This window comes from Beta vulgaris, chromosome 9 (assembly GCF_026745355.1).
Source record: "Beta vulgaris subsp. vulgaris cultivar EL10 chromosome 9, EL10.2, whole genome shotgun sequence".
Lineage (NCBI taxonomy): Eukaryota > Viridiplantae > Streptophyta > Magnoliopsida > Caryophyllales > Amaranthaceae > Beta > Beta vulgaris.
The window spans coordinates 27,224,029-27,289,721 of NC_079210.1; the positions used below are offsets into that span (position 1 = coordinate 27,224,029).

Consider the following 65,693-nt stretch of genomic DNA (forward strand, 5'->3'; position numbering starts at 1 on the left):
ATTTTTCAAAATTTTGGTCAAGTGTGACTCGCCTGGTCAACCGGGCGAGTCTTCCCAATCGAGCGGAATTTCTGTTCACCGGGCGAAATTTTGGCTTGACAAAGAATTTTGGCCTGACCGGGCTGTTTTTCGCTTGACCCGCGAGAGAGATTTTCAAAAAAAATAATTGCTCCCCTTTTTTCCTTAGTTGCCTCCTCATACTCTCTTCTCCCCTGATTCGATCTTGCCTCCCCACCCCTGCATCTTTCACCATCATCACATACCACCACTACCCGATCGCCGGCATTTCTCCCATCCTTCGCACCATCGTCACCAGACAAATCACCGACACAACACCACTTACACCAAATATCTTCATACACGGACTACGTCCCTTCCTCCTCCTCATCCCTGCACCGGAAAACAACAGCTGCCAATCTTCACGCCACAAACTCTCGTCGAAACTCCTCGCCGACACCCACCAATACCCCTCGCGACTCCCTCCTGCTCTGGGCAGCAACCCATTGCCATCGCAGCCTACATCCGCCCTGCTTCAGTCCATCCTCTCTTGTCGTCCTTCTACTTCCCACCGACGCAACACACCTGCGCTCCCACTCGCTGCCATCATCACAGCTAACAGCCTCCTGATTCATGCACCACAGTCGCACCTTTCCCCAGCTTTTCTTACGTTCTTTGTTCTTCTTTCTCCTTTTTCTATTTTTTATTTCTTTTCTTTTTAGTTTGTATTAATTTGATTTTCTTTTTAACTTTTCTTTTGTTATTACTTTTTCCCAATGAATTCTCAATTATTATTTTTATCACATGTTGTTATAGGATTATCTTGAGTAGGCATCCCATTGGTTCAAGTTCGTCTTCACGACACGATTTTTGAGCATATTTGACTCTTCTCCCCAATTAATTGGGTAGTAAGCCTCTATTCTCACTGTCCTGTTGTTAATATTCATTTTGAATTTTTGCTTGGATTTTTCTTTTAATCTCATCTTGTTGAGGAATCTTGTCCATTGATTGAATTATTAATTCATTGGATTCTTGGGATTTTTTTGTGTGGTTTGATTGGTGTGTTGTGGTTCTTGGTAGGAAACTTTGGTGTTGTATGATTGTCAGGGTTGGTTCTGGTTTCTTCTCTAATCTTGTTTATGCAGTGAGGACACTACAGATTATATTCTAGCTTGGGGGAACAATATTCTATCTTTCATTTGCTTTTTAGTATCGATTTTTTCCCTTTCATAGGATGTTGGACGGTTTGTACCACTCACTAGGAGTGGGAGTTTACGTGTAACCAAAAAAATTATACTCTTTTCTTAGCTGCATTAGCATATTTCATCTCATTTTAGTTGCATCTATGGGACTACTGCTAAGACTTTTTGAGAACCTTGTTGATATTTTACTACATTTGTTAAGTGTCACTCATCTTGTTCACAATACTTCATAGCACAATTGTTTCGTAATTGATTGTTTGTGGGAAGATTTATTGATCTCTCTCTTACTCGATTTAACGAAACTGTGTAGACACATAACCCAAGTGAGCTTTTGTACCTAATAAAACTAATGTATCTGTGTCAGTCCTATTTTTTTCATGTGTGATTAGTTCCTGAGTTGTCGCATTGATCTTGACTTTGACTTGGTACTCCTTGATATTTGATAGTGCCTACATTTTGATATGATTGAGGCGTTTCATTTGATGATCTTAGCTTCAAAGTTATTCTTATTTTCATATTATCCTTCCTCTAGCCCCACTGAGCCCTTTCTGTCTTTGTTTGATTGATACCTACATTACAAGCCACCGGCCTCATTTGATTCTTGTCCCAAGCCTAGCTTGGGGGAGCGCGTATTAGTTTTGTTTTGGTTTGTATTGAATTGAAACGCTCTATTTGTGATTTAGAAGGATGGAAAATTATGTTTAGTGAGCTTTGAAATTGAATTGAAAGTGTGAAAAATACAAACAAAAAAAAAATGTGAAAAAAATCAAAAATAAGTGAAAAAGAGTTTTGAATAAAGTGAAATAAAAAGGGTTATGATTGAATTTCTTAAGTGAAAAAGGTTGTTGATTATATTTGGATATTGTTGGTTGTTGCATGGAGTTGTTATGACCTTTCATGGTCATGTTTTCAGTTATATGATGCTCCCCCATATTGGTTTTTTCCACCATGATTCCCAAATTATTTTTCCATACCTTTAACTTCAGCCCCATTACAACCCTTAAAAGCCCTCTTGATCATTATGTATTGTATTGTTGAGTATTAAGTGACTTAAAAGGACAAAGTTCAAGAGTATTTGCTTTATCTGAGTGGACTTATTTAGGCTGAGAGTCATTATTCAACCCTTAAACACATGAGAGATTTGAGTGCACATAACTATAGTGATGGCTATCATATTTGGTTAAATCCAGTTTGGGAGAGGTGATATGTGGTATGATCGGAGAGTCGATTGCGATACATGACATGCTATGCAGCTTTGTTTAAGATTGTTTCGATGCTTGGTTTATGCAGTTATTATATCTCTTGTGTTTTCAATTGAGTGTTTAGCCCTGTTGTAGTCCTATATTATTGTAAGTTGTCTAACTCATCTGATGTCTATGTCTAATTGCTTGAGGACAAGCAACGCTTTAGCTTGGGTGAGTTTGATATGTCATTTTTATATATAGTTTTTAGTTGCATTTAGGTTGCATTTTAGAGTATTTAGTTTCATATTTAGTTTTATTATTGCATCATATTCTTATGTTATGTTATTCTACTACTATTCGGTATGTTTTCTTGTTTTTGATGAATTTTAGGTAATGAGAACATATTTGGAGTATGATTAGCTATGCTTGAGGATTAGGAGCACTTGGAAGGAAGCTACAATGCATAAGGGTGCGTTCTCTTCAACTTATTGGCCCTGAACTTATCTGAACTGAACTTATTGGAACTTATTAAACTTGATTGGACCTGATTCAACTTATTGGACCTAATTGAACCTGATTGGAACTTATTGGACCTGATTGGAACTTATTGACTTGATTGTCACTTATTAGACCTTTATTGGCCCTGATTCAAACTTATTAGACCTTATTGGACCTGATTGAAACTTATTTGACCTTATTAGACAAAAAATTGACAATTAACAACATAAATATTACCCCTAACGTAAATACTATCGAGCAAAAGTTATTATGAAGTAATAATTATTAAAATTCGTCCTTTAAAAAAATAATTATTATTAATTATCTCTTATGATAATTAATTTAACAAAAAAATTTACTATTTATATATTTGCCTATACATAACTTTCACCACTAATATATCTAATAGTCTTGTTTTGATTTTATAAAGCACTAGTAGAAAATCAAAAGTTGATTAACATTTATTGCTAACAAGTTAAAATTGGCACATATGAAAATTTCTCACTCCAATTTTATTTACTTGAAGGTAGTAGAATGCATTAACTCCTTATCTCTCACTCTACTTTCATCTCTCACTTGTTACTTTTACCCAATTACATATTATGCATTATTATATAGGAGAGAGAAAATAAAAAGAAACAAAAAAAAGAGAAAAAAAATCTCGTATATCACCGTAGCCAGAACAAAGCCCGCCTTCATTCATTTCTTCTCTTTTCTTACTTCTGTTTTTTTTTTTTAAGCTTTTATCCAACACTCCATTAGAGTCACAAACTGGAAGTCACCAATCATAATCACCCATCAATTTTCACCAATCCACCTTCAACACCTCTCGGATTTTTTTTATGGATTTTTCGAAGAGGAAAATAGTGTTCTTTGGGGTCCTCTAGAGAGTAATATTACTCTATTACATTCCATAAGCATGTAAGTTATAATCCTAAGGTTCAATTTCGTATTTAATAATAATATAATCAGCTAATAATAATATGAATAATCAAATAATAGACAATAATACAAGTATAATCCTATACATTGTGGTACTTTAATAAGAAAAATCTAATAATGACATACTCAGCTAATAGTAATACGAATAATAAAATAATCGATAATAATACAAATATTTAATAAAATAATAGACACTAATACAAGTATAATACTATATAATCATTATGGTACTTTAATTAAAATTTTAATAATAACATAATCAGCTAATAGTGATATGAAATTATGGATAATAAAATAATGGACAATAATACAAATGTTTACTGAACATTGACTATTTGGACCTATTGGGCCTTATTAGACCTGATTGAAACTTATTGGACCTTATTAGACCTGATTGGAACTTATTGCACCTGATTGGAACTTATTGGACCTTATTAGAACTGATTGGAACTTATTGCCCTGATTGGACCTTATTGCAACTTATCTGAACTTATCAGAACTTATTGGACCTGAAACTTAATTTTTTAAGTTAAGGAGAACGCACCCTAAGAGATATTTTATAGTACGAGGCTGAGCAAAACGAAGCAGAAAATCATTAGAAGAAATGTGAAAAAGAGTCATGTATACTCTTCTAATTTTAACTTTTGACGTGCTTATTAAAATCGAGTAATTCAAGAATAATTGGAAACTAGACTTGAAGAGCTTTCCGACGATAGGTGACACACCCCGAGAACACTTATATTCAAGGAGTTATGCCTTCCGGAAGATTGCACTGTTTTTGCTGGAATCTGCCACGCGTACGCGCGGATCACTATTCCGCCCATTTAATGATATATTCAAGACTTTTCTTATCTTATAAATTACTTTCCTAGTCATATTAGGTTATTGAATATATTTTTAGATTAGGTTTTGATTCTCTCTCTCCTTCTCTCTCTCACGTTATTTTCTTATTTTCTAGGATTAGGTTTTAGTTTTTCTCCTTTTTCTCTCTAGTTTTTTCGTAACCCTAGTTGTTATTCTTCATTATTAATGCATGAGTTTATTATTTTCATCTCTTTTCTTTCATTGATTTCTTTGATTATGCTTTTCTTTGTAGTAGATTTCATTATTTATTTCGTGATAGAGTAGTTTTTATTTCTAGGGTTTGGGAATCCATGTTTATTTGATATGATTATTGATTGATATTTATTCATGGTTTGATTAGTTATTGGTTTCTCTAATTGATTAGTGTTTATTGTTAATATTGTAATCTGATCAATTGTCTGATTAAATATTGCTAATATCGAGTCATAGATTGAGAGATAGTACTCTTTAGAGGCTTACCTACAATTAGCAAATCCGATTATGTTAAGCGACCGTACTAGCATATATTGATTTGAGAGAGTTAATGCCCGACTGTAGGATTAACTTGTGCTCTAGATATCTGATTAATGGAACTATTGATGATATTTTGATAGATTATAGTTATGAACATGGTGAATCATTGCCGTAGATCCTTTTTAGTTTGATTTTCGTAGTTTGTTAGTTTAGAACTTTAATTCAAATATTTGTGATCTTATTTAGTTTCTCTATAGCTTAGGAACTAGATTAAAACGACCATATCTCTGTGGATTCGACCCTACTTATCCTACTACATTGTTAGAAGGTTTTGCAGGAATTATTTTTTACATCCTATCCACCTTCAATTTTATATTTCTACATTTAATTTTATACACGAATTCGATAGAGTCAATCTCGTGAATCCAAATTTCCCTTCCTCCATTGCAATTGTATTTGAACTCAAGTAAGTTTTTTCTTCACCTGACAATTGGAACAACACCCGATCATTACGATCTCAGCAAACTCATTAGTTGGAACAACACCCGATCATTACGATCTCAGCAAACTCATTAGTTGGATATAATGACTCTTTCCTAAAAATAAGTTTCTTTCCATATGGGATCCTCTAAGTCATGATATATGCTCTCCACTATTATCGTAATAAGATCATCTTTCTCATATGTCAGTGTCTTATCAGAAATTTCTACATCGACCTCACCAACATTCGAGCCTCCAGCTTTGCCGTGTCCAACGTTCAAAGTTCAAAATCAACTCTGAAAATTCGATGTGTGTGTATCCCACACTTATAACATATTTTGGTTGGTTGATTTTGTTCCTTGTCCAGTAATTTAGCTTATACGTGGATGTTAATGTAAGATTGTTTAATGTTATGTCCTTAGTTGTAAGAATGTGAACCCAATCCGTGGAAACCCATTTAAGTAAATTATTTTGATCGAAGATTATGTGTACAAATATATATTAAAAAGTGTTCTTAAACAAGTATACACACTACGTGGCACTATTCCCTTAGTTGTTTCATTCCATATCACAAACATACATTAAAATTCTGAAAACATACTTCATACAAGATTCGACCACATAATCTCAATTTAATACAATAAATTAAAGTTCTAACCAATGGGGTATGCAACATTAGATGCTACTCTTTTGACATGAAAATATTAATAACTTGTGGCATCTCCCGGGCCTAGTAACTAGTTTTTTTTTTTAAAAAGTACGGCACATGCATTGAACTATTCTCCAAGCGTTACATATAAGCATGACCTAACTCAAGCATCACACGTCTAGCCTCCCCCTCTCTCTATTTTATCTCTCTAAAACCCTAGCCTTCCTTAACCCTTCTTCATCAATTAGGGGCTATCATGGATGATTTCATCCATGATAAGCCCATTTTCCCCTTTTACCCTTTTATTGTTAGTTTTTAGTTCGTTTTCAATTGTTTTGTTGAGTAAATTAGTATCTCTTTGTGAGATTTCTTCAAATCTTGTTATGGTGTTTTTAGTCTTTGTTGTGGAGATCTCCTTCTCCCCTATGGGAGTTGTGAGTGTGGTTTTTTTCGTTTTTAGGTATGATAAATGGTTCTTATTGGTTGAAGTTCAAGACTCAACTTACATGAAGGTATTGGAATCTCGGATGGAGTTAACATGGTTTGATCAAGAATGCTCTTCCCAAACTATGTCAGAATGATAGACATCCTCATCAATAGCTGCTTGATTCAGCAAATACAAGGGGGTTGCGCTGTATTGCTTGATCTGGTTCATTATAGTTTCTTTGAAGACGAATTTGATTTAACCTTGTTTAATTGTATCTTATTATTCTTTAATATCTATTGTAGATACCACTAAGCCTTCGATTAATGAAATTTCTCTATTAAAAAATGCAAGCATCTAACATGGCAAATCTAGTTAATATATAGATGCTTAGGAGGCTGACATTTGGCAAAATATTTTAGGTAGTGCTCTATTCAACGCAAATTAAGATCACATACTTAGATAGATAATTTATGCGAAAGTCACAAATACCTTTGCAGGAGGAGTTTTTGTTTTGTAATTATGATTTTAATTAACATGTTTGTCCTAAAATTAGCGGTGTGAATATTAACTTGTTATGTAAAACACTATAATAGTGTATTAAATATATTTTAAAATTAGCTTATAATGACCCTCATTGAATGAGATAGTTAGTTTCATGGTAATCTGCCATTTTTTAAGAAAAATGTTGATTAGAAAGTCTTTGTTCTGCTTATTGTTGCACTTAGAACCTAAAAGAATTAAAATTTTCACCACCACTACCACTTATCCATGCACCCGCTTTTACTAGTCCTGCTCACAAACCCCCCCCCCCCCCGCCCCCTCTCTATAACAAGTAATAAATGATTAATCATGTAAAGTGAAACGTGGATAGCAATAGATTTGGACTTGTGCACGTCTGAAGTGTTGGACTTGTAGAGAGTTGGAGTACATGGTGGTTGCCCATGGCTTTTCCTGGGACCGGATTGATCATCATGTCCTATTTTTATTTAAAAAGTTCCTCGATATCGTAGGTCATGGGAATACGAAATCGCGCCCGTATTTCGTCTTCTAAAGGGAAGGTTGCGTTTCAGTTAGACAACTCGTTCCATTGACTATTTTATTTAAAGTAAATAAAATGTTGGTTGTGAAGTTTAGTTCAGTAAAAGTTATCTGTAAGATTATTTATTATTATTTATTCCTGCTTATAATGTATTATTATCATGTTAGGATTACTTAGGTTTGCTGATTATGTGCTTTGTGTGTGTATGTTGATCATGGTTATTGATCTTGTGATGACCCATCTTGGTGAGCAGACTCTATGGATCAATAGTGCATCGTCCATCTACATGTTTGAAGATGATGTTTCATGGGTTCAGGACTTGGAGAGTTGTGTAGATTAGTTATCATATTTGACTTTTACTTTTCAATGTTGACTTTAATTATTGTAGTTGGTTTTGACAATTGTAGTTAACTTTGACTTTTGTTCGTTTGACTAAGTTTTATTTATCATGTTTTCCGCTGTAAAATTCTGAATAAGCTGATACATTATCACACGGGCGATAATACTTTGATGATTCTCTAAGTTTTATAATTAAAAAGTATTTTGGAAAATAGAGAATTGTCGGGGTATTACAGATGATATGACTAAACCTTTTCAGTTCTTCCATTGAAAGGATAAGAAAAAGTTATGTAGGGTCGACCATGGTGCTTCGAAAACCAATTATTGGTGCTTAATGAAGTTTCGGGGCATGAAAAACCGACCGAGCTACCTTTGACTTACTCTCCCTTTTGGGCCCGGATCAAGAACTTGCCTTTTTAACTGTCAAATTTCTGCTATCCATAAGTCTATTGCTTCGAACTAATTTTCGTAGAGTTAGAGTGATGCCAGATATATCTAAACTGCTTTTGCCTGTTTCACAATGTTAAGGGTAAAGATGGTCTGATGATTGAAGTCTCTTTTGCCTATGAACGTCTACCATTTTTTTGGTTTTTATGTGGAGTAATTGTGCATAGTGAGAAAGCTTGTAGCAATGTAGAAGAGGAGGATCAAGAGAGAAGTATGGGGTGGGGAAAATATATGTCTGCCACGCCCTATAGAAGACTACAGAGGAGTATTAAGGAGGTGGAAAACGTTAAGGCATCCCGTAAGGTTTTGTTCATCGCTAAACCCACCAAATTGGTGAAGGATGACTTTGAGGTTGAATCTATGTAGGCAGCTAGCAGGGAGATAGTGTTGGAAGTTAGTGAGGGAGATGGTGAGAAGGAGTTGGGGGATCGAAACTAGACGCATCAATATGAGAGTGATACTGAGAGGGGGATGATAGAGTTGGGCGAGTTGTTGTGGATTATTTCCAGTAACTTTTTACCTCCTAAAATCTGCCATTTAACACTTAGGCTTTGGATGATTTTCAGAGACGAGTAGATGAGGATATGAACAAAATTTTGAGAGCAGATTATAGAGCGGATGAGGTGGAAGTTTCGCTTAGTCTAATGCATCCAATCAAGGCTTAAGGCCAAGATGGTATGTGTCCTATGTTTTTTCAGTCACATTGGCATAATTGCACATTACACATTACACATTGTTGGTCATTCAGTGAAGGAATTGGTACTTGGTATTTTGAGAGGTGTTAATTGATCCCAAAAAAGAGTAATGCAGATCATATGTAGGATTTTAGGCCTATTTCTTTATGCAATGCTGTATATAAGCTTGTGTCAAAGATTCTGGCTAAAGGCTTAAATTTTTCTTATATAAGCTTGTGTCAAATATCCACTCCGCGTCGTTTGATTAATGATAATATTCTTGTTGCTTTTGAGCTATTTCATCACATGAAATAGTTGAAGAGTAAAAATGGTTGTATGCCTATGAAGCTGGATATGTCGAAAGTTTATGATAGGATAGAGTGGATTTTTTTGGATGCGGTTATGGTTCATTTTCGAATTTGATACAGGCTGGAGTAATAAAGTCATGGAGTGTGTTCATTCAATGACTTCTCTGTGCTTATAAATGGCAAGCCCTCGATAGATTTTTCTTTAAGTAGAGGTATACGGCAATGAGATCCTCTCTGTCCGTATATCTTTATTTTATGTGCGGAAGTATTCTCTCATCTGTTGCGTAGAGCTGAAGAAAATAATTTTCTAAAGGGGATTAAGATATCGATATCCTAGAGGTGATCATGGGCCGGGCCGGGCCGGGTTCGGGCCGGGCCGCGGCCAAAAAAATTTGCCCATTGGCCGGGCCGGGCCGGGCCTAAATTCGGGCCGAATTTTTGTGTCCAAAGCCCGCTATTTCGGGCCGGGCTTAGCGGGCTTTTGCGGGCCAAAACGGGCCGGGCCAAAAAATAGACTAAAAAGTCGTTTTTAGCTTGCCCAAAGCCCGCCCAAAAACCAAAAAAAATTGACCGGGCCCGGCCCGGCCCGGCCCGCTGGCCGAAAAATTCTGCCCAAAGCCCGGCCCAAAAACGGGCCGGGCCGGGCCAAAATGATCACCTCTAAGATATCCCCTACGGCTCCATCGGCAAATCATCTATTATTTGTTGACGATTGTATTATTTTCTCTATAGTTGCTCTTGAGGCCATTGCTCGAGCTCTAAATCTGTATGAGCTCTCTTTAAGTCAAAAGGTTAATTTTAATAATAAAAAAATTTCTTTCAACTGCGGGGTTCCGGCCTATATAAGAGAAGCTATTGTCTTTTGTTAGGAGTGCAGGATGTGGAAATTCATGATCGTTATCTTGGTTTGCCTACTGTGACGGGGATATCTAAGAAAGTTATAACTCAGAGGGTGAAGGAAAAAATATGGAAAAAGTGGTAGGAATGGAAGAGGAGGTGCTTTCTAAAGCGGATAGGGAGGTCATGATAAAGGTAGTGGCCCGATCTCTCCCTACCTACGCGATGAATGTTTTTAAGTTTCCATCTTCTATTTGTGACGAAATTAGTGCCTTGATATCTCAATTTTGGCGGGTCAAAATGGTGAGAGAAAGATTCATTGAATTTCATGGAAGAAGCTTTGTAAATCGAAAAGGGAACGCACGATTGATTTTAGAAACATGAAATTGTTTAATTAGGCTTTATTAGGGAAACAATCTTGGAGACTTGCCATGCATCCTCGCAGTTTGATTGAGCATCTTTTTAAGGCTAAATCTTATTCGCATACGTCGTTTATGGAATAACACTTAGGCTCTTGCCAAGCTATACATGGAGAGACATTTGGGAGGCTCGATGGTAGGGGAAGAAGGGATCTAGGTGGCGAGGGGGTGATCGTAAAAGAATTCAAGTGTGGCATGATGCTTGGTTATCAGGTCCTCAATCTCGCAAGGTGATCTCACCTAGGGGAGATGCTGCTCCAAATCTTGAGGTAGGAGTGTTAATTGATCCCATTGGAAAGTATTGTAATGTTGAGTTGTAAAAACAATTGTTCTTGCCTTTTGAAGTAGAGAAGATATTGAGGATTCTGTTAAGTCGAAGAATGCCAGAAGATATTGAGGATTCTGTTAAGTAGAAGAATGCCAGAAGATATTATGTGTTGAGATTTGGAGAAAAATGGCTCTTATTATGTGAGATATGCTTATATAATGTTGTTTGTTGAGTCAGAGAACTTTCATGATGCTTTTTCTTCTTATGTTTCAGATATGTGGCAGCTCATATGGTGGGCCAATGTTTTGCCTCGAGTCAAGGTTTTTGCGTGGAGGGTGTGCCATGAGGCCCTTCCTACTCTTCTTGGCCTTATTCATCAAGTGCCTAATTTTGTTGTTATATGTTGTACTTGTCGGCTTGCAAACGATTCATATGTGTACTAAGGCGCAATGTGTATGGGAAGCTAGTAAGATCAATTTTTAATCCTCTTGTGGGCCGGGGTGTACTAATATTGTTGATTGGTGGGATTATTGCTTCAAATCTTTTGGAGGAGAGAATATTGAATTGTTTCTCACTATTAGATGGGCAATATGGAATGCTAGATGCAAGACCACGATGGCATAAGAATTTATCCCACCCGACGACGCTCCTAGATATGCGACAAAGATGGTTGAAGAGGTGAGGAAGGCAAGTGCGGAAAAGAAGGCAATGGGGTTTGGTATTGTTGCCCAGCACCCCAATTCGTGGAGTCCACCGGAGGTGGGATGGTGGAAGATGAATATTGATGCTGGAAAGGTGGTAAAATGGGCATGGGGCTGGGAGTGGTCTACGTGACAGCAAAGGAGTGCTGATTGGGTGCGAGGTGGTTCAGCAGCAAGTGGCGTGAGAGACAAGGATGGATGAGACGAAGGCAATGCTTGCGGGAGTTCAATTTATGATGGAGTTGGGCCTTCCTAAGGTCATGTTTGAGAGTGAAAGTCTCCTTGTTATTCAAGCTCTTAAGAGTTCATTGAAAGGCTCGAGTGATTTCCATTTAATTATAGATGACATTATTTCATTAACTTCTAGTTTCGATGCTTTTGTTTAGTCTTTTGTTAAGCGGTCTGGCAATGAGGTCGCTCATGAGCTTGCTCACTTCCAAACTATGGAAGACAACAACTTTGGGTGAATGATGTGCCGGGTTTTGTTGTTTCTTTTTCTTCGGATGATTTAGTATAGTTGTTCCCTTGTTTGGTTACCTCAAAAAAAAACCTTTCCTCAAATCGGTATTTAATTTACTTTAATTACTATGTATGTTTACCTACCCTGATTTTCTCCTTAAATCGTATGGCTAACTTGTACATTTTTACGCTTGCCAACGCATAACTTTAAATATTAATATCGTCTATAATTACCTTTAAGTAAGATTATAAAAGTTAATCTTTGAAAATTATATACAGAGACAAATCTAATAAGATATCTCGTGATTATGTGTCTCCTTTCATGTTAATCACAATACCTACTCAAAAAGGGAAGTGTAGATAGTGTAAACAGTCCAAAAGTTGTAATTTCCATCCAATGGAGGAGTCATATTCCTTTGGACAATATATATCTCCCTTTATTTTATTTTTTGCTCTTCCTATTTGCTTTGTCACGTTTGCTGATATTCATTTTGTATCAATAATATATTTAGTTACGTATTTGTAATATAAAAGTTGGATATTCATTGAGACGAAATTAAACAAAACTACACATGACTATGTTTTTTCTTATCTATTGAAAATAATTTAGAAGATGCCCTTACCTTCTAAATAGCACCAAGGATCCAAATAGAAACAGAGGGATCATATTGTTAGCAATGCTGCTACTAATTAATTATTTGTTGGTTGATGGAGATCCGTGAATCTCTTTATTTCTTGTACTTCCTCTTTTTCATTTTACTTGCAACCATTTGATTTTTACACTTGTCATGCACACTTTTAACCATTAATATCTTTAATTACCGATAATTAAAAATTACAAAAAAGTAGATATACGAAAATTTTACATAGATCAGAATCTAACACGATTTCATATGAATATTTTTTCCTTAAATATAAATCACCAAAGATAAACTAAGTGGAGTTGGTAAATAATAGTGTAAAAGTCAAAGCATTGTAAGTGAAAAAATGAAGGAAGTGTATTTATGGTGTATTGATTATTGCTTTTTGATACATATTTTTTCTAAAAAAACCCTAGTAAGGAGTTGTCATGCACATATAATAAACAAATCTGGGAAATATATTAGGTAGCTTGTAAAATAATTGCTTAAATTACAAGTCATATTAAAATAGCCCTCAAGTGCTAATGAATTGACTTTTGAGCATAATTGGTATTTAGGGTGCTTAAGATAATCACAAGTTTTTGAAAAGACGGTCATACATTAGTGTTAATGTTAGATCAATTGATGTCATGCTAATATCACGCACGTTCATCAAACCACATATTTTGGCTGGGAATATCAGCGGAATTAGTTAAGTGCTAGGACCAATTAGTTATGCTAGTAAGAGTATCACATTTCCCTCTCAATTTATATTTTCTCTCTCCTCTGTCAACCCTAATTTCTCTCTTCCATGTCCATCTCCTCTACAGCTCTACCAACTCTCACATCTTTCTCCTCTAACCCTCTCGTTTCTCTCTCCTCCACACTGCCATTTCCCTCTCCTCCACCCAACTTCCATTCTTTCTCTTGCTATTGTATATATAATCAAATCTAGAACCTAAAGTCTACTTCTCTCTTGTTTTTTGTCTTTTTCTTTCACTTATCCTCTGAGCCAAAACACCAAAATCATCTATATTTGTTAGAATTTTAGCTCAATTGCTGCAAATTTTGTGTGAAATTGAGCTAAAGTAGGACAAATCATATTTGAATATAGTCTTTTTCGAACATTTAAAACTTTCAACTAATGTCTTCTTTCACGTTTTTTCTTTCTTGATGATGAGAATTTGATGATGCCTAGTTTAGTTTCTCTTACTTAAACAACGATATTGTTGCATTAAACTCAAGTATATTCTTATTTTCCAAAGCTCAATGTTTCCCTCCATCAATGGGTCTAAACACTAATGTATCTCTTATTATGAGTTATGATTTTCACGTATAGTTACAGTTTTCGTCGTCATATGTGTTTTGGGTTAAGTAGTTATGGTTTTTTGGTAATAAATCATCATTTCCAGGCAAATAGTAATCGATTTGGTAAATAGTTATATTTGTGTGATTAATGGTTATGTATTTAGTTATTAATAATCGTTTACAGGTTATTAGTTATAGTTTTAGTGTTATTAGTTATAGTTATGGTTCTTGATAAATAGTTATATTTCTAACTTCTAAGATTAATAGTTATTTTAATTTTTAGTAATCGCTTACACGTTAGGGGTTATAATTTTCATGTTATTAGTTATTTATGGTCTTGGGTGGAGACTAAATATTTAGGGTTTGCTTGTTATTTGTTATGATTTTCGGGATAGTAGTTTTTGTTTTGATTGTTAATTAAAGCTTTAGATAAAGAATTATTGTATTTTGGTTATGATTATGGTGTGATTTGGTTAATGTTTATGGTTTTGGGTTAATAATTATGGGGTTAATAATTATGATTTATTTGTTAATAGTTATAAATTTTAATTTGTTAGTTAACATAATTTCATGAAAAATTGTTCTGTAAAAATAATTGCACAATTTTTGCAATTAGTTAACATTTTTTATAGTTTAGTTAAATTACACTACTAAATCATGATCAAACACGTGTGAATCATCACATCTCACATTAGTCTTAATATGAGAAGGTCTCTTTAGATACTTACTTATCAAATAGATCGACTTAGTTCATGACTTGATTAATGACTCACTCTTATTCTCTTGTTGACCAATGTTATATGGAGCTATAAAGGGGAAAATCTTTGTTCAATTAGTTTTGGTGAAAAAATAATTATTGAACTTTGTCTCATGATCATTGTCCTTCTTTAGAATCCAACACATTTTAAAATTTTCCTTTAAAAACTTGGTAGATATGAGTTACAAAAACTCCCTCGAGCATATGCAATAAGGTGGACACTAGTTGTTCCCGCGAGTGAAACTTTTCTCTCACCAAACCCTAGCGAAACTCGTATAGCTTCTACCGCACTAACCCCCCTCCCCCTGGTGGCTCGTCGACGGCTTGAGCATCTCCGACTCTACAAAGGTCGTCGGCGAGCCCAGCCTCCTTTCCCCCACAGTAGCCTTAGTGTCGGTGTCGAAACAAGTGCGTGGTATACAGGAGTCGCGAAGACGGTAGGCATTTGAAGTCGACCGCCACAACGACGGAAACCACCGACTTCTCCTTTCTGGGCGCCGGTGACTCACAACACCACCCGATGTCAGTAATTACGATCCTTTGCTAAAGATCTCGGAAATTACTATGAGGTTTTCAATTATGTTTTTAATTTCAGTAGTTATAGCTTTTCAACCTAGTTTAGACTGATTTCTGAGGTGTTGGTGCCTCTTTACCTACTAGTGGTTTTATTGGTTCAATCTTTAGAGTTATTTCGTTATCTTAGATATCATGAACATTATTGACGAGTTAAAGGGGGAATTGTACCTTTATCACTTTGACGAGCATGATTATTCTTCAACTAGTTGGGTCCAGAGGATTGCTAATCTTGTTAATCCTTTTGGTATCTTCAAATATGTTCGAAGTTTGAATGTTGAGGGTAACACCTTTTACAGAAACAGTGACATTAAGTCAGCCATTGCACACTATATTCAAGCCATCAAGTTCTTGTTTTTTGCAGACGTTAATAATGAGGAGGAAAAGTCTGTTTTTTTAAGCCTAGCTTTATCTATCAATCTGAACTTGGCTGCGTGTTTTATCAAGGAAAAAGATTTTCAGAAAGTGGGTGAGTTGTGCTCTCTTGTTTTAATGTATGAAGCTACCAATGCCAAAGCTTATTTTAGGAGAGCTATTGCAGCTTTGGAACTTAGCCAACCCGATATAGCGTTAATAGACCTTATCCAAGCTCTTAAATTCCACCCAAATAATGGAGAATTTCAACAAAAATTAAATGAAGTATCATCATTATCAGGACTGTCTTCAAATTTTGTTGATACTACTGCTAAAGTAATCGGTGAGGATGAAGTGTTGAGTAACTCTTCAATCCTTGGAAAGGAGGAGCAAAGGAGAAAGGTAGGAGAAAGGTAGGAGAAAGGAAATCCTACCAAGGTACCACCACTTTCAAAGTGGAGAAGAATCAAACCTTCTCAGAGAAGGTGAAAATGAATGTTGTTGCACTACAAAAAAAAACTACATATAGAGGCAATCTAAAATTGCATCTAAATATATATTTGTAGCCTCTAATGGTGATTAGAAGCAATTTTCTCGCTGCCTCTAATTAGTCCGTCGCTAATTATAGGTTGCCCATAATGTCACCTTTTAGAGGCAAACAAGTTATGGTGCCGCTAAAGACACTTCTGTTTAGAGGCAACCATATGCCTGTCGCTAATTGTTGGTTGCCCCTAATGCCACCTTTTTAGGCATAGAACTTATAGTACTGCTAAAGCCACTTACATTTAGAGGCGACCATAAGCCAGTCGGTAATTATAGGTTGCCCCTAATGCCACCTTTTTGGGGCACACATGTTACATTGGTGGTAAGGCCATTTATATTTAGAGGCAACCATAAGTTCGTCTCTAATTTTAAGTTGCATCTAATGCAACCATAAGTCTGTCGCTAAAGGATGTTTTTAGATGCAACAACAACTAGAATTTCCACATTTTCGACAATTTTTTTGGGATTTTTTTACATTTATAAGCATCGAAATAAAAAATTATCGACTCCCTAAAGGAGCAGCGAACATTTAGCCACCGATAATTAACGACACTGATAGGCTTCGAAAATGTTGAGGCTTTTTAGCATCATTGCAATTGAAGATGCCGCAATTTGAAGCTACTATATAGACACTTGTAAGCGCCAACATTGTGTTATTAGTATAGTAACAGTTACAAGCACATTCTTACATCAACAAGAAAAAATAACATTATAAATTAATAAAGGAAACTAGAAGTATAATCTTATTACTAACAATTTTGACGAATTGATACAAACTTTCAGAAGAGGAAATAAAAAAAATAAAAAATATGTAGAAATTTCCATCTTCAACCGACATTCAACCTTCAGTGAATCTTCAACATAAAACTTCAACTTGAACGCAATTCAATCTGCAAATTCAACCCAAAAAAAAGATCAATATGAACGCAATCCTAAGTTATTATGGTATAGAAAGAAGGTTACTTCCCTATATGAAAGCAAACACCACGCTAAAAAAAACAGCAATAACTTAGACTCGCCAAAAGAAAGAAAAGCAAATAATGAACATCAAAGTAATAGTTACCTACTATCGGGACCTTCCTAACAAAAGTAACTCAATTCACTGCATTGAGTAGTAAAACAGAGAACCCCTCAACAATAATGAAAAGACAGGGTGGTTCGAGCTCGACTACATAACTAAGCTATAGCAACGCTTCAATAGCGTTGCTATAAGGTATAAAAACGTTGCAAAAGATCAAATACTTAAAAGTTACCTTGTACAAAACCATAGAGTTGCAAATGCATCATTGAGCAACATATATTCACCTTCTAGAAAGGGTACCATCAAAGCCCTAATCACTTGTAGAAACACCTGCAAAACAACAACAAAGACCAAGAGACAATAGACTCACATACAATCAGCTAAGCCAGAGTACAATTGAACCAGTCCTTATCTCTGCAACTGGATTTTTAGGCATTACAGAGCTAATTCTAGCATATACATTGTGTTTAACATTCTGAACTGAAATATCAGGGCTGCAGACAGCAGTCTGGTTCCACTTCGCTTAATTTCTTTAGCTCTAAATATGATATAGCATGGCTGTACTACAACATCGAATAACACTCTTCTTGAAACTACCTCTAGTAGGTTTACACAACTATCAAGAACAAGAATTAAGTGATTCGAAAACATAGTCAATCCACAACATTTACTGTTTGGGCAGAAAACTAGGAATGATGTATTATATTGATAAAAGCATAAAGCAGAAAAATTAAGCAAGAAAGAGAAAATATATTAACAAAATTAAGGTAATTAGCACAACTACTAACACCCATCCCATTGACCAACCACCAGCAGCACCACCTCACTGCCACGACCACCACCACTGTCTAAACACCACCGTCTGAACACCACCGTCTGAACACCAAATTTGTAACGGATATATGGTGAAAAAACCGAAAAAAATAAGAGCTCCTGCACCAATACACCATTTGTACCTTTAGAATTCCCGTTTCATTCCAAGTATTAACAATGGCATCCGTATATGAATAACTGACGAAGAAACACACAACTCCATCAGGAACAACAGAAACCATTTCTAGTAATAGTCTCCCATAGTTTCTTGCAACACCAAGATCACTTCTCATATCATACTTTGTGCTAACTGGAAGTTGATCACTGAAACAAACATATAAAAAGATATGGGAAGAGTTAAGAGTAGAAACTTTACATGTTAACCAAAGACAAATATACTGTCCCCAAAATTGAAATATAGGGTCAGATCATCACAAAATGTTCAATCAAAAAGTCAAACAGAGGCAAGATGAAGATCCAAGTTAAAGCATTCACCTTCCACGAGTTAGGACCATTGGACATATGCACTCCCTCGTCAAGGACATAGTAAAACTTCGACTGACAACAGGATTAAAATTAAGAACACTATCGCCACCATTGAATAGTTAGAAACAGTGAAATAATCAGAAAAACAGAAAATCAAACAATCACAACCAAAACTCTCATACAAATCCCAAGAAATCAAAAATCAAACAATCACCACCAAAACTTACAAAACATAAAATCGAAAACAAAGAAAAACGAAATTGGTTAAAAACGAAAATGATCCCAGATCTTAAAAAACTGAAAATGTTTAAAAACGAAAATGATCCCAGATCTTAAAAAATGTTAGTTCTTAAAAACTGAAAATTAAGAAAGAGAAACTCAGAAAAAAAATCGAAAAACAAAAAAAACATGAATCAGATATGGAAATGAAATTAGAAACAAAAAAGCGAGAAAAATTCAACAAAAAATTAGAACCAAAATTCGAACAGATAAGAAGAAAAACTCGAACAATCAAAGCAAAATATCGAAAAAAATCGCAGCAAAAATTTTGAAGAAAAAGATAAGAACAAAAATTTGAACAACAAATCAGAATAAAAGATTGAGAAAAAATTCTGAACAAAAATCAGCCCGAAAAATCGAAACAACGAAAATCATAATAACATACCTTACATCGAAATTTATTCAAGATCCACAGACATAATCGAACGGTTCTTCAGAGATAGATAGTGAAGAAGAAATGAGAAGGAAGTGAGGGGGAGAGAAAAACCTGAGAGAGAGAGATGAAGAAATGAGAGTTAAATAAAAAACAGAATGAAAAATCAAAATGATATGAGGGCGGGGCTTTAAACTTTTGACGAAAATTTTCAAAATATTGAAGGGCGGGGGCTTTAGACATTTTTGATGAAAATTTTATAACTTCAAAAAATCAAATCAGATCTCATTAAATCCTTTAAAAATAATAAGTTTTAAAAATTATCATACTTTGACCAAAGAAGTCAACTTAAATATGTAATAGGGCACAAAGGAAGTACTACTATAATTTTGTTTGACTCAAAAATTGTTTTAATTTAATTTTTAGCTTTATTGTCTTTGTTTTCCTTGTTGATAGTACAAGAGTTTACAATGAACTAGGGGCTGGACGACCACATTTAGCTCGATTAGCGGTATGCGTATCGACAATCATGGTGGGAATTAGAGCTATAATTAATTATTTTATTCAAAACTCAAATTATCTATATTTTTATTACGGTTTTTTCACCATATACCCCTGACAAATTTTTTTTTGCACCGTATACCCTTTCGACTTTCCAAATTCATCATATACCCCTCACATTTCGAAAAATACATCAACTTACCCTTTTGACTAACGGTGTTAGACTTCCGTTAGTCATTAACCCCTAATCCCCTCTAACCCTAATTAACTAACCTAAATTAAACCCTAAACCTAACCCTAATCTAATACACTTTAACTAACCCACTGCCTCATCACCCCCACTGCCACATCACCCCACCCCTTACACGAACTGCCACATCACCCCCACCCCTTAACCCACTGCCACATCACCCCCACCCTTACCCCACTGCCACATCACCCCTTCCACCCACACCCCAACCCCACCCCCACCCCCTTCCCCACCCCCACCCCTGCAGTCCCCTCCCCACCATCCCACCACCCACCAGCCCCGAGACCCCCTACACTGTTCCGCCACCTGCAGCGCCGCACCCCCCTCCTCTTCCGCCACCCGCAGCACCACACCCGCGCACAAACTCGCGCAAACCCCACGGCACCACGGCAAACTTGCGCAGCCGCAATTGATTTTCTCCCCACCCCTTCGATTTTTGCCTCCGAAAATCTGGGTTTAGGGTCGAAATGTTTCAATAATCTGGGTTTCGAAAATCTGGGTTTAGGGTCGAAATGTTTCAAAACTTTGGGTTTCAAAAATCTGGGTTTAGAGTCGGAAATCTGGGTTTCGAAAATCGGGGTTGAGGGTCGAAATCTGGGTTTCGGTGGAAGGGGAGGGGGTTACGGTACTGTAGAGGGAGGGGGTGGGGGCTGCGGGGAAGGGGGAGAGAGGGGGACTGCGGAGGAGGGAATGGGGTGGTGGTGCAGTGGGAGGAAGGGAAAGGGATGGGGGTGCACAAATCCGGTGGGGGTGGGGGTCAGGTGACTGCAAAGGGGGGAGTGGGGGTGGTGGTGCAGTTGGGGGAAGGGTCAGGTGGTGGTGGGTCATGGGTCAGGTGGTGGTGGGTCAGATGGTGGTGCACTGGTGCTGGTTAGGGTTAGGGGGGGGGTGGGTTGTGGGCTGGGGATGGGGTGGTGGGCTGTGGGCTAAGGATGGGGTGGGTAGGGTTGTGGGCTTTTTGGTTGGTTTTTGGTTAATTAGGTTTAGGGTTTAGTTAATTAAGATTAGGAGAGGTTATGCCTAATGACTAACGGAGTCTAACACCGTTAGTCAAAAGGGTATGTTATGTATTTTCAAAGAGTGAGGGGTATATGTGAATTTGAAAGTGAAAGGGGTTTAGTGCAAAAAAAAATTTGTCAGGGGTATATGGTGAAAAAAACGTTTTTATTATGAAATTACTCGATAATTTAGATGTTATTAGATTATTGGAAAAAAACAACACAAAATTATCTTTTTTTTTAACGCCCAACAATACAACTATCATCAGGGAGTCAGGGGCAAGAGATTCTGCCAAAATATATAATTCTTCTGTATCTAAATCACTACAACAGATTGACTTTCATATTTGCCAATACACAATTTTGACCATTAATATATCTAAGTATAATAATGAAGTCATATTGTTATACGTATATATTTAAGTATAATTGACTTATTCGATTAACAAAGGCTATAATGTGTTTGTTTATTGAGATAAGATAAGGTATTGTAATGTGAAAAATACCGCATGTTTTCCTAGTTTAAAGAAAGTGATATTTGATTACTTAATTGAATTCGATATGCTGAAATCATATACTTTTTCCGTGACAAAATAGATGTTACACTATGACTTTTACGTTTTTCGATGCAGTACTTTGACCATTGATAACTTTATTTGCTTATTCTTGTTTATTAGTAAAAATTATAAGAAGTTAATATCATGAAAGTATGCATTAAAACGAATCCAACAATACATCATATAATAACGGTTGATTTTATCTATAATAAAAAAAATGCATAGTCAAATATAGTAGGTGAATAATGCAATTTTCAAAGTGTAACATTTATTTTGTTATGGAGGAAGTAAAATTAGTTTAAACAACTCGAAAGGCTAGATAAAATTGATATGAAATAAGAATCACGAGTTTTTTGCATATTTCTATTTATAATGACAAAATTCCCAAATTTTGCAAGGTAAATATTTGATATAATTTAGAAAAAAATTTAAATGGAAAATGAAATTTCGGCAACTAGCACTTAGACATTTTCTAATTTCATTTTGCCGCTACAATATTTCAGTATCCCGCTCTTCAACCAAGGGGTTTTCAGTTTTGATAGGGGTTTGTTCTATTTAAAGAATTTCTCTATCTCGTTACCGTTCTGGCCACCGCAGCTGGGTCCCAAAGCCACCGCCAAGCCACTACCGGCTACCGCTTTCGAGTAGCTGCTACTTGATTTACCACCTAATTAACCCTTGAACCACCACTGCACCTCCACCTTCGCCATTTCGCCACCGCCACAACTCCGACAACCACCGCCATTACCACGAAAACCATCGCCGCCACCACCACCAAAATGCTCGAAATTCGTCGGCGAGCACAACCCCTCCAACACCCACCCTAAACCGCCCCAAAACCCCCTAAAACCTCGAACTAACACGAAAAACTCCCAAAACACCCTAAACACGAAACTTACTCTAAAACAACGAAATCCCACCCCTGTTCGAGCATAATTAAGTAACCAATTTGAGAAAAAATGAGCCTAAATCAAAACCCCCAAATTAATTTCAACAACTCAAACCCTAGGCTATTTTCGAACAATTAAATGCAATAAACTTCACCCCAAATCACTCTACACATTAGATTGGTTCGAATTTGGGTGATTTGATCGAATTTGGGGTGATTTGATCGAATTTGGGTTGGTTGAGTGAATCGATTCCAAGGGTGGCTGGGCGGGTTTGTTGGGTTCGTCGGTGTTCTGTGATGGTGGTTGGATGGTTTTAGCTGAAAGTTGGTAGAAAAGATGCACAAATTTGTAGTATTTATTTCATTCGTTTAGTTCTTTCTATTACTTGTTTATGGAATTAATGGTTATGTTAAAGTTGGATTACCTTGTTTTTATAGAATTAATGGTTATGTTATGGTGGGATTGCCAGGTTTATGAGAGCTTTTTTCCTCTAAGTGATAGTTAATTGTTTTAACATGGGAATGGTGTCCGCCCTTCCCTTATACAATTCAAGTGACACTAAAAAAATATCTTTAGATGCAACAATAATCTATGTGATGCTGAAAAAATGGCTATCGAGACAACTAAATTCATGTGACGTTAAATACATGGCTTTAGAGACAACTAACTGCAATTGATGCTGAAAAAATGGCTTTAGAGACAACTAAAGTCATGTGACGCTAAATACATGGCTTTAGAGACAACTAACTATAGTTGATGCTAAAAAAATGGTTTTAGAGACAATTAAATTCATGTGATGCTAAAAATATGAATTTAGAGACAACCAATATTCATGTGATGCTAAAAACATGGTTTTAGAGGCAACCAACATTCGTTTGATGCTGAAATGTATCTTTAGAGGCATCAGAATATACTTGACACTAAAAACCATATAATTAGAGGCAACCATGTTTATGTAATGGTAAAAGGGGCTTTTAGAGGCAAGTCGGCCAAATGATGTGCCTCTATAGCCAATTTTTTTGTAGTGTTGGAACAGTTCACAACATTAAAGATACTAATTTAGTCCCGGAGTCTACTTCTGGGAAAAAACGAAATCTACAGGGTCCAGTTTCCGATTTTCAAATCGGAAAGCGCGGGATACCTATTTGCATATCACCCCCTCAATATACAAGGTGATGTCAACGGGAAGAACTTTGCATTACCACTGCTCTTTCCAAAACCAAATGATCAGCATCCGAACTTTCAATCCATCACAAAGGATGGATTGCAGCACGACTATAGATCACCATACACCCATGGAGATGAGACACTCCCCTGTTGAAGGGTATGAGCAGTGTAAACAAACTCCAACTTTAGGGCCCGACATCGAGGCTACAAGTACGAATTCTCAAAAGTCATCTTGCGTCTCTTTGTTAGTACCTCCAAGCACCTCCTTTTGCTCGCCGGCGAAGTCTACTTCACGGTTCGACAATCAGCTTACCAGCAAGATGAAAATCTCCTCTCGTTTGCACTCCAGAATCAACAGACAACATAATACGGTAAAACGTCGAAGTCCCTCATTTTCTAACCCTTTGTTTTCCAGGGTGCGTATTGGATCCAAGAGAAGTCCATCATGCTTCACTGAGGACGTCTGCTATCCTTGTAGGAAGAAATGTTATGCCCCACCCCCCTCTGTTCTAGTAACTAATCTTGTTCATGATGATTTTCTTATGTTAGGTTAGTATGCTCTCTAGGTTGTATTTCGGCTTTTATTAATGCAAATTTTTCTGATGTCAAACAAAAACAAAAACTCCCTCGAGCTGACAATATACAGTTTTTCGATCAAATGGTTGATGTTTGGCTAGACAGTTTGTCACATACACTTACATTGATTTTCCTTTGTTCAATTAAGAGTGGCTATGAAAATCGAATTCCCACCTAAGGGTGGTTATTATTTGAAAGCCCTGCTTTTTATGTATTTAACAGTATAATTTAAATACATATACTGGATCTTTCCATTTTCTTGAATAAGCCGGAAGTCCACGAAAACTCTGATACTGTCAAACATAAGTAAAACTTCAATTTTTGATTATTATTTCCTCGAATTGATTTGCCCATCAGAACAGAAATTCTTAAACAGTGAGCTAATGCTTAATTGAAAGAAACGTAATAATATAGCAAGTCAACTAGTCATGGAAAAAGGACATAGTTGCTTCTATATTTGTCAAGTTGTCAAACAGTTATGTTACACAAATATGAAATCCCCAGCACTAATATCACAGGGTGTACAAGGACATAAGTACATTATCATATAGTTTCAGAACCAAGTCAGAAACATTGTTCATCAGAATCTAAATCAATTAAAATTAAAATTAAAATTAACTAGGACATCGATTCTACAATTTAGAGGTTTATGCAATTGTGAATCGTCCTGTCTAGCAGCAAGACCAGATCACCCCGCCAACAGATAAGCCATTGGATCATCAATCAAGCCTCTTTCTCATACAACACCGTTTCTGACACCATCTGATTCCAAAACCAATCTTGTCGATATGACTCCTGAACTTCAAAGTTCCTTCAGCTCCACACTTTGAAACGAGTACAGTTAAAATCTGCACAGAAAGCCGGAGGAGATTTAGCACAGTGCTGGCAGCAAGTGAAAGTACATGTTGAACAAATAGCATAATAAAAATGATAAACTCGCATACACAGTGCACGTATAATTAATCCTACTTGTAATCATAAAGTTAAAATATGATTGTTATACCATCTTTAAAAAAACTTTCTACTATAGAGAGATTGAAGGGTTTAAAAGGGATTTTTTAATATCCAAAATTAGGTTCCTTTCCACCCTTATAAAAACCTCAATCAAACAAACGAACTAAAATCAAATCCATAATATCAAATCAAACACCCCTACTGCGTCGTCTTGATAAATTATCATGTTAATATCTGAGCATGCCCTTGTGAGTTCTTTTGGTACTTGTGCATCTTAGTTGGTTGGCTACGGCTAAAGGTGCGCTCTCATCACCTTGATCATCTTAATATGGCCATATTGAAAAGCCTGGAAGATATGTAACTAGAACTCAATCTATGGTGTGCTCTCTTCGCCTAGATTTTGACTACAATCTACTACTACACAAAACAATTATTCTATTTCAAAGGTTTTTCCTGCGGCACAAATAAAGGAATGCCCATGGACCGACCCCATCGTCTCCACCCCATACAAACTACGAGATCACCCCAAAGACCTTCTACCCCTGGAGTAAGTTTTTTTTTTTATACACATTTGTTCTGCTTGAAGATTTTGAGGATTTTGATTGGCTACGGCTACAATCTACTTCTCTACCAAACATATATTTATTTGAGGCAAATTGGAAAAGCGCTGACAATTTCCCTGAACCAAAAAAAAGAAATCAAAAACAGTATCTACATCAGTTTTACCCCCAAAGCCACTAAAGAATTTTTATGCTTACTCCTAAGAGAGATGAGGAGGTTCAAAGATGAGCAACCTTTACCACACAAAAGGGTCGTTTATTATTTCTTTTACATATATTTGCATGGCCAGTTTTGTATCAACAAAAAATTAAACAGAACAGATTTCCTTTGAAAGGTCAAAAATAATACGGCACTCTACTGTTTGCAAAGATACAACATAAGAATTATAAATACAAAACCCTCCAAATCCAATATGAATAACTTAAGCCATTTAAACACATGTTAAGAATTTAATTATTCACTCAAATAGCAAAGTACATCACAAGTTAGATATAATTAGCTATAGCAACTTACAATTGGAATAACAAGAGGAAATTATAAGTTCAATTTCGTTTCCAATCAAAAATTAAGTCTCAATATTTCTTTACTAAAGCCTTGCACCAAAAAGGAGTTCTTTTATGATCCACAAACCCTTCAACTCCATTATTGATACCTTTTAAATCCTTACAAAGTCACAGTAACTAAACTTATTAGCCTTAATCTAAGCTTAAGTATCCCTTTTACATCCTCACAATAACTAAACATAGTAGATGTTTGGTATAGAGGAGACTATGTAGGCAATAGAAGATCTGATTTGGATAGTTGTTTGGTTGACAGGAAGTGGGGGGGGGGGGGGGGGATGGGGGCACAATCAAAATCCCTTGGGAAATTGAAATTTTCTTAAAACGTGGGAAATTATTCACCCACCTCCCCCTTGGTCATTCAGAATTCCCACATCAATTCTTGGGATGTGGGAATTCCTCAATGTCAAAAAAGCATATTGAGGCCGTTTCCTAGGAATTAAATAAGGGAAATAATTCCCTTATCAGTAGAACTTTCCAAAGGAATTAAATTCCCATGTACACCAAACAACCACTTCAATTCTTTTTCTGATCCATAAACTCTTCAACTCCATTATCTATACCTTTTAAATCTTCAGGAGTAACTAAACTTATTAGTCTTAATCTAAGCTTAAGTATCCCTCTCCCCCCCCCCCTCTCTCTAATGGGTGGCTAGTTTTTGGTCCTAGTCCGGTAAACAATGGGTAGGAATGATTAAAGAAGATGTGTCATAGTTGGGTACACGGGTATCAGTTTTTCCTTCTAGTTATGAGTTGAACTAGCACTTAGTGCCTTTGACAAATCATTACTGCTTAAAAAAATTATAATTTGAAAGAGGAAATCACACCTCAAAATAGCTCAGGAGGCCAAGCAGCTATATCTATGACGAATATTGTAGCTCTTGCATTGTTAAATATAAGGTTTACTATATAACCTTAAATATAAACAAATGCCTGGCTTGAATACAAGTCTTCCTGTGGCGATGCATCCACTGAATGCGGTCAAAAAGCCCATAAAAAGAAACTCTGAGATGGCTACACTAATTTCAGATATCCAAACTGTACATCGTAAAGATCTGGAAAGTGGATGAACACCAAATTCCAATTTAATTCGAATGAATGAAATGAAATCTGAGACAGAGGGTGGGAGGATGAGCAAATCAAATAAAAAAAACAAGAATAGCCATAGCTAAACTCGATACTTATATAAATCCCTCTTCCCCATGTCATTTCCGATGTAATCCATACAGGGGTGCATTTCTATTAACACAATAACACAAGATACAATCATCATCATCATAGCATTATTTTTGTCATATTACACACAATTTACAAAAAAAAAAAAAAATACAAGATGCAATATTGTTTCTCTCAAAAAAAAAATGTGCCCTGTGTTTGATAGGGTCATATAGAAATTCAACCATGAATGGATGAATAGGAATATTACAAGTAAAAAGTATGTAGATAGAAAAAACAACTAGTCACATAAAAAGGGCAAAAAGAAAAAAGAAAGACTAGATGCACACCATCTAAGGACCTAGAATAAATTCAATAAAGTGCGGGTCCTACATTAAGTCACTACGTTAATCCTTCAATATCAAAGTTTCATCCTTAAGCTCCAAATTAGGTTAATGTTGGGTGATCTTCTTTGAAATGCATCTTTAAACTACCTCCCTTTCTCAACATGATCTTCTATAATCACACTTCTCTTACCATGATTTAATCAACTTCCACACCTCTTCTTTCCTACCTTAAGTTCAGCCTAATAAACATGTAAAATTGCATGAAACCAATTAAGTGGTCGGATTCAGAATTTCAATATCAAAATCAAAAAATATACCAAAACCTAGTAACAATAGAAATTCCTAGCTGAATACAAAAGATTGTATATTTGTGTCCTGAAGTTAAGACTAGATGCACACCATCTAAAGACCTACTAACAACCAATAAAGGACGCGCCCTAGAATAGGTCACCGTGAGAATCCTTTAACATCAAAGTTTGATCTATAAGCTCTAGATTAGGAGAAATGCTGGATCATCTTCTTTTAAATTTATCTTTAAACTACCTCCTTTTCAATCTTGCAGTCCCTTAACATGATCTTATATCATCTCAAAGATCAAGCTCAATTATCATACCATATATTGATCACCTAGCCACACCTCTTGTTTCTTTCCTTAACTTAAGTTTTAACCCTCATAAACAAATGCACCACAACCCTTGTAATAAATCAAATTCACAACTAAGCATGAGTGATGGATCATCAAGGCTTCGCCTTTTAATTGGAAACAAGACAATCCTAATTCATATTTTCACATGCCACTATTAAACTCCCAACCTTAGATAATCGATCAATACATATCAATTCTTCTTCAACATTGATGTAGACATCCATATAGATTTTGTAAAGACATTGGCATACCCCCATATTTCTGTCCCCCTATAAGCAAACATGTGCCAAAACTTTATAAACGAAAAGCATCCGGCAAAGAATTACAATATTTGCATACCCCCATATTTGAATTTCACATCGCTCCAAACAGCCTCCAACACCTTAAAATTTACTTTGAACCTTACTTTCAAAAAGCGCGCCTTTGGTGCACCTAGGCGCCACGTGACCCAAGGCGCACAGAAAATCACACCCAACACCCCAGGCAAGGCGAAGAACATGAGGCAAGACAAGACGCCGAAAGGCGCGCGCCTTTGTATAGGCGAGAGGCGCACCAGGCGAGAGGCACGTTGGGAGGGGGGATTTAACTCTGTTTTTTAACGTTACCTTAGAACTCGAAATTGACATTTCAAACCCTATAACTCGACAACATGTGATAGAAGAATCTTTCCACAGCAGTTGCATCTCGTCGCCGGTCGTTGTCGTCGGTCGTAACCACCTTGCTAGTAAGTTTCTTCCCTCTTTTTCGTCTTATCTGCTTCTCTTTTCGTCTTCTCATATTCTTTTTTCTCTTCTTTTTTTTCGATTTCTTTTTTGTTTCTTCTCTAATTTTCTTCTTCTTTCTCCTTTATTCTGTATCTTTTTTTTTTGTGATTTCTATCTTTTTTGTGATTCTTCTCTCACCTCTTTTTTTTTTTCTCTGACTTCTCTCTTCTTCTTTGTTATGTGTTCTATTTTTTTTGGGTAGTAGTAAATTAGTAATATAATGACTAATAGGAAGTAGAAATTTACTCAATTTAGTATTATATGATAGAAACTCATTTTCATCTTTCTCTTATATAATTTGAATTGTAGATTCTTGGTTTTTAATTGAGAATCTTTGATGGAGCCGGGTTCGCCTTCTACGGGATCATCAGACACTTTGAATCCGGCTAGGAAATATGGAAAACCGGATCCTAATAATAAGAACCATTGGACTTGTAGTTTTTCTGAAAAGGTAACTAAAGTAGGGGCTTATCGTTTGAAGCAACATTTGGTCGGAGGTTTTAGGAATGTGATTAAGTGTCCTATTTGTCCCGAACATGTGAGGGAGGAAGTGAAATCATTTATACTTCAAAAGGCACAAGCTAAGATTGATGCATAAATGTGCCAAACATTCCTTATTATGATGTTGATGATGATGAGGAGGAAGAGGTGGATTGTGAAGTTTTAAACGCCAAAGGTAACTCGGGAAAAAAGTGGCACATCAAATGTTAAAACGCCAAGACAAAGGGGTCCTTTAGACACATATGTCACTTCTACTCCCCAAGATATTTTGAAAGGAAGAAAAGAGAGGAAAGGCATCTTAGGGGTTTGTGACAAGCAATTGAGGGACAAAACTTGTAAGGATATTGCTAAATGGTTTTATGATACGGGAATTATTTTCCATATAGCCACTTATGAGAGTTTTGGTAAAATTATGCAATCCATTGGACAATGCATGAGCTACGAGTTTCACTTCTTAAGAAGGAAGTTGAAAAGAAAATGAAGGAGCATAAGAAAGAGTTGGCAACAAAAGGTTGCTCCATTTTAACCGACAGTTGGCATGATTTGGTTGCCCATAAGGATATCGGGAACTTCCTTGTGAACTCTCCAAAGGTATCAATGTTCATAAAAATCAATGGATGTTTCTGAAATTGTGAAAGATGCCGACTTGTTGTTTAAATGCTTGATGAAATTATTGAAGAAGTTGGGGTAAAAAATGTGATCCAAATGGTGACGGAAAATGCTTCTAACTATGTGAAGGCGAGTAAGAAACAAATATCTTTAATTTGTTTAATTTAACTTTACTCTTTCTTATATTCATAAATCATTATCTTATAAATCCATGGATATTTGATAAAATTTGTAGGAAAATGCTTGAGGCTAGGGGTGTTCATTTCGGATATACGATCCGATCCAAAAATTTTGGATCGAGAAAAAAGCAATCCAAATCCGATCCGAAAAATTTCGAATAGTATCGGATCGGATATTCGAAATTTTCAAACCGGAACCGGAAACTAAAAAAATTGAAATTTTCGAAGGAAAAGTTCATAAAATAAATTTTGGATCGGATCAGATCATTGGATATTTCGAATATCTGGTCTTGAAAATGAATATTACGGATCAGATATCCGAAAATATCCGGAAAATTCAGGAAATTTTCCATGTTTCGGATATTTTCTGGTATCCGAAAATGAAAAATGTTGATTTGTATCCGATACGAAATATCCGAAAATTAAAAAAGCGGAACGGATATCCGAAAAATCGGATCGGATTAACCGGATCACGTATCGGATACTTATGAACACTCCTACTTGAGGCTACGAGACCACATCTTTATTGGACTCCATGTGCGGCGCATTGTCTTGATCTTATGTCGGAGGATATTGGAAAATTTTCAAAGAGCAAGATCGCACAAAAAGGTGCATGTTCACGAGTGGCTATATGTATAGCCATATCACACTTGTGAACATGATGAGGAGGTTCAGAAATGGTCGAAATTTGCATAGGCCGACAATTACAAGGTTTGCAACCTCTTTCATAAATCTAGCACAATTTCATAAGCAAAGACACAACTTAAGGAAGATGGTTATTTCTCAAGAGTGGAATGATTCCAAATGGCCAAAGGAAGCGGGAGGAAAAAAAGCTGCATCATTTGTTTTGCAAGACACCTTTTAAAGACATGTTGTTTATGCTCTAAAGTTGACGAGGCCTTTTGTCAAGGTTTTTAGGATGGTTGATGGAGAAAGAAACCACCTATGGATTACATTTATGAAGCTATGGATAAAGCTAAGGAGGCCATTTCTAAGAGTTTCTCAATGAAAGAAGAAAACTACAAGAGAGCTTTTGAGTACATTGATGCAAGGTGAGATTGTCAGATTCATCGACCTTTGCATGCGACCGGTTATTTCCTCAATCCGGCGTTTTTCTATGATAATCCCGATGAGGTTGGTTGTGAAGAAGTTATGAATGAGTTGTTTGGTTGCATTACAAGGTTGACTCCGGATGTAGTAACTCAAGACAAGATCATTGGAGAGTTGGATATATACAAGGATGCAACCGGTCTCTTTGCCCAACCCGCGACCATTAGGCAAAGAAAGACAAAAGCACCTGGTAAATATTTATTTGAAAAAAGTAAATCTTAATTTTCAATATCTTTGATATCTTAAATACTAATGTTTACATTTAAATCTAACAGGGGAGTTGTGGTCTATCTTTGGATCTTCTGCACTGAAGAAATTTGCTATAAAGGTTCTTAGCCTCACTTGTAGTGCTACTGGTTGTGAGAGAAATTGGGGTGTTTTTTAGCTTGTAAGTATCTTATTTTTATTGTTTTTGCTTTGATAAAGGGTATGTCTAATAGCATAGTAATGAGTATTACTTTAGCTTCATACTAAGAAGCGAAACAGATTAGCACAAGGTCGATTGAATGACATGGTGTTTGTTAAATATAATCGTGCTTTTTTGCAACGCCGATATGATAGAAAAGACACCGTGGATCCAATTCTTTTAGAGGAGATTAGATAGCAATTAGTGGCTACTTGGAAGAATGGATGATAACTCCTCTGATGAAGATAATGACTTTGTGTTTGAGGGTGATGACTTGACATGGCGTACGGTTGCTCGAGCTTCGGAAGGTCATGAGCCTAGTTACGTCACTAGAGCATCAAGGATAGCAAAGGATGGTCTAGGATCCTCATCTAGACCTGATAAAGGGGAAGGTCTTGCTAGTAGCTCCACTCCAAGAGTCACGGTGTTGGATAATGAAGAGGATGACTTTGGAGGAGATAGAGACTATGAAGAAGATGAGGATGATGATCATTATGACTTGGATGGTGATGTTGATGATGATGATGATTTGGATTTCTAGTTGTTCTAGGCTTCTAGCCCCACTATCTTGAAACTTCGTTTGGTTTTCTTTCTACTTAGTACTTTGACTTATTGCGGTACTTTACCGATGAATTTTGCTTTCTTATATCCTTTTATGGGTCTTTAATATAATATCTATGTTGTTTTAAGTATTAAAATGCTTCTATTTTTGATTTCTAATCATTTTGGCATCAATTTAAAACTAAGCTTTGAACACTATACACCTAAAAAGTAGCTGAACAATTTGATTTAGAGATTGTAGTCACAAGAACCTCCTTTTACTTTCACGATAGTTCCAATCTGTGTAAGCAAGAATATGAGAACGCAGAAGTTTCATTAGCCAAGAGATAAGGAAACACTGTAATATCAATTATAGATGAGAAATATAATTTTAATAAAAATATGTGTTTTAATAAGTCATCTATAAGCGTATGTATTTGTGTAAGTGTATAAAGATATTTACGGTTATACTTCCCAAATTATTTTAAAAGTAATTTATTAATTTTTGACATGGCTAAGAAACCGAAAACGTTATTTTACTAGTTTGTAACCCATACTAAATCCTATTTTCCTTTTAACTAGCCAACTTCCTCTATAAACGATTCCTCTCCGCGCTCTTTCCTTCTCTTGCCCCTCAAGAATTCTCTTAAAAATTTCCTTTAGAATCATCCTTTTAACTTGATTCTCTTTTCCATAGTTTATCTTCTCTCCTCTTATTACTCCATATTTTTTATTTGTAAAAATAAGACTCTAAGTCTCCTTCCTCTAGCCTATGTTGACTCTCCCCCGATAATTCTTTACAACTTGAATTCTTCTATAGTCTACTATCCTATTCTTGCTCCACATTCTGATTTAAGAAAGTGTTGACTGGAGTTGAAACTCACATACTCGAGTTTGCAATTTGGGAAGTTCTTAAAGAACAGCCCTATTCCTCTATCAACCAGAGACAGAAAGCACAAAGATTTGACAAGATTTCATCCACGGGTAGCATAAGGCCACTGCGGCAAAGAAACAGAATGGAAGGGCACAGACAAGTCAATTGCAAAAAAAAAAAAAGTGAAAGAACAGCCTGGACTTTCAACTAACGGTGAGTTAACAGCTTTAAATCAGGCAAGTCATTCAGTTCTAATATTTTATATTACTACGAACGTTTCCAGGGACCTATGGGCATGAGCATAACATACGTTTTGAAACTATCTGGAGCACAATTGTTTTGGTATTTTAGAAAACCAACAATCTTCAGCAACAGGCCAAATACCCATTAGCCAGCAATTTAAATTTCCTGTATCGAGGTTTAAGGTCATTTTAAAAGGGTGACTTAAACGTAGCCTAGAGAAAGTCTCCATCCTTCACTAAACCTGGTGTGCACAAGTGGCTACAACAGCAAGGCAATACCAGCATGCAGCACATGGACGTCTATTTAGGCCTCCAGAGATTAATTTCACACTCCAATAATTTGGATAGTCCTACACCCCATGAACTACGTTACAAAAGGACACAAAAAACACCATCCCCAATCCTGCAACCACATTCTTTGAAAGAGTAATCAGACCAACACCGATGTTCATCTAACATAATCCAGCAACCTAAGAAGACTCAATCCAGAAAACTTTATTGCACTATCAAACTCTTGAAGTAAAAAGTAACAAAGATCAACAGAGAGATTTCTAGGATGGAACCTATCGTGAAATCAGATACAAAGATCAAACCACACAACAGAATACAAAACAACCATTCTTTTCCTTTACTAGAAAAACCCTATATTCTGCTAACCTGGGTGCAAACCATGTCCTCGAACAAAGATCCTTTACTCTAGCCAGGTTTTGGAAATTAATTTGATTATAAAATTAGATTTAATTTCTTGCTCCAAACCGGAAAAAAAATATATAGAAACTTTGGAAAGATCCTCCCTTTGTGGTAGCTGTTGTAGCTCCAGTTTGTTTACTTTACAACGCAAAACATAATAACAAAAACTAACAATGCCCATGTTTTTAGCTCTCACTGAATGAAATTGCCTAAAATTCTAACAGCAATTTGTCATCATACTTAAATCCATAAAAGATAGTGAACTCATACAAGTTGCAAACCCTTTAATTGGAAGAGATACTTGACATATAACAGTACATACATGTGATGCAAAAAGTAACTAGAACAGCCTCTCAATATAAAACAATAACACAGAAAAAGAAAAAGGAAACAAGAAAATAAACAATGAGAAAAATACTTTACTATGAAAAAAGCAAAGAATTTTACCATCCACTAGTACTGGGTCGACTACCACCGGATCTACCAACAAATCCGGGTCCGGGTCCGGGGCAGGGGCCGGGTCCAGGTGGTCTCATCCTCCTTTCATAGCCACCCCCCGACTTGGGGCGCGCATCCTCAGCATAACGAACAGGCGATCCATGATAATTGGCATGCGCTGAACCGGGGCGATAAGTCCCCTGTTTAGGCTTGTTAGAGTCGGGAACCACAGCCGTGACCTCCTTCGCTACAAAACCAGGTCTGAGGTGCGGAGGAACAAACTTATTACTCTTGGGACTGGGACTGGGACTGGGATGATCCGCCTTACTATTATTATTATTATTATCTCTCTCCTGAAAGCCAGGGGTTCCCCCGGTGTTCCCTTGGGGACGGAGAGATATAGAGTTGGAATCGAATGATTTCAAGGACGGAGGAGAAGAAGCTAGAGACTGAGGCTGTGGTTGTGGTTGCGGCTGTGGATGGGGTTTAGGGGAAGGGCGAGAGAGGAGGAGCATGCCGCCATGGGTGAGGCGGGAGGAGGCGGAGAGAGAGTAGGATTTGTGAGAGGAGAGAGAAGAAGACGGTGATCTTGAAGAGGTGGAAGTGGTTGAGGTGGTTGAGTTGGGAGTGATGATTTTCTTTTCGTAGATGTCGTTGAAGTTCAGAGAGGTGTATTTGTTCGTTCTTGCCATCCACCAACTTTTGAGTTTTGAGAGATGGACAGGATCTGGAGGAACGGGAAGAAGAGATTAGAGGAGAGAGAGAGAAACAAAAAAAAAAGAGTTCAAGGAGGGAAATTGGAAATTGGAAATTGGAAATCAGAAATCAGAAATCAGAAGATGATGTTATAAAGGGACGGTGATTGTTCAACTTAAGTGATTCGTTTGTTCTTAGTCATGTTTTTTGTTTTTAATTATTATAGCTGCGTTCTCTTCAACTTATTGGCTTTGAATTTATTGGAACTTATTAAACCTGATTGGACCTGATTCAATTTATTGGACCTGATTGGAATTTATTGGACCTGATTGGAACTTATTGACCTTATTGAAACTTATTAGACCTTATTGGCCCTAATTGAAACTTATTAGACCTTATTGGCCCTAATTGAAACTTATTAGAACTTATTGGACCTGATTGAAACTTATTTGACCTTATTAGACAAAAAAAATTGACCATTAATAACATAAATAACGTAAATACTATCCCTCAAAATTTATTATTAAGTATAATTATTAAATTCGTCCTTTAAAAAAATAATTATTATTAATTATCTCTTGATAATTAATTTAACAAAAAAAATTTACTATTTATATATTTGTCTATACATAACTTTCACCACTAATATATCTAATAGTCTTGTTTTGATTTTATAAAGCACTAGTAGAAAATCAAAAGTTGATTAACATTTATTGCTAACAAGTTAAAATTGGCACATATGAAAAATTCTCACTCCACTCTCATTTACTTAAAGGTAGTAGAATGCTTAACTCCTTATTTAAAGACGAATTGCAAAATATTGTAATTATAATGATTATTATTGTTAACCTTAATTATTTGACCATGATTATAATATCATTTAATAATAATATAATTAGCTAATAGTAATATGAATAATCAAATAATAGACAATAATACAAGTATGATACTATACATTATGGTGCTTGTTTGGGCCCAATCTTGCCTCTTTAGGCAGTTGCATGGTCCAAGACCCAAAGACTTCCAGCCAGCGTGGAAGTCCACCAGTGGGGCCTACTTACCCTAAATTTCGTGCCAACATGGCAGGGACAATTTTCACACATTTCAATGCCTATAAATAGCAGGCAAATCCTCATTTATTGAGGTAAGAGATTCTAGACAATCCACTTCACAGATCCCAATTAATCCACTTCAACTAACTTGATCGTCGGAGGGCGCGATCCCGGATTCACCCCCGGGGTAGTCTAACTCTCGTTTTGTGCAGGTCTCCTAGCCGTCTCCGAGTATCCGGCCATCTACAAACCTGGTCTCGATCCATCCCACCTAATATAAGTTTTTACCCGAAACAGGTTGGCGCCGTCTGTGGGGACATCGAACTAAAAGCTATGGCCGTCACCCGAAGAGGCCGAGGGAGACAGAGGGCTCCTATCCCCTCTAATCACTCCAGGGCACCGTCTCCTAAAGTGGTTGACGAGACAGCGGGCAACCCTCGACAGGCTCCTATTCTCTCGAGCCGCAACCGACACATCCTCGAGGAGATCAACCATCGAGAGGCAGCAAGCACCGTCAACCATGAAGCGCTACGGGTTAGGACAACTCCAACCCCGGCGGGCCCCCCGCGGCTCGAGCAAACCAGTCCTAACCCTATCACTCAGCAAGATCTTCAACAATTGGCCGATCGCCTCAGCGACAACTTCGAGCGCGGCCTCCGGGCCCTAATGCTGAATTTCCAGGTAGGGGGGAAGGCACCTCGAACAGACCCCCTCCACTCCCTGTACCTTGCCTTGAGCTCGGCCGCGGTCGGGTGGAGCCTCGAGTGATAGCCCTTGATCCCCCAAATTCACCCCAAGTACTTCGACAGGTCACTCAGGCCGCCCCCATACAAGGGGACGCGCGCCATGTGATCAATGAACGTTACCTAAGGTACGATAACCGTGATGCCCGAGAAGTCCTAAATGAAAAACGGGCACAATCTAAAGCAAGAAGCACTCCTCCTAACCCTAACTGGGAGCAGAGGGAACCTCGAGAGGACCCTCGAGGAGGAGAACTCCCGGAAAAGGAACCTCGAGGGGGGAGCCTCGACGAAGAGAAAGGGGACCTCAGGAGAGAGAGCCTTGAGGAAAAGAACCCCAAGACCAACAGGAACCTCGAAGGGAGAGGGAACCTCGGCATCGCTGGGGACATCGACAACGGGCATCAAGCTCCGAGTCAAGCCAGGAATCCAAAGTCCAGATGGGAATTTAGGGTTTTCCACGCCCTTCGACGAAAACATCACGAGGGCTCTTACCCCTCGAAAAGTCAAAGTTCCTCCCATCGATCACTATGATGGGACCACTGATCCCATCGATCATCTTGCGGCCTTTAAAGCGCAAATGAGCGTCCAGACTAGCAGTGAGGCAGCCTGGTGCAAATTCTTTCCAACTACTTTAAAGGGCCTGGCCCTAACCTGGTTCACTAAACTTCCTTCCGGGAGTATATCGAGTTTTACTGCCCTCGAGGCAGCCTTCAAACAGAACTTCATTGCCGGAAGAAGACATCGGAAGACCAGTATTCACCTCATGTCTATTAGACAGCGGGGAGAAGAAGACCTAGCCGAATACATCAAGAGATTCAATGAAGAGTCGCTCAAAGTCTCCGATCTACAAGACAACGTCGCTTTCACTGCGCTCATGTCTGGTTTATATCCCTCGAGTAGGTTCAAACTAAAGCTCGCGGAGAGTGAGGCATCATCGTTTTCGGAGGCCATGAACTTAGCTCAGAAGTTCATCTAGGCCTCCGACATCTGTAAAACACACAAAGAACCCAACTCCGGAAAGAGAAAGCATGAGTATACCCCTCGAGCGGATAATCCAAGAGAAACCCCGCGGAAAGAAAAGGATAAAAAGCCTCGGCTAGAAAATCATTGGAACGACCCCCGATACAACTTGAATCAAAGAGAGATCTACTTGGATATCAAAGGGAAGTATCCTCTGCCGAATCCCAACCCTATTCGAACATCAGCCAGCAAACGAGACAAGAGGCTCGGGTGTGAGTTCCACCACGATTGTGGGTATACCACGCGTGAGTGTCGAGAACTAAAAAGGGCACTCGACAAGCTAACCGATGAGGGGAAGCTGAACCGATATCTGAAGGATCCGAAAGAAAAGAAAGTTGAGCCCCGTCAAGAGAAGCAGACCCGAAGTGACGAGACTGCGGGATATGTTAATGTCATTGCAGAAGGTTTCGCCTCGGGCGGCTTAACCAGCCGCTCCCGCAAAAAGCACCTCTACACTCTGAAGCATGGGAGTGATGCAACCTCCTCTGCTATCTGCCCCACTATGACTTTCAAAGACAGCCATCGACCTATTCAAACCCCGCACGATGACCCCCTGGTCGTCGAAATGAAGATCGCCAATCTCCGAGTAGGTCGAGTTCTGATAGATAGTGGGAGCTCTGCGGACATTATCACCATGGAATGCTTACGAAAACTGAAGTATGAAGAAAAAGATCTCACTCCTATCGATCAACCACTAGTAAGGTTTGGGGGGCAGTCTGTTCACCCCCTTGGCTCAGTCAAGCTACCTACACGAATGGGAGAGAAGGGAGCAGGACGGAACGTCATCATTGACTATCTGGTAGTCGATACCAACCTTCCTTACAATGTGATTATAGGGCGGCCCACTCTCAACAAAGTGAAGGCAGCCATCTCTACATACCAATTACTCCTGCAGTTCGAGGGGGACGACAGAAAGGTCGCCAGGCTATTCGGTGACCAAAAGTCCGCCCGGGAGTGTTACGTCAACAGTCTGAAGAGCCAAGTCGAGGTCTCTCGCAAGAGAAAGTGCCCCGAGCCAGAGGATCCCCTCCCTCATGGGACTTTACATGGCAGATAACCCAAAGTGGTATGAAAGACCTCGACCAGCAGATCGGGACGACGAAGTATGTATTGATAGCAAGCGTAATCGCAAGGTCCGGATAGGCAAGCAAGTTCCAGAAGAGGTCAAAACCCAGATCCTCGAGGTCATCAAAGAATTCGAAGATGTCTTTGCCTATATCGTTGACGAAATGCCTGGAATCAATCCTGATCTTATGGTTCATCGGCTCAATATTTGCGAAGGCTACAAGCCAGTCAAGCAGAAGTTGAGGCACCAAGGAGCCGAAAGGAGTGCAGCAGCCTCCGAGGAAGTACAGAAGTTACTGGCCGCCGGCTTCATTCGAGAATGTCAGTATACTGAGTGGCTGGCCAACGTGGTCCTGGTTCGCAAGCCAACTGGAGCCTGGAGGATGTGCGTCGATTTCACAAACCTGAACAAGGCCTGCCCAAAAGATGACTTCCCCCTACCAAAGATCGATAGGTTGGTGGACTCAACAGCCGGCCATGCCTTATTCAGCTTCATGGACGCCAATGCGGGATATCACCAAATTCCAATGGCTGCTGAAGACCAGGTCCATACTGCCTTTACCACAAGTTCAGGAGTGTACTGCTATAAGGTGATGCCTTTCGGCCCCAAGAATGCCGGGGCTACCTATCAACGATTCGTAAACAAGAGGTTTGAAAAATAGATCGGACGATATGTCGAGGTCTACGTTGACGATATGATTGCCAAAAGCAGAAAAGAGGAAGACCATGTCTCGGACTTACGAGAGACTCTCTCCACCCTCGGCGCCAACAACATGAAGCTAAATCCAAAGAGATGTGTCTTCGGTGTGAAAGGAGGGAAATGTCTAGGCTTCCTCGTCGATGAAAGGGGGATCGAAGCTCATCCTAACAAGATACATGCAATTATCGAGATGAAGAGTCCCCGAACTGTCAAAGAAGTCCAGCGCCTAACCGGCTGCATGGCGGCCTTAGGGCGCTTTCTCTCTCGATCAGTAGATAAAAGTCTCCATTTCTTTCGAGCTTTAAAACAGTCAACCTTCAAATGGGATACCTCAGCAGAAGAAGCATTCCGACAACTTAAAAACCACCTTGCAAGTCTTCCTAAACTGGTTTCACCTTTACTAGGAGAAACACTTTTCGTGTACCTCGCAGTATCCGAGCACGCCATCAGCGCGGTCCTCGTGGCTGAACGAGAGAAAAACCAACATCCAGTCTACTTTGTAAGCCACACCTTTCAAACCATGAGCCACGCCATTAGCAAGGTTGAAATGTTAATGGACACAATAACATTTACTCTCTTATGTTAGAATACTTCTTATATGAGAACAAACCATGAGTTAATGACAGTACATCAAAAATAAAATTGATGAATAATATAAAACTAGTATTTGAGCCGGGGCGTTGCCCTGGTTTGAAATTGTGTTTCCGAACTTGATATTTTCTTCCATTCTCACTAAAATATATTAAGGAAAATTCAACATTTAAAAGGTACAAATATAATAATGTGAATACTTAAAACATGATTAAAAGTTAGTTGAGATGGTAATTGTATTATGTATAATAACAAGAGGTCACAGGTTGAAATCTTATTGAAAGTTAATTTTACTTTTGTTAATTGACATGACTTATGTAAACTGTTAGTCTGTTACGCACACCTTTTGATATATTTGTATAGATATAAACATTTACTCAAGTGAAAAAAAAAATACTTCGATCTTCTGCAGTCTGCAATTTAAACAATAGTGTGCATGCTTCTAAGAGCATACACAATGGTTGATCCAAAAATTTGGATCATCATTTATTTTAATATTTCCTCTCTCTTCCACCTCACTTATGATCTATCATTAGTTTTTATGCTTTTTTTACCCACAATGGATGATCTACAATTTAGGTTTTTTAACCATTGGATTGCTTTTCTTAATGCCATTAGATTGTTGCCAACTCATCAAACATGGGGCCTATCAATTATTCTCTTTCATGAGTTTTAACTATGATGCAACAATGATCAGATCATCCTTCTCTCTCTCCTCTTTTTTTCTCTCTCCTAATTCTTTATAATATTTTTCTCCCTCTCTCCTCATGATCTAGCTTGTAGATCATCCAATGGGCTCACTCTAACGATGATACTTAAAATGACAAATATTATGACAAAAAAAAAGGGCGTTGCCTTTCGCTGCAATGCTTATGTTAGACCTGTAACAAAAGTTTCAGGCTACTACTAGCAAAGTAACAAAGATGCAACTGATTGTTGGACCGCTGTCCTCTAAGTACTAACTTCTTCCTCAACAGTCAAATTCACATCTGACATGACGACGCCACATGCTTAATGTCCGGTTCAAGTTTGATTTTTTTAAGTTACTCGCTGTGACTGCAACATATCTTCTGTGCCTGCGTATGTACTACCTGTTTCATGTTTCTGTTTCTTGGGTGCGTCGAGCTTTTCTCTGTTTCTCAGAAATTGATTGGACTAAGGGCGGTGATATGACAGCTTAGGATTCTTTACGGTCTACGATGATCTTCTGATGTTAGTCTATGATAATATCATAATAACCATCAGCACCCTCAAAAAGCACAAGTAAACGTCATGAATCTGGATGTACCAGCAAGTGCTCGAATTATCATCAACATTGATATAAACATGGATGGAACCATACAACAAATCACAAGTCCATGATGGAAGAATCCAAGATGATCCATGAGCAGATAGGTTTTAGTATCCAAGCCCCTTTCTAAAGTAATTCACTAATTTGTGCAAGGCATTGGAAACTAGACTACAACAGGATAAATTTGATCTAGAATTTAGCTAATAACAATCTAGTACACATTACTGTGTAAGGAGCTTAGAGTCACATGCTACAATTTTAACTCGGCTGACATTTTCCGTCAACTCCTCACTCTTGAACAATGCATCTTGTAATATGAAAGTCCAGACGTTGTCACAGAATCTGTAGGTGTGGAGATGTCCCTGAAACACATGTAAGACAGAAAAACAATACCCAAATTAATCACAGACCACAAGCATTGTCTTCACCAAAGGATAAACAGAAGGGATCTGTGAATATGAATTGGTGCAAAACAAGTCCTAAATGAGTTTGGAAGCACACATATGCCTGAACAAAGTAGATAAATAAAAAGTACAACTAGACTATCTTTCAATTTATTGAGTTGAGCCAACTAATTCCAGACAAAAAAAAAGAAGAAGACCAAGTGCCACAAATAAAACATTGAGTTGACTCATGAGTAGTTGCTAACTGAAACCAACCATCTTCTCTTCATTAGCCTTTCTTTCACAACAAAGACTACTGTATCTCCTAAATATAAAATCACTTGATGCCCAAATACCTAAATGTTGAGAAGAGGGTAAGCATAAGTAACATTACAATCAACGAAAAATTCATTGCTTCTTTATACATTATCTTATGAAACCCGGACTTAAGATAAGGTTGAAACTGAAATACCAAGTAAAGATTGGTCTAGTGGTAAGGATTTGCGTCTCACAACCTCAAGGTCATAGGATCAAACCCCATTAGGAGGATTTTAAGGTGAGGATTCCCATACCCCTACTTCTAAAGGGTCTTGCTGGTTATTCTAAAGGGTCTTGCCGGTTAACTTGAGCCGGCTTCACCTGTGCTGGCTCATAGATCACTTCTCCTTATCAACCAAAATAATAAAATGATATCCAAATTGTCCCGTATGCAAATTCTCTAAGTTCAAGCTATAAGAATACATTCCTAATAGTGGACATCAATACAAAGAAACATTCCTTTAGAAACCAACACTTTTGTAATATTCGATTTTCATAGCTTAGAAGATATAGCAGAAGTGAAACCAGAAATAATGACTACCCCTCCCTACCCACCCCCTGGCCTTGAAAGAAAACGAAAAGTGGGAAATTACTGTTGGATTTGCTAAGAGATATGCACATTTAGATAAATAAGATAAATCTTAAATCCTGAGTACTTAATAACAGCACTGTACCCGTCTTAGATAGCCATACGAACCATAGCTACAAAGCTGCAGACTTTTCTCTCCCCCGCTCTGCTTTCCATAAGTTGACTACTTTCTCACTCCTTACTGAACGAAACATTCAGATCATCGGTACATTTTCTTTACAAACAACATAGCACATCACCAGGTCAGTTATGCTAGTAAACAGACCCAAATGTTTTGTGTCCACAAATCTATCTCCATCATTGAACATTCCCAGTTTCCCACTTATATTAATTGAAGGGGAAGGTATACATAAGAACTTTCTAGCATAGAGGGTCAAGGCTAGCCATATAATTCAACCCCAAAAAAGGGGGACAAAACAGTTCAAGTAGCCTAACATTATCACTAGCAGATGAGGGTCAAGCAAGCCCACCCTTGAGCTTAGTTTGGAGGGGTAATTTCCGAAGGTCCAAGGCTGATGCAGTCACCAGAAAAAGCTCCACATGAAATTGGATTATAATACAAGAAGCCTAGTAGTTGGAGAAAGAAAATTATAAGACATGCAGGCTCTCCAATCCTCAACTTCCACTCACTTTCAGTACAACCAGATGTACTACCTACTACAATTCTAAAGTAAGTCTCTTGACCTCCTTGCTTTCAAGTCTTTAGTGGCTCCTAAGTCTCTTGACCTCCTTGCTTTCAAGTCTTTAGTGGCTCCACTTATACAGATTCAGATTCCCGGTCTAGCAATTTTTGAGAAGAGTAATCATTCTACTTAAGTATCTATTTGGATTCCCCTTTATTCAATTTTTAGAGCCAATTTCTTCAATGTTTGTTTTAGTTTATGTGCCTACCTTTATCTTGACTTTTCTGTTGATTTATATTTACAGACTTGCAGTGCTTGGATCTAGATTTGTAAATTTATACTATTACTATGATAAAATGAACCAACACTATTCTTAAATATAGAAGTGTTTGTTTAGAAATTGAAAATTGAAGCACTATTATATTATATGAGGCCCTTGTTTATTTTACCCTTTAAGTCTATAAAGTGTGAGGACTGGCACAACACTAGGGTCAAGACTCATCTTGTATGAAAAGTATGCAAATATAACCCTGCGAAAGGCAAGCTAACCAGAAAGCTAAAGCCATCCAAGAGACCAACCAATGGATTCAGACTCGGATTAGAAATGATGCGCCAAGACAGGTGCAAAGAGTTTCATCGAGCAGCTAGTCAACCAGATGAACATCAAAATGACTATACTTAAACTGCATAGCTCCTTAAAAAACCTGGAAAACTAGCTACCTCAAAGCACCAGTAAACCAGTCAACGGATCAAGGCAGGATTTGAGCATAGCAAATTAGGACAGTCACAAAATAGGTTAAGCACAGTCACCAATCTTTTCTAGAAAGACTACAAGCAGAGCATTCATCTTCATCAAAGAAAAAAGCTCCACTTCAGAGCCAAAAATGAAAATGTTGCACGTAATTCTACCACTTTAACTAATTCAAGCATTCACCATTCACAATTTTTCTCAACCCATCGACAAAAGTCTCTCTCCTCGATTCTGGAATGATCCCGTACACTACTCTCTTCTCCCTCATCCATGTTCTAAGGTATCGATTCCGAAATAGACCTTAGGGCTTTCCTGATCAATTTCAAACCCAATCGCCCTGGTTGATTTAGCATGCACTTTTAGAGCAGTGTCTAATATAGACAGCAGCTTTTTATAGATTATCATACCAAGCCATCAATTTCACCATATTTTACATAAGAAAAAGAAAATATTTTTCCCCCTTTGTCATGAGATTTATTAACCAAGAACAATACAAAAGATCAATTTCAACTTCACATTCAATGCACAAAATTCCCACTTCTCCCCTACTTGAGTAACATATTTATTTTACTTTAGTTTGAAATGTAATGTGGTAAAATTTATTCATAACCAGAAAGAAATAATAATATTTATTTTAAGTAAAAGAAAAATGTATTTACATCTATTATGATCAGTACCTTGATGGTGACCTTCGTCTTCACTTGAGCTTCAAGAGCTTCAGTCATTGACTGCACAAAAAAAAAAATTTAATAGGTGAGAGAAAAAAAATTAAAATTAAAAAGTTGAAAAAGACAACAATGTAAAAACATTAACCTTATCGAATTGGACGAGAACTTGAATAGCAAGTTCAGGACTGAGAGTACCATTTTGAACCATCTCATCTAACGTTTCAGTCAAACACATGCCAATCGTCGATCTTCGATAAAGCTCAAATGTCGCCATTAATTTAAGATCTGCTCAATAGTTTCAACTTTATTATTAAACCAATAAAACGTATGATTGAATTCAGAAATTACTGGATTGAGTCAAAATTGAAGGGTTTTGAACAAATTGATTATCGAATTTAGCGATAAATGAAGTAAATGAGAATGATTTCGAAAGTTAGAGAAAAAAGGAATTGGAGAAATTACGGTTGATTGAGAATATTGAGAGATACTTCGGAATGTCAAGCTGATTTCCTCTGCTTTTGCTTGCAGTTTCGTTGCGTCGTTGGTGATGTATTGTTTTGGTTTGGAAATTTTAAGTTTTGGAAAGGCTTTTTATACCCTAGTTTTTCTAGTTATGGTGGTTTAGTGTTGACTCATCTTGTTTCCATTACATGGATCGATCAACGATATTCCCTTCCCCTTTTCAACAACTAGGAAAGGAATGGTGGATGGATAATAATTAGGGTGAGTTTGGTGGTTAATAGTTTGAAATTCGATGATGTGAAATAGGTTCGTCATTTTTGTGAATTAGAATCCACAATTGTAGTCATTTAAATTGGTTGTCATCTAATTAGTTGATCGATTTTCTAATACGGTGTTTTGATTAACAATTATCATATACTCTAAGTTTTAATATTTTATTTAACTTAATTTATTTATTTATTTTACTTTTTGTAGACATAAGTGAATATCAATTTAACATTAATACAAATTACCTAAATAACAATGCTAAATAGTAAATACTACCTACTGCTATCGTGTAAAAAAAAAAAAAACAATATGCATAATAAAATAATAATTTTAGTACTAGTAGAATTAGAATAATGACAATCACTAAGCTACTTCCATAGTTTTACAGTATCGATATAAATGTCACAACACTTAACAAAAAACTAAGTAATCTAACTTCTAAAAAAATTAAAGAAAAATTAGATAGAATATAAATATTCGATTTTTCGATTACAATGTTATAAAATATCATAATCGTAACTGTACCGTTTAACCTTTATCTTTACTGATCCGGTTACCTAACTATTGAGCCCCTAACTTTTTCGGTATGATTCTCTCCCATTTTGATCGGTTTTTCCGTACAGTTTTTTGCTTTTGGTTTCAATGTACACCACCCATTAAGTATAATTTCGTGAATTCAATAACACATTTGCTTTCATTAGAGTGGATATGATTATAAGAGTTTATTTTTGGTGGATAGTGGGTAAGTGTGGATGACAAAAGTCATACTAATCATGGATAGTTGTAGATAGATAGGTGTTGGATTTGATAGCTACACATTCCATTTCTATCCATCCCTCTTCGCGAATATTTGCCCTTGATCCATCCTTATCCAATTGATTTAGCTTTTGAATAGTGGGTTGGTAGTGGGTATTAGAATTTTATGTGGATATGCATATAGGGGGGTGTATATCTCCAACCGACCCGCATGGTTGCAATCTCTCTTCATAATTAAACTAATGAACATCAAGGAGTGCATTTGTATATGAATGGGAAAGATGATAACATAAATTTAAAGTTTGGATTAATTTAATCATTAAATCCAAATATAACTTAATTATGGATATTTACGAGCTCTAATACCCTCTAAAAATTATATTAACTTTTTTTTAGCTAAGTAAGATAATAAGTAGATTAACTGAAACAACCTATTACGACCTAAACAAGTCAAAAAGGAGGCAAACCAACTAGGTTGGAATCCCTCACATTAAGACTTGTAAAACGGACACAACAATGTGAATATTATATCTTATAAGTTCACAAACCACTCATGATCTCTTCTAGTAATTTTTTAGGCAGTACAACAAAGACTCTATGCTTAATTATACTCTTAATCTGCTTCAACATAAAATCTATACTAGGCACACATTGTTGCCAACACACAACATTTCTGTGCTGCCATATCATGTATACTAAAACAGTAATGCCTGCTTGAACAATTTTCTTCTGAAATTTTGTTATGTGCCCATTTTGCACACTTCTGATAATTAGCTGCAAGTCCAGAGCAGGACTTCTGATATTTAGCCAAGTCTTCATTCTTATAAGACACACCTGAGTATAATGACATTTAAAGAACAAGTGCTGGTGATTTTCATCATGCACACCACAAATCAGACATAAAGGATCTTGACTGATTCCATATTGAAACTATTTTGAAGTGTTTTGCAGCTTTTGCTGAATTGCTAACCACATCACAAACCTGTGCTTTGGAACATTAAGTCTTTTCCATATGATTTCATCCCAATTCAAGTCACCTGGACCTGCTCCCCTATTAGCTTTTCATAGACATATTTGATAGAATATGAATTCATTTCAACCATATCTACCATGGAATAAAATTACTTCAGTTATTCTTTCACATTGCAAATCCTTTTCCAATACCAACTTGCACCTGTATTAGGTACATACTGCCACCAGTTCTTTTCTTTTAGATATACATAGATCACCCACTTTATCCAAACACTATTATGCTTAGAAGTAATTGCCCATATATATTTTCCAAGACTAGCAATATTCCAAGGTAGAATATTACCTAATCCTAGTCCTCTAGCTGACTTTGTTGTACATAGATTCTCCCAAACAATCAATCCAACTTTTAAAGCAAAGTGTTGTCCACTCCATAGAAAAGTCATACAAATCATGTTGATTTCTTGTAGGACTTCCTTTGGAAGCACAAAAACTTATGCCCAGTTAGTAGGACAGAGTTAAAAAGTTGGACTCTAGCAGTGTAAGATAAATGTTTAGAGCTCCAAATTTCAATCCTAGAAGTCATCTTTTCAACTAAAGCTTCACATTATGCTGCATTTATCTTTTTTGTACATATAAGTACACCTAAGTACCTGAAGGGGAAAGTTTCTCTAGCAAACCAAGATAAATCTCCTACTCTCTGCACTTTTGCATCTGTCATGCCACGAGTATAAAAAGCAGATTTGCTTGCAAACTAGATGACTCTGAAAATAGCGTGAAGGCCCTCAACATTAAGTAAATGGAGGTGAAGTCTCCTTTGAAACATAGGATAAGATCATCAGCAAAGCATATGGGTAAGCTTCATTTCCCTAAATCTAGAATGAAATTGAAACTCATCCGATTCACCCATTTTTTTCAATATTCTAGATAGATATTTCATCCACAACACAAGCAATGGTGATATTGGATCACCTTGCCATAATCCTCGAGAAGACTTAAAAAAGCCTTTCATATTCCCATTCAATATGATTGAAAACTTTGGTGTAGAGACACATTCCATAACAATATCTATAAAAGATATAGGAAGCCTCTACATCATTTCCTTCTGAAAGTCCCAACTAACTGTCTCATATGCCTTATGTAACTCTATCTTCAACAGACAACTAGGCTTGACTTGCTTCATGCCATAGTGTTTAACCAGATCCGGGATCACCATTATGTTATGTACAATAAATCTCCCATGTACAAATCCTCCTTAATTTTAATTTCATGATTAAATCAGGTAAAACCCTTCTCAATCTTCCACACATGACCTTAGTAATACATTTGTACAATGTATTACAACATGAAATTGGTTTGAATTCACTAACATTCTGAGGACATTTTGTTTTAGGGTTCAAGGTTATCACTGTAGTATTCAGCTCTTTTAAGATTCTCCCGCTTTACAGGTGTATCTAACACAACTTCTATCACTTCATTATCTCTATTATATAAGTCAAGGGAGGAGGTGTGGTGTCCTCCTTTGAAGTGACTAGAATACCCTCTAATAACTTAAAATGATGTTTTCTTTTTATATACCATTAATAACTTGACGAAATAGATTGACACAATCAATCACGAAATCAATTAGAATCTTCAACCCAAAAAAGTTAGCAATATATTGTGACAAACTAGTATTTCATATTTACAAAGTTCAAACAATATGGTTTATTGACATTTATAATTGTTAAAGAACTATACTAAAGTCGCTGAAACAAAATTATTAAATCATCGACCAAATTTTTCAGTGACGGTATTGAACAGTTAAAAATCATTCACCTTTAATTTAAAAAGATAATAACATCTACAAAAGAACCTCAATAATTTACATCACTACCAAAATAACTTCAGATAAAAAACATATCCATTTGTATATACCTACATCAGATTGTCGACGCACGCATCGCGTGCATATGCAACTAGTTTACAATATGCCAAGCATCCTTGTAAAAATGGGTGACAAATCCATTCGTACCAGGTGCCTTGTCACCTGTAATTAAAAATAATGCCTTTTTCACTTCCTCAACTGTATATGGTGCATTAAGGATCTCCTTATGCTCATAATATCATCCGACCTTCTTGAATGAGCTGAGTTATCACAGACTTCTTCTCCAGTACTTCTGCTCAAACGCTTCTCATACTAAGATAGAAAAGCTTGTGAGACATTCTTAATTGTATCCTACAAGTTGTCATCTTCATCATGTATACGATACACTTGGTTCTCGAGCTTCCTTGCTTTCATACTCCACTAAGCGGTCGACAAGGTTTAGTCCGTATACCATTGGTTGGTAATCCGATAATACCGACTATTTAGAGATCTGTAAAATTACCTACCGACTAGCGGTAGGTGAAATTTGATTCACCTACCACTAGGTGGTCGGTAAATTTCACACAAAAAAAGAAGGTAAACTAGTTAATGGAACTTCCAATAACTGATTTCAAATTTCATAATTTTGATGTTTTTGAATTTTAAATCTATCGCAAAGTACAAAGAACAACACCAGTGTATTCCAAGTATTAACTTCCAACAAAGTGAAAAAAATCAACATGAATGCAACTATTACAACTGCTAAATCTAAAGTTTCAATACATTTAGGTGAAAAATTGTTCAATCCAACAAAAAAATACAGATCTATAAGAAAAACTATTACAAATGATGATAAGACCAACAAAAATAATCAAAGAAAAGGAAATAAATAATATATGAATGAATTGTATACAAATTTCAATATCACCTAGATTTGAAAAAGAAAAATCAGACTACTCTTCAAATGTAGATCTAGACTTAATATAATTTGTCATCGGTCGTTGGCCAGTGTTGTTGTTGCCACCCTTTTGCCGTCTTCCGTTGGCTCGGTTTTTTACCTTCTTCAACCTCGACGCTCCCCTTCAACAACTCCCCAATTTCAACCTCGTTGCGGTTTCGAAACTCGCACAATTTTCTCCCTCTTCTCTTGTTTTATGGTTCGATATTTACAAACTAGAGTGAGAAACTTAGATGAAATTTGGGTGTTTTAATGGACAAGTAATTGGAAAAGAGGAGCAGAGGATGGGATTAGGAGTAAGCTGGCGGAGGAGTTTAAAGAAACCAGGGTTCCTAGTTTTATATGGGCTAAAATATGGATAGAAATGATTTGTCGCGTATTTCAAATGTTACCTACTGCTAAACGGTACGTAATTACATTTGGCAGTAGGTAAATAAAAACTGCAGTATAAGCGGTCGATAGTTTTTATATTACCTACTGATTTTGGAACCGTCGGTAAATTTCAATAGTTAAATACGCGGATTCTTGTAGTGTCATGTGTTTCAAGTGATGATCCTTGACAACCTCCAATTCCAACTATGCAAACTGACTATCCCCTGGATGATTATGCCTTTCATGTTGTGCTTGCTGCATTCTATGTAGGGCTTGAAGCTCAGTAGCCTAGGTTTCTAAAAACCCCTCTTTGTTCAAGACTTTCAGTGTATCTTTCACAGAGTTGCGCTTTTTAACAAGCTTAAACATCTTTGTACCCTAAACATCTATACTCTAAGATCTTCTGATTATGTCATCAAATTGTGGAGATAATCTCCACATGATGTAATACTTAAAGGCCTTTCTTCCATTCATCACCTCAGGGTATATAGTAAAGATAACAGGGAAAAGGTCAAACTCTCCCTCCTACTGAAAGCAAACTTCTATTGAAGGATATATATATTGTCATGCTTGATTTGACAAAATTCTGTCTAATTTTGAGAATACTCTTGCAGCTCCTTGTTGCTTATTGTTCCAGGTAAAACAATTGCCAGAACTCTTGACATCAAACATATCATAATAATTCAGATAATTTTTAATAAATCTAGTCTCAACTTCTCTAACAGTCTATTCTTTCATCACATTGCATTCCATAGTTAAAATTCCCACACATAATCCACGGATCTAAGGTTTTAAATTTTTTTAGATCCTCCCATAATGCAATTCTATTGTTTCTCTCTTTAAAAGCATATATAAAAGTGTAATAAAAACCACTTCTATTGCTAGTAGGTTGCAAAAGACAATGAATTAATTGACTTGTAACATGTAGAATTGTTGCCTAAAAATTCCCTTGTTTCCAAGCCAGCACAATCATTCCTCCACCATGACAACTTGCATTACTTGAAAACACCGTCCACTGAATGTTCTCTTTATACAAACCACCCATATTCTTGGCTTTTATTTTGGTTTTCAAGAGACTTACAACACCAAATGCAGATTTGTGAATAAAATGTTGCACATCTTTCTACTTATTTATGTTGTTCAAGCCTCTAACATTCCAACTTCCAAAGACTGAAAGTGATTCTGAGTCTATGTGTGTTTTACAGTATTCACCCTGACTTTAATGGGTTTCAAAGCCCTTTGGAAACCATACTGGTCAACTTCAACATCCTTAGCCTGAGATACTAAGGTTTTCTGCTCAGTATTCTCCACAAGTTCTGTAACTGGTGGAGGATCAGTTACAGCTTGTGGTACTGCAACTTTTGGAACCCATACTTTCTAAACCTTCTTCTTCTTGCGGTCTTATGTTGTATTTTCAAAATTGAGGCAATTCTAGCATTTATTAGGCTTCCACTTAAACACTACAGGCACATCAGTCAAGTTACCATACTCATTCCAGAACTGAATTGAATCAGGGAAATTATGATTAATCTTCACTTCTATTAATATTCTAGCATATTTTAATTTTCCCTGTGTCTAGTTGCTTCATCACATTTAATTGGATCTCCTATCCGGGATACAATCTTATGAAGAGAGTTCTCACCCCAGTATATTAGATTCAACTTCAATTGGACCTAAACTGGAATACTTTTCAATTTCTTCCTTCTCAAAATCTATGTCTAGTGTCCAAGGTTTCACTATCAAAGGTTTATTGTCAAAAAAGAAATGACCATCCAAAATTTTATCTCTGGAATCCATGGCATTTAATCGAATAAGATAAATGTCTCTTTTAATCAAAGCAACCTTATCTACATTATATGCGTGCCTTCCAAATCCTCCGTAAGAAACCCTCCATAACATGAATTGGGAGATTTGAACCTAATGCATAACATATAACCAATGAGCTCCAAAAGTCTAATTCCTCCTAAATATCATCAAATTCAATGTGTATCAGGTCTAAATCCACCCTCGCATCATTCAATTTCACCTTAATTTCATTTAGATTCTCCACATTATCATTCACATCCAATTCAATCTCATTTTCATCGTCTTCTATATTAGCATTTCCAAATTCTCAAACTGGTGTAGTATAGGAATCGGATTACCTGAACGAGTTTTGCCTCCAGCTTGATGACTAGAGAAGCGTGAAAGGATTGCAACCATTCATTGAAGGTATGTCTGATTTCATATTGCACTTGCAATTGATGAACAGATGATTTTGGCATTATCACCTCACTAATGCCTAACCCAAAATCCAAGGCTTCTATGCCCAAAATCTCATCCATCCATGAAGTACGTAGAGCTTGAGAATCAAACGTTGGTCCTCAAGCTTTCGCTTTATGCTTTCCATTACCAGAACTTTGAGTTTTCCAGCCAGATGATCTTGCCATGGCGACGACACACGATAATGTATCATGCACCGAGGGAAAATCACTCAAAGTTTTTTAATGATGTGTCAATTATACTAACTTAACTTGTAACCTATTTAACATGTCAATTATTTATACTTGTTTCTTTTGTTTCTCCTCTTTCCTTCAAACTCCCATGAACCACCATAACTGCCCCCAATCCACCCCCTACTACCCCTACTCTCACTAGTCTGTCATTTTCCTATAGGCTGCAACCACCACAACAACCTCCAAACAACCAAATCCACCCATAACCTACCTTTTCTCTCTCTTAACCCACCGATGCAGCCCCTTCCCAACAATCAAATTTACCAGTACACTAAAAAAATTTCCTTAATATATTTAGTAAGTTGATAGCATCCATATCAACAGAAGTATCATTATTTATAAGCTCTAAAATGATGAAGAATTTGTAAATTGGGTATTGATTAATTTATTCCTAGGATTCAACATTAAAATCTAACATGGTTTCACTTTATATGGTAAACTACAATTTAGGTGTTTGTAAGATACTTTTCACATTGCCTTGGATTATTTCTCCAAATGCAAAACTTTTTATAACGGTTTTTTCATCAAGTACCCTTGTAGTTTTTCAAAATTCATGCGATACCCCTAATTTTTTTTAGTGCACGAGTACCCTTACTATATCAATAAAATTCACGAAATGCCCTTAATGTCTAACGGTATTAAGTTTCCGTTAGTCATTTACTAATTAATCCTATAATCCTAATTAACTCTCTAACCCTAACCCTTGGGCCCTAATCCTAACAGCTAACACCTAACCCCAACCTGAACCACCCAACCACCACCTTCCCCCACCCCTCCCTCACCCACACAGCCTCCCACCCCCATCGAATTCCCCACCCCCACCCCCACCCCCACTATCGTCGAATTACCCCCTTACCCCACCCCCGTCGTATTCCCTTTACTGATGTTCTTAACCTCTCTCTCCTCCTTCGTCATTGATATCATAGATTTCAAAAACAGATTTCAATTTTTTTTAGAAAATCGATTGGGGTGGGTGAGAGGAGGTGAGGTAGTGGATGGTCTGGTGTCGTGATGTTGATGAGCGACGCAGTGGTGACGGTCTAGTGCGGCGGGAGTGTGAGAGGAGGTGAGATGGTGGGGTTTTGAGAAAATCGATAGGAGAGGGGGCTGCTGCCAGTGGAGGGGGGCTGCTACCGAGGTGGTGGTGGGGTGGTGGTGGTGGTTGGGGGTGGTGGTGGGATTAGGGTTGGAAGTTATGGGGATAGGGTAGGGTTAGAGTTTAGGGTTTAGTTAGTTAATTAGGGTTTAATTAGGTTAGAGGGTTAATTAACCCTTATGACTAACGGAAACTTGACACCGTTAGTCATTAAGGGCATTTCGTACACTTTACCCTCAAAGTAAGGGTACCTGGTGAATTAAAAAAAATTAGGGGTACCTCATGAATTTTGAAAAACTACAGGGGTACCTGGTGAAAAAATCCTTTTATAATTAATGCATAGTATTGAATGTTCCTCCGTTACCCCTTCCCTCGTCCCCATCATCCAAACCCACCCAACTAGATTCTTACCAATCATTAGCAATAATCCCCTCCCACCAACAATTCAAACCCACACAAAACACAAAATCTTCTCCCTCCTTATCATCCTGCCATGCCAACCTTCCTTTCCTATACCATGCATCTGTCGTCCTTGCATCCACCCACAAACCACCATAACCTCCATAGTCATACATGAGAAGGAGTTATATACTAATAGAAAAAACTTATTGTTTGGCAGAGAATGGCATGAAAAGGGGGAGAGATGTTCACGAAAAGGAAGGGTATATTTCATTAAAATTGATTAGGGAAAGGTGTTGTAAATGCAAAATGAAGCAGGGACGGATTTATGTTATAGGGTGGGGGTCAAATGACCACGCTTAGATTTAAGAAAATATTATACAGTCAACTAAATTTGAGTAAAAAAAAGAAAAAATAAAAAAAGTTAATGATATAAGTATGACACGTGAGGGGAAGGGATTATGCAACTCCTTTGCTTTATTATTGTACTCCCTCCATTTCCTAAAGATCTCCCTTGATACTGTTCCTACAGATACCAAGAAGGATCCATTTGTGTGGGGTGTGGGGTGGGTAAAGTAGGAGAGAGAAAGGGGTTAAGGTAAATAAACAAATAAAAAGGGGTTAAAGTAGGAGAGAGAAAGGGAGTAAAATTGAATTAATAATGTAATGGTGGACCATATGATAGGGTGAGAGGGTAAAAAGGGAAAAAAATTCCAAATAAGGAATAAAGTAAAAGAGGCAAGATCTTTTGGAAACACACTTAACCGGAAAGAAAGAAGATCTTTTGGAAACACACTTAAACGGAAAGAAGGAAGATCTTTAGGAAACGGAGGGAGTACTCTAGTTTCCTAGTTCAATAAAACCAGTTTTCTCATTCCAAGTGGACGAAGTCTGTGGCTTTTTCATCTTTTTCCGGTGAAAAAAAGGTAAGAGGTATCTCCTTACTCTATTTGGTAAAGGTAAACTAAAAAAAACAAATAAATTAAAATCAGTTTGCTTCACTTTAATGTACTACAAGTCTGTGTCATTTTTACCCAAAAACCAATTCTTCATCTGTCACGTCACACAGCCGTCACAACATCACCGTAACAAATTGCCATTATATAATTGGTTGTGCTTTTTAATAAAAAATTACCAAGCAAGCTAGAGAGTCGAAGTTTGGAGAACAAAGTATACCATTTCCCAACAATTTCAATATTTGACGAATTCGATAGGGTAAAAGGTAAAAAAACACTATTTATTTTTAAAAGATAACTTTTTTCATACAAAAATCTAAATAAATGATGAATATAGTATAAAATTATTTAGTTTCTTATAAGCTCTATCATTCTATATATTAAATTATCATGTTGTAGTTTCAATTCATAGTTTAGATACTTTTCTTATGTGGTGAGTATTTACTTTTTACGGTAATTAAATATAGTCTAACAATTGAAATTGTATATTATTTATGCCAATTTATATTTTTTAATTATATACATTAATTACTAATGTAGATGTCAAAACGTCCTGGGAATACGTTACTTAATTATTTTAAATCAAACAACCCAACTGAGACAAAACACATCATGATGCAGAGATAGAAAGTGAAGATCAGAATGATGCAAGTAGATTACCGCACATATCTAAACACCCATCTAAGTATAAGCGTGTTGATTTAAGCACCCTCCCTGCTGATCTAGGCTTAAGGAACAAAATTACTAATTAGCATATAAAATATCAGATTGAGATGAGGAAATATTATGTTTTGCAAGAACCTTTTCAGCCTCGTAACACATGATTTTCCTCAAAGAATTATTGGGGGATTAAAATGTCGTTTTAATCTAGATTGATATGCTAATTACGGTGATTGATTGGAATACAGTATTGTGAATATGCAGCTTATGTTAGATGTGATCAATGAGAGAACTAGATATATCACTCCAAGGAACGGAATCTACGCTTTCCTATTAGTTTAATTTCGCCCCACTAGGATCACCGGGTTACCACGAAATAACTAATGAGATACAATGGAGTTATAATTCACTTATATGATCAATCAAAGTGAATTCTAAAGGACTTTGTGTTTTGGATTGTGATTTACACTCTATGAAAATTAGCTAGAAATTCAAAGAGCAAGCAAGTGTTTACAGGAGTGAACACTTAACACTTTTTTCTTCCTTTTCACAAGTGAACTACAATGGCCTATTTATAGCCATCAACCTAGGATTCCATTAGTCACAAAGGAGTGATGAAACACCATTGAAGAACTCATTAAAATCTTAATTCATTAGCATGTTAATGAGTATTAAACCCTATGTAACATCCTACACTTAACCATCAAGATTAATGCTAATTCAATGACTAGAAACATCTCTCATAATCAACTAAGAGCATCCAAGAACACAAGGTATCCAATGTTGCTTCATTGCCTTGTACACTTTAGTCCATTTATGTATAAATGTTCCAACAATCCTCCTCCCATTTATAATATAAATGGCTAACGACTTGCACAAAATTATTCACAAAACAACATACTTGTGCATAAATAGAAATGTCATAAAGATTGAATTCCTACTTAGTATATGTACACTTTACGATAACTCCAATTGTTATGTTAGACTAAGCTTTGAATCAAACAATCACCACGAATTATCGCAGATACAATATACACAAGTACTAACAAAAATTCCCTTAACCCTCTACACCTTTGACGCCATGGTGTCCATATCCATTCATGAGTTTTCCAAGTTAAGCCCCTAACTTGGTGAAGCGGCCAAACTTCTTACTCATATAGGTAGACTTTATAGAATAATCACTCTTGCAATATGAGCATCCTCCAAAAGTCTATTAAGAAATAAAATTTCAACCTCCTTCATTGCAATATTGAGCACTAACCTCGGGATGATTTGCTAATTTAGTGCTCCAAATTAGTAAGTAAAGTTGGATTCTCATTGAATTCAAGATTTAGCGTTGTACTAAACGTTGAATCGAGTTTTCTTTACTAGTAATTTAAGTTGGGCTTTCCACCCCTTTACAATTTTTATACTATTTTAACTTGACAACACTTTGGCCAAAGATTTTTCCAAGTTAAAATGAACCGTATAAAGCTCAAGATTGCGACTCCATGTTATATTATAAAATCAAGCATATATTTTTTGACAGAAAAAAAATCAAGCATATAATAGTGTCGCATTTCCATTTGCTATGATTTACAATATAAACATGATAGTATACCCCATTAATAAAATAGAAGTATATCACAGTAACTAGTGATATGATACATGGACTAGCCACAAAATCACTTCACATATCAAATGAATATCACTCAATCTATTTAATTTACATGACAATTATTATAGTACTTGAAAATGCTCCACAAACTAATTCTTGGATTTCCAAGGAATTACACATCCAAGAAGAAACACCTCCTTAATGAAGAATAAATCTCCTCCACAAAGAAACAACATTTTCATAAAGAATAAACCTCCATGAAATATCATCTTCTAGTAAAAAATACCAATTCCTTAATCCATGACTTAACTTGTATCAAAATATATAATCCTTCTTATACCAAAAGCCATATATTTTCATTTTCAATCAAGACATGTCACTTAAATAAATTGAGTCAAAGATAATAAATTAAATAATTATCTTTCTTTATACTTATCCCAAGTATAAAAGCTTAATTTATATGCATAAAAATACATTTCATAAATCAATATCCAAGTATAAGATTTCTCCTCCCATATATATACAAATTTTACCATATGACCATATGTTACCAAATTTGATATATAAACACTTATACTTTTGATTTATCATGAGACCATATCTCGAAAATGATTGTGAAAGTAAACATCACAACAAACATACTATCTTTACCAAGAAAAGTACTCATAATAATCTTAGATAATTATCATAATTGAATAAAACCATATATCATAGAACATTGTTAATAAATGCATATAGTTCTATTAAACCATAAAACCACATCAATAATTAAATTGATCATCATACATATGACATGAATACGTATGATAAGAGGTTTTTAGTGTGTCTTTCAGGCACTAAGAACCGCTTCCCAAACAATATTTATAATCCTAACAAGCAACTACTAAGGAAATAGTAAGGGCAAGTTAAGGGTCGATCCACAGGGAAAATGGGATTGATTAGAGTCTATCCAGTCTAGACTACCTAATTGAAAGGTAATTTGGGGTTTGAAATATGTTTGGTAACAATTAAGACTATCTATCAGCTAGAACAAGCAAAAATCACGAGTTTAAATATCAAATAAAGACACTAGAGTTAAGGCTACTAGTATGAATAAGAACGGATGATGATTGTTAATGCGATTGTGAAGCAACAAAGACGATTATGCAAGTTTAGTTTCCTCTAAAATACTTGAGTCCTCTCTCGAATGGTCCTCAAGAGTAATCGCTTAATCTATCAACTAAATCCTCTCTCGAATGGTCTTTAGTTAATTGATTAAGAGATTCGATAAGTTTGGAAAACCCCTAATGAAGGATCCCCTTAATTTCCACCAATATCTTGGTATGGAAATTAAGTTGATTCTTGGGGATGATAAAAGAGTTCAAAATCCGGTTTAAGAACGTTTGAAATCAAAATACCAAAGTATAGTGTGATCAATATCTATCCTAAGGTCTCAAAACACCAAGATCAATGCATAATTTTCTCTAATAATCACAATCACATCAACATCATATTTAAACCCTAATTCATACTTTCACCCTAACCCTAGATTATGAAACTACTCACTAATCATGGAGTTAAAGCAATTAAACAATGAATCTATGACTAATCTAAGGTTAAACATGATTAAGAAATTATTAAACTAATAGAAATCGCAATTATTAAACTAAGAGAATGAAGATCTTAAATAATATGAGAACATAAACAAAACCAAGAGAATGAAATAAAAACTGAAAACTTTGAATTGAATTGAATAAAAAGTACCTTGAATGTAAATCGAATCACAAAACTATGATCTCTAATCTCAATTACCAATGAAAACTCCAGTGTTTTCTCTCTAATACAAAACCCTAAAAAGTTGTGTGAAAGATAGAATAAAGCGTAAGTCCCCAACTCCTCTCGAAAAGAGGGTTTAATGATCGATTGTTTTTTTCCGGATCGTGAGGTGCGGGCGCACCTTGCTCAGGTGCGGGCGCACCAGACTTCAGGTGCGGGCGCACCTGAGTCTTCTGCCTCAGGGTGGAACTCTCTTCGTCAAATGGTGCGAGCGCACCAGATGAAGGTGCGGGCGCACCAGATGAAGGTGCGGGCGCACCAGATGAAGGTGCGGGCGCGCCAGATGAAGGTGCGGGCGCACCAAATGTAAGGTGCGGGCGCACCTATGTAGTCTGTTTTGTGCTCCAGAATTGGTCGATGGTGCGGGCGCACCAGTGGCTTGTGCGGGCGCACCATCGTGTGCGGGGCATACCAAGCGCACCTCAGGCTACCTTTCAGCCTCTAGCTCGATCCCTTATGCCATGTCTCGCATTTCTCGACCCCGAAGAGGGCAATACCTGCAATAGAAACACGAACAAACATGGTGAAAGCATATGTGCTAGAAATTCGATCGAAATAGATCGAAAATCTAGCAAAATGTCACTATGACCAAGTATGATCACGTGAATGAAATAGAAGGGAAAAGTGAGGAGAAAGAAGGAAGAAAAGGAGGAAAAGGGAGCTAAAACAAGCCAAAAGAAGGTCATAAAGTGCGTTAGAAACGCACTTATCAAACTCCCCAAGCTTAGCGTTTTGCTTGTCCTCAAGTAAACCAAGAATGAGAGTGAAGAGAGAAAAAGAAAAAGAGAAATAAAAAGAAAAGGGAAACATGCAACAACCTAACCTATATGCTCTAAATGCAAGGTTACAAACATGACATGCAAGCTAAATGAGTTCATATCAAGATTTAGGAGACCAACCAAACACAAGAGGGAAGATGATTAGGAAGCACAAGAGTGACTCTAAGGTCTCAATCCACCGATCAACCGAGTCTTTTTGAAAGAAAGCTTTCCAAGAATGATTTCTCACTCTTCTCCACTTCCAAGACCCAAGTTTGACTCCTCCCTAGGGATGCTCAACCATAATTGCTCGCCTCTACCATGTTTTGATGACCCTCATCATGACTTGCACAAAATCTCACCCGCCACTACTAAATAGATCAAGTCCAATCTAGAAGTCAAAAGGGCTTTGTTAAGGTTGTAACGGGTTAGGTTAGGGGTGTGGATCATATTCTAGGAATGTGGTGCAAAAAGGGTAAGTGGAGTACAAACTAGGGGTAAATACTCCCCCAAGCTAGTCCTAACACTATTCTCAATTAAAGAACTCTCACACATATCCTTGAATTTCACTTGTTTCTTTTTCACTTTGTGAACTTTTTCCTTTTCTCATCAATTTGATCTTTCTTTCTTTTCATTTTCAATAATAAACCAAATCAAACAATAAGAACTTTCTTTCTTTTATTTCTTTTGTCTTTCTTTTTCACAAAATTTTTCAACTTTTACCATCATACAAGCACATTAACTCTCTTTCAACCAAGACTTAATATCAAAACCACTTAACTCAACAAAAACTACACATGTACTCCACTTTGGGGAAAGTTTGGCCATGACTCATTATGTGGGTTAAGCAAAAATAGGATAGAAAGGCTCAGATGGGTTGAGAAGCGAATATTATGCGGGTATTCAAGCTTTTGGCTCTGTAGCTCCTATTACTAGCAAAAGAAACGCCCTAAATCATTCTCCTAGAGGCTCGTCTTATGTAATCTTGGGGAGCTAAAATGCAAGTCACAAGTTAGGCGATCAATGGTGAGGTGAGTCTTACGAGGTTCTTGGCCCTCCTTCGGGATTCATCGCACAAGGGGCAAGGCAATCCATTCATCCAACTCGCCTAATTTCAAAGAGACTCTACCAAAAGTTATTGGTTTCAAAAGACGCCTAAAGTCACAACAGGGCTTCCAAAATCATCAAGTCTAATATAAGGAAGGTCTTCCAATCAAGTCATGAACTCTTTAGCCACAAATCATGCATGCAACCAAGCTATCCTAAATGCAGAATTTTTTTTTTTTTTTTTTTTTATAAAAATAAGCAAGTCAAAAGAATATGACAAAAAGAAACTACCAAAGCACAGCTGTACAGGTGAAGAGAAGTCAGCAGGGGTGGAGGATGTCAATACCACAACAGAAACAATCACCAATAACAACCGAAAACCAATGAGACCCCTAATTCTAACCGTCTACGACCCCGAAACTCCCTAAGATATAGACATACAAGCAAGTCCCCCAAGCTTAAGCAAAACTCCGCGCTCGGAGTTGCAAAAGGAGGGAGAGGGAGGGGGTTATGGAAAGCTCCTAATAGTTCCCACCATCCCCCCATCGGGAGGGGGGTAAGGGGGAAATACCCACCAGAGGACCCATCATAGTAGGATGGGTAGTGGGGGTAAGGACGGAATGAAGGCTCCTCAAATGGCCCTTCTCGAGGGTCGAAAGAAGGGGGTAGTGGGGATGGTTAGGGAAGGGAGGCTCATGTCCGGAGTGGACATTGGCGAGGTGAGTGCGCCAAGCCACCCTAGACACATGGTCCAGGTCGGTGCGGATACCGGCAAGAGTAGCCGTAACCGCATGGTGATTGGCCTCCTGAGAGGCCTGCATCTGTGCTATGGCTGCCATGACAGAGCCCATGTCGAAGGATTGAGAGGAAGAAGCTCCGGCCACCTCACTCTCAGGAATGCGGTGGTCGGGCCTCGGACCTCTCGGAACGCGGGGATCGATCTCCATAGGCATGGGCTCGGGATAGCCCGTGGGATGTCATGGCGAGGGGGAACCCGCCAACGGTTTTCGACGTTAGCTGGGAGGTCCCAAACGAAGTCGGGCCCTATATGACAGTAAGGTCGCCCCCCCACAAGCCAGATGCAGTTTTCCTTTTTATAATTGCGCAGAAATTTCATCTGCTGCAAGCTGGCACCATCCAATCTGTTGGACTGGCCAACAGTAGGCATGCTGGCTTCCAAGCGAGCCAAGTCATCGGTCAAGTCAAGGTAAGATGCTAGCCGGGTGACCATGCCACCACAAAGAATCTCCCCAGTCACCGTTGTACCCCCCCCGAATTTCCTGCAGTCGGTTGAGGAGGAGAGCAGCAAAGTTAATGCGGGCTCTATGGTGAGCCCCGTCAGTGGCCAACCAGAGAACCAGCAGCTCGTCCTTCCGCAACTGCCCGACTTCCTGTTTAGGAAAGATGGTGTAAACCAACATCCTATGGAAGTATCGGAGAGCAAGGTGGATGATCTCCGACGCTTTGGACGAGTTCGTTCGAAACGAAGTCGTACCGTTGGTGATCTTTGCCCACCACTCTTGCTCATTGTATCCCTGCCAGATGATGCCCAAAGGGGCATCGCAGGGGGCTCGAGGGTCCATCCCAAACGCCTCACAAAATTCGTCAAAAGACAGTGCTCTAGCTTGATTAAACATGCGAAATTGAATAGTTGGAGCACCTGTCACATTACTTACGTTCAACGTACTCAAGAACTCGAGAGTGAGTTGATCGTAAGTAGGTTCATGAATATCAAGGAAGTCTGATAACCCGACATTATCTGCCATCTAAAACAATTATGAATAGACATGCATTTTACCTTTAACAAATACTAACCATAGTACGTAGAAGAAACCATATCCAACTCTTGGAAATTCAAGACCCATATCCTTGAGAGGTGAAAACATATCCAAAAGAAAATTAAACTAATAGATTGTTAGATGTGATCAATGAGAGAACCGGATTTATCACTCCAAGGAACGGAATCTACGCTTTCCTATTAGTTTAATTTCGCCCCACTAGGAACACCAAGTTACCACGAAATAACTAATGAGATACAATGGAGTTGTAATTCACTTATATGATCAATCCAAGTGAATTCTAAAGGACTTTGTGTTTTGGATTGTGATTTACACTCTATGAAAATTAGCTAGAAATTCAAAGAGCAAGCAAGTATTTACAGGAGAGAACACTTAACACTTTTTTCTTCCTTTTCACAAGTGAACTACAATGGCCTATTTATAGCCATCAACCTAGGATGCCATAGGCACAAAGGAGTGATGAAACACCATTGAAGAACTCATTAAAATCTTAATTCATTAGCATGTTAATGAGTATTGAACCCTATGTAACATACTACACTTAACTATCAAGATTAATGTTAAATCAATAATGACTAGAAACATCCCTCATAATCAACTAAGAGCATCCAAGAACACAAGGTATCCAATGTTGTTTCATTGCCTTGTACACTTAAGTCCATTTATGTATAAATCTTCCAACAACTTATTGTTAATATTGCTATTTGTTTAAGTCTGATTATTCTCAAAAAGGGGGAGATGATGCTTTTGTTATTGTTGGGTGGTCATCTTGGAATAAAAAAAGAAAGATTGGATATCCATGTGGGTAAATATGGTAGTTCTCATAATCATACATACACTATGTAAGAAACTTTATCAACGACATATTCAATGTTTTAGTGATAAGGAGAAGGCGGATTATTGCAATCGCTTAGAAGCTACAGTCGAATGTATAAAATGGTTTTTGCGAATGGGTTTAGCCTTTAGAGGGAATAACGAGTCCATAGATTCAAAAATTTAAGGTAATTTCATTGAACTTTTGAAATTTCTAGCAAAAAATAATTTAGATATTGATAAAGTTGTTCTTGAAATTATTCCAAAAATTTGCTACTGATCTCCCCTGAGATTCCGACTAATATTGTTCATGCTTAGCTTTTTATCGATTGACAGTTACATTTTTGATATCTTACTTTGACACTGAAGGCATCCATTGCCCATTGGTTTTATCTTGTCATAAATGGCTTGATTGTACTAAGAATTTGTGCGCAAGGTCATAATGGAGCCACTAATATGCAAGGCGAGTTTAATGGATTGAAAACATTGGTTTTAAAAGAAAATACATCAGCATTTTATCATCCATTATTTTACACACCAACTCCAGTTAACACTTATAACAATGTCATCAAAACAAGGTGATATTGTTTTATTTTTTAGTCTAGTATTACGATTGTTGAATATTGTTGGAGCACATTATAGGCGTCGTGATGTACTTCGTGTCAATAGCGAAATGAAGTGAAATATATTATATACAGTGGTGCATTTCAAAGCAGAAGAGGTCTACATCAAGAAACAAGTCTACAAAGGTGTGCTGACACGCAATGGAGTTCTCATTATAAAACTCTCAGTAGTTTACTTGTCATTTTCTCTTCATTAATAGATACCCTTGAGTATATATTGACGAGAAGGCATAGAGTCTGAACATAGGGGTGAAGCACGAATAATGAAAAAGTTGGTTGAATCTTTTGATTTTGTTTTCCTTTTATATCTCATGTTCTTGCTATTGGGAATTAAAAATGACGATTTGTCTATGGCATTGTAGCGCAAAGACCAAGATATTCTAAATATTATTGACCAAGCTAAGAAACAATTACAAACCAGGAGAGATGATGGATGGGAGTCTCTATTAGATAAGTTTCTTCATTTTGCGAAGTGCATTAAATTTATGTTTCTAATATGAATGAAAGATTTACTTTGGAAGGAAAGTCCAAGCGTAAGGCACCAATGGTCTAAAATTTTCATCGTTATCATGGTGAAATATTTATGCAACTATTGACTTTCTTCTCCAAGAGATCAACAATAGGTTTGATGCGCAGATGACTGACATTCTTCTATGTGTGGCTTCCTTAATTTCAAGCAACTCATTT

At 37.0% G+C, this 65,693-nt stretch overlaps 2 protein-coding genes and 2 long non-coding RNA genes across 6 annotated transcripts; all 4 read right to left on the bottom strand.

Annotated features, from left to right (window-relative positions):
• Positions 1 to 16,885: 16,885 nt before the first annotated feature.
• On the bottom strand, positions 16,886 to 19,421 carry LOC125493176 (uncharacterized). The gene is made up of 2 exons (XR_008967571.1): positions 17,596 to 19,421; positions 16,886 to 17,232 (listed from the first exon to the last, which is right to left on the bottom strand). It is a non-coding gene; the product is annotated as an uncharacterized LOC125493176 (long non-coding RNA).
• Positions 19,422 to 24,682: 5,261 nt separating this feature from the next.
• On the bottom strand, positions 24,683 to 35,647 carry LOC104903437 (uncharacterized). Its single transcript, XM_010691471.4, has 2 exons — positions 34,838 to 35,647; positions 24,683 to 25,101 (listed from the first exon to the last, which is right to left on the bottom strand). Coding segments are annotated over exons 1-2 (684 nt in total). The 5' UTR covers positions 35,521 to 35,647; the 3' UTR covers positions 24,683 to 25,100.
• A 6,333-nt stretch (positions 35,648 to 41,980) lies between these two features.
• On the bottom strand, positions 41,981 to 46,120 carry LOC104903435 (transcription initiation factor IIA subunit 2). 3 transcript variants are annotated; one of them, XM_048637428.2, is made up of 4 exons: positions 45,807 to 46,120; positions 45,464 to 45,603; positions 45,310 to 45,378; positions 41,981 to 42,348 (listed from the first exon to the last, which is right to left on the bottom strand). In XM_048637428.2, exons 2-4 carry the CDS (start codon positions 45,590 to 45,592, stop codon positions 42,208 to 42,210), a joined length of 339 nt encoding a protein of 112 aa, XP_048493385.1. In that variant the 5' UTR covers positions 45,593 to 45,603; positions 45,807 to 46,120; the 3' UTR covers positions 41,981 to 42,207. The 3 variants fall into 3 exon arrangements, with proteins under 3 accessions (XP_048493385.1, XP_048493384.1, XP_010689771.1); XM_048637427.2 differs by having other exon boundaries at positions 45,781 to 46,113; XM_010691469.4 differs by having other exon boundaries at positions 45,328 to 45,378; positions 45,781 to 46,101.
• Positions 42,422 to 45,303, bottom strand: LOC125493864 (uncharacterized). The gene is made up of 2 exons (XR_007270181.1): positions 44,003 to 45,303; positions 42,422 to 43,960 (listed from the first exon to the last, which is right to left on the bottom strand). It is a non-coding gene; the product is annotated as an uncharacterized LOC125493864 (long non-coding RNA).
• Positions 46,121 to 65,693: the final 19,573 nt, after the last annotated feature.

Bases quoted from the DNA above. Each gene is read 5' to 3' on its own strand.
- LOC104903437 (XM_010691471.4), bottom strand. From the start codon at position 35,520: ATGGCAAGAACGAACAAATACACCTCTCTGAACTTCAACGACATCTAC.
- LOC104903435 (XM_048637428.2), bottom strand. From the start codon at position 45,592: ATGGCGACATTTGAGCTTTATCGAAGATCGACGATTGGCATGTGTTTG. The intron at 45,379-45,463 runs GTTAATGTTTTT...TTTTTTGTGCAG, and splicing joins TTCTCGTCCAATTCGATAAG to TCAATGACTGAAGCTCTTGA. The intron at 42,349-45,309 runs GTAAATACATTT...CATGTGTTTCAG, and splicing joins AGGTACTGATCATAATAGAT to GGACATCTCCACACCTACAG.